This window comes from Mya arenaria, chromosome 10, assembly GCF_026914265.1.
Source record: "Mya arenaria isolate MELC-2E11 chromosome 10, ASM2691426v1".
NCBI lineage: Eukaryota > Metazoa > Mollusca > Bivalvia > Myida > Myidae > Mya > Mya arenaria.
Genome location: NC_069131.1, coordinates 52,316,552 through 52,388,640, shown reverse-complemented (window position 1 = coordinate 52,388,640; position 72,089 = coordinate 52,316,552). Strand labels below are relative to the sequence as shown.

General features: G+C 34.3%; 2 protein-coding genes and 2 long non-coding RNA genes across 4 annotated transcripts; 2 read left to right on the top strand and 2 right to left on the bottom strand.

Annotated features, from left to right (window-relative positions):
* Window positions 1-7,776: 7,776 nt before the first annotated feature.
* Window positions 7,777-11,000, bottom strand: LOC128206886 (uncharacterized). The gene is made up of 3 exons (XR_008256611.1): window positions 10,815-11,000; window positions 10,372-10,479; window positions 7,777-8,068 (listed from the first exon to the last, which is right to left on the bottom strand). It is a non-coding gene; the product is annotated as an uncharacterized LOC128206886 (long non-coding RNA).
* An 11,773-nt stretch (window positions 11,001-22,773) lies between these two features.
* On the top strand, window positions 22,774-27,470 carry LOC128207024 (C-type lectin-like). The gene is made up of 6 exons (XM_052909818.1): window positions 22,774-22,877; window positions 23,228-23,328; window positions 23,659-23,752; window positions 24,060-24,146; window positions 24,999-25,128; window positions 27,381-27,470. The coding sequence occupies exons 1-6, from the start codon at window positions 22,811-22,813 to the stop codon at window positions 27,415-27,417; spliced, it is 516 nt and encodes a 171-aa protein (XP_052765778.1). The 5' UTR covers window positions 22,774-22,810; the 3' UTR covers window positions 27,418-27,470.
* A 4,009-nt stretch (window positions 27,471-31,479) lies between these two features.
* LOC128206742 (uncharacterized) lies at window positions 31,480-59,339 on the top strand. Its single transcript, XM_052909408.1, has 8 exons — window positions 31,480-31,636; window positions 41,414-41,615; window positions 42,350-42,490; window positions 46,720-46,878; window positions 49,418-49,561; window positions 51,243-51,356; window positions 55,130-55,192; window positions 55,624-59,339. The coding sequence occupies exons 1-7, from the start codon at window positions 31,607-31,609 to the stop codon at window positions 55,189-55,191; spliced, it is 852 nt and encodes a 283-aa protein (XP_052765368.1). The 5' UTR covers window positions 31,480-31,606; the 3' UTR covers window position 55,192; window positions 55,624-59,339.
* A 9,089-nt stretch (window positions 59,340-68,428) lies between these two features.
* Window positions 68,429-71,811, bottom strand: LOC128205291 (uncharacterized). The gene is made up of 3 exons (XR_008256209.1): window positions 71,699-71,811; window positions 71,410-71,515; window positions 68,429-69,532 (listed from the first exon to the last, which is right to left on the bottom strand). It is a non-coding gene; the product is annotated as an uncharacterized LOC128205291 (long non-coding RNA).
* Window positions 71,812-72,089: the final 278 nt, after the last annotated feature.

Sequence of the window (72,089 nt, the reverse complement as noted above, 5' to 3'; positions counted from 1 at the left end):
GGGCTTCATTCAGGGGACTGTTGACAACCATGTTTTAAGCATTGAAAAAATCGGCTCACATCACAAGGGGTCACTGTTTAATGGGCTAGCTTAAACTTTAGACTAAAACTGCTTGCAAGCTGCAAAGGAAATTTGAAAAATCTAGTTAAGTGTGTGTAGATTGAGGGGGGTGGGGGGGGGCTAAAGCGTTAAATCAGATAAAGTCATAGTTATTTTAAATTTCTCAAAGTCGTTAAATCAGACTTGTACAAATTAATTTACGTGGTTGGCACACATACTTCTTTAATTTGATCAATTCCTTTTATATCAAAGGACGGTTATTTGCAGTTTCAGAGAAGATTGTCAATGATGTAATTATATACTATATAGAAAACCTGTCGCCTCTTTTTCAGGGGAACTTTAATCCACAGGGCCATACTTTAAACAATCTTTGTAAAAGACATCTACATTGTACACCTATGTCATACTGCATACACAATGCTATTAGGAAGTAGTTTTTATATAAAAAGTGAAGAATTATTTTCTCCCTCTTAATTTGTGCTTGGTATTCAATTCATATAACATGTTACCATGATAACTTAGTGCTGTTGATAAATATTAGGCACTGCCTTCTGTCTCATGCTATTCATATAACTGCTGCAGACTTTTGTACATAGCAAAGCAAGTTGAGTAGACTAAGATGAGATGAATAAGTATGAAATATTGAAATGTCTTTTAAATACTTTGACCATCAAATTTCATAACATGATATCAGCAGTTCATCACACTGCTAGTGAGAATGGAATACAAAACATAATTTTATTCTTTATTTTATACCCATCAGTATTCCACATGCAATACATATCACAGAATACTTTAACCCATATTCCGCTCCAGTGCAATACGGCCATATACCACTCTTGTGACGTCGGTACGCCGCTCTTCTATCTGCTGTTGTAGAACCGAGCGTTCACGACGTAAAGCATCCAGAGAGTCGTAAGAGGTCTCCTTCTTCTGAGTCAAATTCACAAGCTCCTCTTGTATTTCCTTGTTCTCCTCCACTAGGGACTCAATGGCCTCTTGAACTTTTCGCGAAGCCTTTGTCTTCGGTCGAGCGCCATTTTCTGATGCCGCCATTTTTTTAAGTCAAATACTGGACGTCTGGACGGGACGAAATTAAACTGAACAATGACCAAATAGGATTAACACCTAAGCGACTATGGGTGACTGCGCATAAAAGTAGTTCCCATAATTATAACATTTTAGGCTAAAATGTGGTAACTGCGTTTTGATCCGGATATGGCGGAATGTCATATTTGATTCTGGTAGGTTTTTGTAGATTTTGATTTTACTCGGCTTGTGCCTTGTGCTGTCCGAATCTGCTAAAATCGTCGAATACAACTTCCTGGATCAAAACGCAGTACTTATAACCCTATTATGTACAAAACCTGTTACCCCGTGGACAGAGCATCTTTAACCCACAGGGCCATTGTAACTTTGAACAATCATTGTAAAAGACAACTACATACATGTACAAGATGCTTAAGGAAGTAGTTTGGAAACATTTAGAGTTATTTTCTCCGTCTTAATTTGCATGCATTAGATAACTCAATAAATGCAGCAGTTGGCCATTCTTATATTGTCCTCTGTCACTGTCCTGATAGCTCCCTATCTCAATAGATGCAAAAGGTTGTAGGTTCATGATTCCCTGGTCCAATATGTCATACAGAAGAAGATGGTTAATGTAGAATCAAGAAGCTTTCTTTTCAGGCACTCCAAATTGAATAGTACTGTAACATTTGGAGTGCCAAGAATTTGTTGGATTCCTAGGCAACAGGTATCAGGTGTTGCAGTACATTTGGCAAATACTTTTCACCCGTCCTTGTAAATCTAAAAAAGCTTTCATTTCGCAAAAGAAATTCATATTACTAATTTAAGGTTGCTAAATCAGAGTTTGAATAATTCTGAAAACTAGATGTGCCTTTAATTGCAGCAATTTGAACTCCAACTCATAATGTCAATTAAGCTGGTTATGCAATACTGCAGTTCCTTGGTGTTGGGATTGCTTTATTTACTTGAATAAACAAACAGTTCATGTGTTGGAAAGTACAATGTATTAACATGCATTTTTCTTGCCCTGACTCCATCCAAGCCTTTAATCTTAGATCAACATATACTTGGGGCTATGTGTAATATCAATGAGAACAATTAATTATGTTCAATTTAGTGCCACTTATGATATTTCATTCCACATACAAAAACACTAACATGTTTAAACCAATATCCTATGTTATGATAAAACCATTGCCAAGTTGGTAATTTGAAAAGACAAGAAATTATATCTGGTCAGGGTTTAACATAGTCTTTCTAGACAGCTGGACTTGTTTTGCAGTTACCTTGAAAATCTTCAAAAGCTAAACTGAACAAGACTTGAGCAAAACACCCACAATACCAAAAGGGGTTTTAAAGACTTATGAGATCATTCTCACATCACCTATACCATTAGTTCTTATCTACAAACTTAAGTCAACATAATACTTGATGTTTTACATAAATATTGCAATGAATAAAACATATTGCAATAAGTGCCAATAACATAGCAATCAAGTATGATAACTATAGGCCTAAACATTAGATTTCAACATTTTCCTGATAAACAATAAATAATTTTACTTAACAATTTTCTCATTTTTTTACACAAGCTGAAAAAATGGTCTCTTTTTGAATAGTTCACATATTTCATGGCTTTCATCATTCAAACTAACATTTCGCTTGTTATTTCAATATCCAATGTTTGTGTAAACATTCATAAATGATGGTAAAATTAACATTCATGCTAATCATGCCTACCAAAAGCACCTGACTGACCAATCAGTATCCAATTTTGGCAGGGCTTATTGGTGGTTCATTGAAATCAACCATGACCTCCCACAATCTGCACTGATCAACAGTAGTTAATGAATTGTTTCAATTGTTCTTATTTTCATAAACTTAGAAAACACAACTGCAGTGAATAAAATTTATTCCTCATCACTGAGAGAAAGTTTAGAAAAATGAACGAAGCCGAGTTACATCTAGTAGGATATCAAATCCTACAAATGTATTCATCATTTTTTATAACCGTATTTAGTAAATGTTAAGTTTTTGTATGTCTAAAAAGTTTCATTTTTTCGTATATCAAAGAACACTTGTGTGTATAAATTTGATGATATTTTGTGATTCATTTAATTTCATTTCTGTTTCATTTAGTGTTCAATCCCAAGCTTTCTTGTTCACATTTAAGTGCAAGAAAAGTCACTGATCTGAATAAATTCATTATAATGTAAGGTCACATAAAAGATATATTGTGCTTTTTAAAAATAACATTTTTTCATCTGTTTAAAAATATGTCAAATGAAGTGCATTGACATTTTATTATGAGTTTAAAGCTGCACTCTCATTTTGACAACTTTTTAAATGTTTGTCTTGGAACGACAATACCTAGTAATCTTTTTAAATTGAAAAACACGAAATAACTGCTATTAATAAATCATTTGTAAACTTTGGGGATCATCAGTAGTAAGTTTCAATGTATTAATTGTACACATCGATACCAAGTTTTTGTTAATTTTCTACAATTTTCTTTAAATTTTTGCTTTTTCATCATTAACTTAGTACAGCCCCTTTAAACTGTACCTTATAATGTCTGTGACTTATCAAATATTTAATAGTAATGGTCTACAACCAAGATTTGTTTTAATTATTCAGGTTTCAAACTGCATTGTGTATGCGATAGGAAAGGTAATCTTGAAAGCTCACTTAGTATATTTTTTACAAATAACATTCACCCTGCAAGGTACTCATATTTGGATGATACAAAAAGATTTGCCCAGTCATTTATGTATATTTGCATTTATTGATAAAGGATACCTTTTTCAAATCTTTGAATTAGATTACAAAGTATAAGTTATATATATAGGATCTGACACGAGTTGTCATTTAATACAAGATTTTATTAAACGAGTTTATGAAATTTGTTAGTAAGCGAGCCTCTGGCGAGCTTACTAACAACTTTCATGGATGAGTTTAATAAAATTCTTGTATTAAATGACAACGAGTGTCAGATCTTTTTTATCACATGCTTAAAACGGTGTTTTTATTACCAATTTAGTTCCACTTTCTGAACCGATTGTTTGACAGCCAAAGTACTCAGAGTAAAATGCCAACGATGCGCCATATAAATAGTTCCAAATTAAAATGACAGAAGTAACTAGCAGTTATCAAGTTTTAATTCTGATAAAGCGCTTAACAAGTCACAACTATAAAAATGTGTAGTAAAATATCCAACAGCATGAATAACGAACGATTTTATCCAAAAAAACCCACAATAAGTACACAATTTGATGACGTCACACTCAGAGTACATGCATTTACGCGGTTTATGTGACCTACATCGGTCTGTCAAGTTTTACTGTGTGCACGGATTTAAAAGTTATTCGCTGTCGCTTTCTACGATGATTTTGCAGCGTTTTCTTAGTGTACATGGAGTTTCACAACATGCAGATGATTACGGCGAAGCCTTGCTCTGTACTGCATGGATGTTGATGTTGAAAAAGTTCCACCAAGAATGTTTCCAGAGAACATGATGTTCTAGCCGCCATGGGATGTGTAAGGAGATGTCTGTGCTGCGGAATTCGTATTTGTGTTTTCGGTAACCGATAGCTGATTAAACTGGCAAGCAAATGGCATTGATTGCATATTGGTTGTGTTGGACAAGATGGAAATGTTTGAAATGTTCTTGTGGTGTTTGTAACTAATGTGGCTGTATTTGTTGACTGACTGGATATTTCTGTGACTAATGATCTTCATTATCTGGTTGGCGGAACATTGTTATCAGAAAGTTTTTGTACAAGATGCTTTCTGGCACTATGATTCGTTAGCCATTTGTCTCCCGGAAGTCTTACAGCTCATTATTGAGGTAAGTATTTGTTGGCATTTAAACCATTTTGTTTACAAACAATGCGGAGGGATATCTAGGTTGCGTGTAGTCTAGCCAATAGAAATGTCTGATAGGTTATCTTACACATGTGTAAGATAAAAATATTCGTAATGGGTATATTACACGGAAAACAAGGGTAAGCATGTGATAAAAATAAATATTTATTCTTAACTTTATCTGAAAACACAAGGTAATGCATCAGTCGATTGTAACCATGCCCCCCGCCCCCCGGTCCCGGAATATCGGGAACTTTTACTTTCGGTCCAGCCAACCCCAGCTAAAATCCCCGACCTGCGGAGATAATCTGATGGTAAAGTCCTCACCAAATGCCCCGCACCCAAGGGACATTAGGTTAAGCCCCATCCACACTCTATTTTCCGGGAAGACCTGGCACTGCGGGGCCACCTTAAAGGTAAAAACATGGCCCATTTCGCCGGCTAACCCCGGTATACCCCCGTATGTGAGAGCCGTGGTTACAATTGACTGGTGGATAAGGATAAATAGTGATCCAAGCTCATGCCAAGATGATTTCTGGTCTGACATCTCGAGGTTAGATATTCATAAGCATAAAAAAGCCTTGACAGCATTTGAGAAAGACTGTTGTGAGATTAAATCTTCATTACTTTACTATTCCACAACATAAGGGATCTTTATTGAATATTTTGATTTTGTTCCCTAAACGCCACAAGTCAACTGATTAATTAATACAAATTCAATTATATCTCCACAATTTTCAGCACTGCATTGTTAAATAAAACTCAAAAGTTACACTTGTAAATTATTTAACCAAATACCTTTCCCTCAAATATTTCACAAATTTATATTGATCTATCAACAACAATGCATCACCATACTGTATCTCTGACTGATTTTTGATTTTCATTCTTGGCAAAAACAAAAAGTGAGCACAAAGCATCTTCAGAAAAAGAACTTGTTAAGTATGCACCAGACAATTGTAAACACGCCCCCCCCCCCTCGGATTTCCATCCAGCCAATCCCCGGTAAAATCCCTGCCCTGCGAGAACGAACTGGTGGTAAAATCCCGCATATTTGATATTTTTTATCTCCATTTTGCAAAATTGAAATCACATGATTTTTTCAAACGAACTTGTATTGCTTGAAAATTAACGTGTCAAATTAAAAATGCTACCCACGGTAAGATGAAAATAAATCCGTTTGATGGTGGTAATCATTCAATGGCGGCTTTATTGATAAATTTTCTCAATAAAACACTATGAAATTCACATCATCAGCATCCGGAAGTAGTTATAACATGTCTGAATCATTTGGCCGCTCTGATCAGAGTAAAGTTTGACGTCAATAAGTAGACTGGTACCCTGATCTACTTTTCCTCCAAAATATAAAGTTATACAGGTACGTGGCATATGGTTTTTAGTTAACATTAATAGTATTTGAACAATAAATACCAACAATCATGTTGTATTTAAAAAATTGCTAGGTGCCATGCGATGATTAGTTAAAAAAACTTTGTATCGAAAAGAAAATATCACGGAAACATGCAAATTATGTCGAAAAAAAGATCAAGGACCGACTTCGGAATACCAACACTGTATACAAAGGATAACACTACTTTTTTTAAACCAACTTTCCTGGTTGTTTTCTACTTAGACCGCACACTTTATTCGCTTTTAATACGTATGAATTCACAAGACATTTCGAATGCGCGACGGGCACCACGGTTAGCTGATAATAATTTCTTTTCGGATAAAAGAGAAAGATGGTACCAGTATATCAATACAGAGCATTGAACGGAAAAACTTCGATGCGTACTTTTCCAAAATGTTCATATTCTTATTGCATATAATCTGACCGTATGCAAGAACATTCATGTGGTAAACCCGATCAACTCACTCGCTACGTATGCATTTATTGTGCATCATTAAAAGAACATACAGTTAGCTTGATTGTTAGGAGAACTATTTTTATTGGATGTTGTGATTGTAATCAGTTCTGGTACTACTTTGATTAATCAAATTCGCTAACGGCAATCCAATCAAAATACAGCGTATGAATACATTACGTCAGTGAACCCTCAGATGCGGTTTGAAAATGCAGACATCGCGGTTATGGCTATGAACTAGGCCACAAGTGCCCTAATCCAAAAATATTAACTTCCTTACCATATTTTTCGGGAATTATTAATTGGAAACAAAGATATTGTTTTTGCCTATTACAATGAATACATGCAATATAATTTCTCGAATAGCACGAAAATGAAACTTCGGTCGAAGCCTTTGAAATCTGTTTTCCGTTTTGACCCGGAATGTTGTATCCGCCTCTCGTGGATTTTTGCAGATTTTGATTTCACCCGGCTTGCGCCTCGTGAAATCCGAATCTGCAAAAACTCACTCGAGTAGGGATCGAACCCACAACCTCTTAAGTGTTTTTAATATTTCATTCAAGATTTTAATGGATTTGATTGCCCCCAGTTATGAGGGGGCATATCGATTTGCCCTTGTCCATCCGTGATTCCGTCCGTAATTAAGTAGTATGCAAACTAGTTTCATTTAAAACTCCAAAACTGTTAAACTTAGAGTCTTTAAACCTTGGTGGAATGTTATTTAGGTGATGAATTTGTGCACATGCACAAAATAATGGCTTTTGCTTTGTGACAAACACGGCATTTCGGGGCATCCGTGTGATATAGACACATTTTTAGTTTTCATAAAAGCTAGATTTTCTGTTGACCTAAAAGGGCCTTTATTGCTTTCGAGTGTAATTGAAAGCGTTGTGTGTAACATAATATTGTTATATATTTAAACGTTGTTCAACATGTACATGTGTACAAAATAAGAATATTAATTTTATTACAAGAGTTTATTACCAAAAGTGATAGACTGAATACAGAAAAAAATATATGATTTTTTTTTTATTAAACATCATGATGGATAATTGAAAGAAGCATTAGAAATATACATATATATACTAGCACAATTCATATAAGTTCTAGAATCGGCAAATGTTTGGAGAATATAATTTTTAAAAAGTAGACTTCCCAAGGGTAACGTCACTTGTTACCTCCACACCTACTTCCACAACTACCTCCTTTACACCTCCCTCCATTACACTGAGCTCCTCCACCTCCATCTCCTGGAAAAATGTGAGCCATTTTGTATCATATTATATTAAACAAGAGATGAGCGCCATGTTGTCAGGAAATTTTGAAAAATTGAATAAAATATGCATTGACAAAATGCCATCTGATTTGACCTGAAGACTTCAAAACCAATAGGGGTCATCTACTGGTCCAACCCAACCCCAACATCAAGATTGAGATCTTCGGTGAAGATATTGTCAAGTTATCACTCGGACAATATTTTCGCTTTCAAGATCATTACGACCTTGACCTTTGGACCTTCTGATCCAAAAATCAAAAGGGGTCCTCTACTGGTCACACCCAATTTCCATGTCTAGTTTAACGACCATATATATATATGCATTGTCTTGATACCACTCGGACATTCTTTTCGCATTCAATGTCATGTGACCTTTGACCTAATGACATCATACTCAAAAGGGGTCATCTACTGGTAACCCACAACCTTCATGCTAAGTTTAAGGGTCATGGTAGCAGGCTTTGTCAAGTCATCACTCGTACAAGCTTTTCCAGTTCAAGGTCCCTGTGACCTTAACCTTTCAACTGATGACCTCAAAATGAATAAAGGTCATCTAATGGACACAGCCGACCTTCAATTCAAATTTTCGGGTCATGGGTGCAGGCATTATCAAGTGTTTACTTGGGCAAATCTTTTATAATAATAATAATAATAATAATAATAATAATAATAATAATGCTACTACTAATAATAATAACTTTATTTATAGAAGGTAACACATTAAGTCAAAGGCATCATACTATGAAAAACATAACACACGTCTTATTTACAATGCGGCCATCTGAAAGATCATAGACAGACACACACACACACTAAATAAAATGTGATGCAAATAATAATCAAAACACAAATGAGAGGTACTAGTACTGTGACCTTGAGGTTTGACCTGACTCAAGGTCAGTGTTGAGGACGATAGATCTAGGCATTGTTGTGCTATCAATCGGACAAGCTTTTCGCATTCAGGGTCACTGTCATGAATTGTATTTGTATAACATTACACGCGAACTTACGTAACGTGACGTCGCGGCGTTAGGACTTAACGTCGACGTCACTTCCGTTGTTTTGTATATATGACAGTTGAGTAAAAGGATCGAACCTGACACGAAGTATTGTTTACTTACTCAGTCTTATAAAGACAGTCACAATGACCTTAACCCTTATAGCCGATGACCTCAAGATCAGTAGGGGTAACTACTGGTCACGCCCAACCTCAAACTCATAGTTGAGTTATCACCGACCGACAAGCGCAAAGCAATATACCCCCTCAACTTCGAAAGGTGGCATAATAATAAAATCTAGGACACATTGCGTACATACCACGTGGGTTTGACGTCATATTAACAGGATTTTGATGAGAATTTCGGACATTTTTTAAGAAAACATTTGTGAGTTTCACAAACAATTTATCAAAAAACTAAATATTATTAATGCATGCAGTTAACATTCATTATCCCAATTGCACGAATTACAGTTCACACTCATTCCAAAAATATAAATATTTCATAAAACTTGAACTTAACAGTTATTAATATTGCATCTGTAATGCCTGTGTCAAGACAACACATACATGCACAATATCACAGTGGGTGGGGGAAGGCCAAAAATTAAAACGTTTCAAAATGTCTTGTTAATTTAGTTAGTACAATCCTGTTCAAGATTTAAACATTTCCAACATGTTTTTATATAATAAATAATGAGTTAAACATGTTTTATTAATTCATTTTTTTTTAAATCTGTTTATATTCCGTTTGTATTTTGATGGAAAAAAGTATTCCGACTATATGACTATGTTTTAGTTTCAAAATGTTCCAGACTATCTTACCTACAATTGTCTTGATTTTTTTGTTTCAAAATAGTTCCATATATGTACTTCCTGGTAACAAAAGATTGCAAAATTTATTCTTTAAGTACAACCAATCACCATAAACCTACACTACATAATTGACTGGTTAGTGTTAATACTTTTATCACCCGGGATCATTCCCAATACTCATGTTTTTTGAGCCAAGATCTGATAAGATCATATTTCAGAATATTTGCCAAGGTCTTTAAAACAAAATTATAACCATTATCAGTTGTAATAACCTTTAATACATATAGCATATTAAGTTAAATAAGACATGGATTTATGATATTGAGGAACATCATGAACTTGTATTCATGATCTAAAGTTTGTCCAGATTTACAAAAGGACAGCCTAACATGTATTTCTGATTAAATAGGCAGACCTCAACATTAAAATGTATTTGTGTTGCAATTTCAAAATAAAAAACCTACCTCCACCCCCACCGCCCCCACTCCCGCATCCGTCGCCATCACCGCCACCACAGCCTCGGCCGCCGCCTTCCCCGTAACTCCATCCACCGTACTGCTCGCTTTCTTTTTCTGATGGATAATGAAATAAATGCAAATATATTTGATCTGATAGGTAGCCTTCTTTGCAGCTTCTATCGAAAACAGTTGAATATGACAACATATGTTCCCGCCTGCAATCTTATAAATCGATTAGACAGAAATAGAGGCAGTGGTAATTTTAACTTCTCATACTTCTTTCAAATAAATTGTGTCTATCTTAGTATAATCATTTTTATGTACATGCCATTATTTGTGTTTGTATACATGTTTGTACGATGATATGTTTTTAATGGTCAAACAATATAAATCTACTATTTTGTAAAAAAAATCATCATTCTTAACTAAAATAAAATGTAGATGAATACCTGTGCTGCTCCAATTTCCCATTTCTCCTCGCTCAAAATTATGTAAAATACTCCTTTGTTCCCTCTATATATACTTCAGTTTGAAAAAATTTCCCACTCTACTAGTTCCTAATTTGATTGACTCATTGATTTGAATAGATCAATAGCATTCTTTAAATTACAATGACATCAGGGTTTTCCGATGCGTCATTCTTCCAAAAACCGTTAATCGATTGGCTCTCGCCAATCAAAGCGCTTAAAGCGTTTAAAGGGACTCGACCTGGTAATGTTTTGTGAGTAAAGTCATGTAACTGTAAAACAAATTAACATAAACATCTAAAGATAGAATATGCATGCTCACGAAATCTTTCGCCAATACTTTAAAAGTGTGATGCTGATACTCAGTTAATATGTGGAATACCCAAATAATTACTAAAGTATGGAATTAAATCAAATTGCATATGGAACCTTACCTGGAACTTTGGTTATATACACAATGCACAGTCACGGATAACGCATTTAGTTGTTTTTTTTTAAACTACTCTACGATTCAAACATGAATGAGTCGTACTACCAGGGTATGCCCGCTAAACCAAATGCATCCAACAAAATGCATTGGACATGTAAATTAAGTCTATGTTTAAGATTTCTTACTACAATGACAAGATCAACTGGCAAAATTTCTCTGCATCGAAACACCTACTATTTATTCCGTGTATGTATTGATACATCTTCTGGTTTCTGTTTTTTTATTGCCCAAATGTTCATTCATACAAACATTTATCAATGACATATATATATATGTATACCATTTAATACAAACCGTTATACTAAATAATATCAATGTGAACAAATAAATATTGATCTAACTCTTTGTTTGAAAACTCCTATTAGCGTTTGGGACTTGTTTTCTAAAAAAAAAGGTAGACAAAAAAAATAAAAAAAATGGGAGAGGTGATGTGTATTTGATGTTTCGGAATAGTGTTCCTAACATAAATGTTAAATTTAAAAATGAAAAAAAACAACACCTACTAACTTTTAAAAACTTACTTGCTTTAAAAAAAAATGGATCTTATAAAGTACAGTTCTTTGGTGGATATTTCATTCAAATGCGCTTTACAATACTACTATATACTGGAGCTGTTTTACTAAGATACTAAGTGTTCTAATTGTTGCCATCGTCTATTATAGGTGTTGATTTTATTTTTCCTTGTTGCTATTGTTTTCTCTATTTTTAGTCGATTATTGAGATATTGGACAAACATGGCACATGTTGGTATCTTTCCTTCACATTTTGATTTAAAAATGAAATATTTTCCTATAAGTATCATAAAATTTATTTGATAACCAATTTTTTCTTTGTTTGGCATGAAATCACAAAAGCTTATGGTTTTATATGATAGTTCTCTAAACTCACTTCATTGAAAGAATTTGTTATGAATGTTCTAAATTCACCCCAAAACGTCTGCGAAATATGACATTCCCAAAACATATGGATGTTTGAGTCGATGTTCATTACACAAAAATCGCATAACCTTGATGCAACAATATTGTACGTATAAAGCTTATCATTGTTTGGAAGAATATTCATTATGTATTTATATTGGAATTCCCGAAGTTTCGTATCTATTGTTAGTTTGAGTGCCTGTGTGTACACATTTTTCCATTGTATAGAGTTAAGATCAAATTGAGATTCCCAGTTTTCTTCTCGAGTTCTATTTTCAGGTTTAAGTGTTTAAGTTGTATAATAAAATTCTTATAGACTATTTTACTATTTTTTTGTGTTTTCCTCCAATTTATCTACAAAGTAATATGCCTTCATTTTTCAACCGGGTTTTCCAGTCATCAGGAATACTGCTGATTAAAGCATGGTATTTCAAAAAATCATGTGTACCAAGATCGTATAGTCTCGATAAGTCGTTAAAGTCATAAAACGTTGTTTTTCTGTAGTCATACAAATGTTCGACATATTTTAGCCATTCTTTGTAAAAAAAATGTTTTATTATTAGGGAGTTTTATTTTGCTGTTGTTCCATATAATTTCTTTTGCTACGATCGCAGTATCCGTCTTATATGTAAACGATGCCCATGATTGTATGACTTCCGTAAGAAAAACAGATTTTAATTTAAGATTTTGAGTGCTTTTCGTATCCAAACAACTTTTAAAAATTAGATCTTCTCCAAACTGGTCATTTGCATATATAACTTAACCCATATAGATTGTTTGTTTAAAACAATTCTTTTTACTCAGCTTGCTTTAATTGCTTTGACAAAAATAGATATATTGAGCATTTTTAAACCACCATTTTCATATTCTTGAATTATTTGATTTCTTGATATTTTATCGGGTTTTCCATTCCATAAGAATTTGTATCATTTTGTTTTGTATCATTTAAAAACATGTTTCAGATGGTGTTTCCAATACAGTTAGTGGGAACAGAAGTTTTGGGAACGCAAACGTTTTGATTACAGTGATTTTGACAAGTAACGAAATATTCCATTTTTTCCATTTTTCAAGACATGCCTCAAATTCTAAAATCTTATCAGTGAAGTTTACTTTTTCCATCTCAACTGTGCCCTTGGTAAATGTAATGCCTAGCGCAGATGTTTGGGTGATTTGCCAATTATATTTCTTACAAAACGGTATGTCAGCGTATTTAAGTGGGCCTAATCGTAAAACTGCACATTTAGCTTTATTTAATGTTAACCCTGAAACTTTTCCAAAATCGTTTAGACTAATCATAAGTTCTTCGAAAGATTTTTGTGTTCCATCCATAAGGAAACTGGCATCATCAGCAAATAAGGTTTGTTTCAGTTCTGTATTATGTACATTTATACCTTTAATATTTTTGTTTGTATTGATTTCAACAGCAAGCGCTTCTATACAGATAAGGAATAAGTACGGAGATAATGGGCATCCTTGGCGTACACCTTTTTAATGGTGAAAAAGTCAGAAAGATAACCGTTGCATTTTTTATAAAATAATCGAACCCATATATATTTTCACTGAAATTAAATTTTCTAAGACATTCAAACATAAATTTGTGATCTAAGCTGTCGAATGCTTTGTTAAAGTCTGAAAAATATATGAGGCCATTTATATCATTTTCATTTAGAAAATTAATAGCTTCTTGTAAATACGAACATTTTCCCCAATATATCTTCCTTTTATAAATCCTGTTTGTTCAGTACCGATTATATTATTTAGCAGGGGTTTTATCCTATTAGCAATTGCTTTTGAAGCTTTTTTATAGTCAATGTTTAATAAGGAAATAGGTCTCCAGTTATTGATGTTACTTGTGTCCTTGTCTTTTTTTGGAAGAAGCGTTATGACGCTTTGTTTTTGTAGCTGAGTAAGATTGTCGTTGTCTAATGAAAAATTGAGTGAGTCTTTTAGATAAGTTTTTATTTCATTCCAAAACATTTTGTAAAATTCTGCAGTCAAACCGTCAGACCCTGGGCTTTTATCAAGTTTCATATATTTAAGATCATTATAGCATTCAGTTTCTGATAAATGTTCGGGATGCATGTTTTCTTCAGTAATAGTGTTTGTAATGTTTGTCAGAAATCGTGAATTAATAGATTCTTCTATATTTTCGTCCTGTCTGTATAAAGATTCATAATACGACTTTACATACTCTAATATTTTATGTTTATCAGTTTCAATATTTTCATCAATATTTAATTGTGTGATTGTTTTATGCTGTGCACGTTTCTTTTCCAAATTAGCGAAATATTTTGTGTTCGTTTCAAAACCTTTTAGCCATTCTGCGCTTTAAACCGTAGTTATATACCTTTTATTTTTTCTTCATTAATTTGATCGAGTTTTTCTTTTTCTTGATTAAGTTTATCAAGTATTTCAGCGTTGTTCGATTCCAGAAGCTCTTGTTCAATTTTAGTAATGTTTTTCAAAATTTCTTTTTCATGTTTTATTGTTGTTTTCTTTTTATTGCTTGAATACTTTATAGATTCATCACGGATGCGGCCTTTAATTATTTCCCATAGGGTATTTGGGTTTGATTCTCTATTTAATTCTACGATCTCTGTTATACATCGCTTGATTTGATTTTGAAAATTGTTATCTGCAAGGATTGAGTTATCAAATTAAAAATATCCTGGACCTCGGTTATTTTCATTTAAATTAATTTGTAAGCTTACTAGTGAGTGGTCAGATTTAAAACCGGGTTTTATTTCGCATGCGATAACTTTATTGAAGAGTTCATTTGATGCCAAAAAGTAATCAAGTCTATAAAAAATTGTTGGTTTGCTATTAGAGTGCCATGTGTACCTCCTTTTGTCTTTATTTTTGACGCGCCATATATCACAAATATCATATCTTTCAAGTATCATGTTAAGCTGTCTCCTGCAATTTTTATGCGTTGTTATGTTACCGTTAAGTTTATCTACTTTAGGGTCTAAAACAGTATTAAAATCACCACCTATTAAAAGAGTTTTATCCTTGTAGAAGTCAATATGTTCTTCTAAAGTTTGTATAAATTCTCAATCATCTGAATTCGGACCATAAACATTAATAACTATTATACTCATATCATTTATTTTGATATTTAGAAGCTGTAATCGGCCTGGTATAATTTCCTTATATTCTTCAACTGTGTAATTGATGTTTGTATTTAGGATAATTCCCACGCCCTTACTATTTGTACTGTCTCCACTAAGAAAGCACTGGCCTGCCCAAGGTTTCTTCCTGTCATCAACATTATTTACAGTATGTGAAAAATGTATTTCTTGTAGCAAGCATATTGAAAAGTTATTTGTCTTTAACCAGCTTAGAACTTCTTCGCGCTTAGATCGAGAACCTATGTCATTAACATTAAAAGTACATACATCTACAGGCATTTGTTATAACTGGTATTCATGTTCACAATTTTCTCTTTTATACGAAGTATACTTACGAATGAAACCCACTTAACAATACAAAATAAACTGTGCTGATTATAATATTTAAAAAGTAAAGACCAAAAAGTATTAATGCTACCTATATAGAAAGTCAAGTACAAAACACACTCCTTTAGACGTAGATTGCAAACGAATGAAAACCACTTAGTACTACAAAAAATACTGTGATGACTTAAAATCATATTAAGTGAAAAACAAAAGAAAAAGCACAGAAAATGTACTTATGTAGATAGGAAATGTGGTGAAATGAATTGCCATTATCATTCTTCTTGAATATGCACACCTTATATATGAATGTTTTACATTTAATGCATGTATTATTTCTAAACGCTATAAGCCTTAACGTATTCATAGAAAAAATTACAATGAACAACATGCATACAAACATAAAGAGAATTACACGTATTTGATTACTGATTGTAAGAGGTCTTCCTTCATCTCTGTAAGAAGATCTTTAATTGTACTTTTAATAGAACCGTCACCTTTTGTTACAACTGTTTCCAGTTTCTCGTTAATTTGCTTCATAGCACAATCAACCCGTTCTAGTTTTGCATTTATTTGTTTCATTTGTTTTACCATGTCCGTAATGTCATTGCTGTTTGAACTGCATTCATGTTTTGAATCATTGCTATTTGTATTAACGTTCTCCTGTTTTTTAGACTTTTTCTTTTTTTGCTTTTCTTTAACATTCGGTGTTTGTTCATTACTAACTAAGCTCTGTTTTAGCTCTATCTCACTAACACTCGAGTTTTCACTCCGTTTTCGTTTTAGTTCTGTTTCAGTTTTGTTGGTTTCCCAACTATCTTGGATGTAAATATTTTTGGAGGCCATTTTTTTTTTGATAAGTATATTTGTTTACCTGAATGGCGTGACCGCTTTACAAATTCATAATTTTGGACAAACTCTTACATACTCTTCAAGAAGTGATAACATAACATTAATACTTCCTCCTCATACTGAAAAAAACATCTCACCACACCATAAATGAGTTTTAATTTACATTGTCATCTGGTTATGCATTGTTTACATCTCTCCACCTCAGATTACACACCACCATATCTTAATAAAGCCTATGTTACTCGTTGACAAAATGAATAGATATATATCAGTGGTTTATAAATCTGCAACCTACTCAAGAGTCTGGGTTGAAATTACTGAGACAAACTGAGAAATCTTCACACACTTTCCATTCCATTCTGCATTACGTGACTGTACTCACAAATTGTAGAAGGCCGAAAGCATGGCAACGCTTTGAGCGCTTTAAAGCTGCACTCTCACAGATTGAACGTTTTGACAACCTTTTTATTTTTTGTCTTGGGACGAGCCAATTTTTGCGATAATCCTTGGAAACCAGTTTTATAAGACTGCTGACAAAAAATTATATCGCAGATGTTTATATTTAAGTTCAAAAATTCATGTTTAATGCATTTTTCTTAAACCGTTAGTAGCGGATTAAGCCATAAAACATTAATTTTCGAACGGAAATATGAAAATCTGCGATCGGATTTTTTTCAGCAATCTTACATCATTGAGTTGCAGGTATTTACGCAAAAAATGCTCTTTCAAAGACAAACAAAGTTATAAAAATGGTTAATATGTGAGAGTGCAGCTTTAGTTTTAATTGTGAGAGTATAAGATGCAATAAGTAATGGTTAAAGGTTTTGAGTATGTACTGGCACAAGTAAATAGTTAGATGCGACACAGTCGCATAACCATTACTTGTGTAAGTAACTACTAACAATTTTAATAAAAATATGTCAGTAAGACCCGATTTAGGCAATATATATATATATATATATATATATATATATATATATATATATATAAACAATTGAGAGTAAAAATGTTAAAGAAGTCGCGAGATACTACGGTGGCATAGATGTGACATACACTACGTACCACGCGTTTTTGCACTTTTCGCACATCGCCGAGATTTTTCCTTACCGAAGAAGAAGATCTTTTTAATCTAATTTTAACTTTACGCCGCGATTGAAGCATACTGCCCACCGCGCTCATTCCTATAATTTTCCCCGAGTTCTACCGCGTCCAGTCACCGCGATACGCAGCGTTGCGAAGTGTTAATTTACTGTAAATAAGGTAACTGTCATTTCTCTGAAGGCTTTTGCTCTGTTCTCGCCCTATACATATTGTTTTAGTCGGTTTCATTGACTTTATACAAACTCGATCCGTAAGCGAAATAATGATCAAGTTTGGGGGATGTGATTGTCTACTCTCGCAATCGAGTGAAATCCACTCTGCGAGCAAGGTTCAATGTACAGTAGTCTATTTGTACCACCTTTACTTGTTAGAATACCTGCATATGGCGGTAAGCCGCATCGCGGCGATAAGCCACGAGCATGTTTTCCACCTCAAAAGTCAGATTTCATCAAAGTATATATCTATGCAACACTGTCTTAACTTTACTTACTACAGTTTTCCACCTGATATATTTCAATTTGAGAAAATATATTTATGCAACACTGAAGCACTTTTTGTCTTTATCGTCATCAATGAGAAATATGGTTTGTAACTAAACAGATAATGGATAACTTTTATATATGATAATTGTTACAACCACGTAGTGCATCACTTTTGAAAATTCTCATAATTCGAGTTGAATAGAGGTCTAACCTTACATTTTAATAATGGGAAATTGTCAGGCTGTATGAGCCTTAAAACAATAAAGCATAAATCAGAACAATACACAACATGACTGTATTACTTCTGAACATTTAATCACGCAAGTATTTAACTTGCACAACAAGATTTTGTTCGTTCTGTGTCTAAAATTTATATACATATATACATGATTCAAATACAAATTAAAAAACAGCTATTATTAACATCATATTCGCAAAGCTAAGCACACTCTCAATACTATCATTCAATTTTGAAATAATGTAAATTTATTTTATATTCTTTACTTTATAACAATTATTCCCATATAACTGACCCATATTAGCAAATTTCTTGACTACCGAATTAAATTTTATCTAAAAAATATCAGCAAGAATGTTTTTGAGAAAATCAGAAAAAATGACCTTCAAAGGAATCTAATAATGACAATATTGACCATTGTTTTCAAATATTTGGTTTGTTTCCATAAAGGGGAAGTTCTTATTAATATACTCAAGTTCACTTGTCCTATGAGCTCTACTCAACTGGTTCCAAAACACTTGAGGTCATTGCCAGAACATATGTTTTAGTCAAAGCAGCATTACACCAATTACACTATTTTTTTCGGATGACTTTGAAAAACTATTTTCAGACTATACAATGTGTGGAATGCATGTGTTTCAAGCATCAATACAAAACAATCAAGTTTTCTTATTTACGATGGCTACCCTGGACTTTGTCACTGCAGTGTCATGTAGATGTAGGATGAAAAAGGGGTGGTGGATATCTGCAATGATATGCTTTATGCACAAGCTAAATAAATCTGTTTATTAAATTGTTTGGTTTGGTTTGGAGCTTTGACTTTCATAAGCTAATGAACTTTCCCTTTGTCAACAAGATAAATCAACGGTATATCATCATCTTCCTCAAAAAAAACCAATAACATCACCATCAACACCAGCATCATTGCCATCACGCCAATCAGCATCGTAATCATAAACATCTTCCGCATCAACAGCATTGCCACTAACCACATCAGCATCATAACCATTAACATCAACCCCAACAACATCATTGCCATCAACCACATCGGCATCATAACCATTAACATCAACCCATTCAACAGCCTTGCCATCAACCACATCAGCATCATAACCATTAACATCAACCCCATCAACATCATTGCCATCAACCACATCGGCATCATTACCATTAATATCTCCCCATCATCATCATCATCATCATCATCATCATCATCATCATCATCATCATCATCATCATCATCATCATCATTGCCATCAACCACATCAACATCATAACCATTAACACCCCCCCCCCATCAACATCATTGTCATCAACCACTTCAGCATCATAACCATTAACATCAACCCCATCAACATCATTGTCATCAATCACATCAGCACCATAACCATTAACATCAACCCCATCAACATCATTGCCATCGACCACATCAGCATCATAACCATTAACATCAACCCCATCAACAACATTGCCATTGACCACATCAGCATCATAACCATTAACATCAACCCCATCAACAACAACATTGCTATTGACCACATCAGCATCATAACCATTAACATCAACCCATTCAACAGCCTTGCCATCGACCACATCAGCATCATAACCATTAACATCAACCCCATCAACATCATTGCCATTGACCACATCAGCATCATAACCATTAACATCAACCCCATCAACAACAACATTGCCATTGACCACATTAGCATCATAACCATTTACATCAACCCCATCAACAGCATTGCCATCAACCATATCAGCATCATAACCATTAACATCAACCCAATCAACATCATTGCCATCAACCACATCGGCATCATAACCATTAATATCTTCCCAATCAACAACATTGCCATCAACCACATCAGCATCATAACCATTAACATCAACCCCATCAACATCATTGCCATCAATCTCATTAGCAAGGTAACCATTAACATCTCCCCCTTCAACATCATAATGACCAATACAGCAGAAGAGTCTAACAAAATGATAACTTAAATTTTTAAAATTCCTTTTCATATTTCAAATTATAAATTAATTTTTATAGTTATAGTTTAATAATCAAAATGAACTTAATTTCAATTCATTAATATTTTACACAGCCTTGCTAAATTTAGGTACAAACAAAGTTCTGTTTTATACAGTTTACAGTGAAATATGCTTGTACACATTTATTCTTTACAAATTTAGATCAACTAGAGTGACCCTTTTGTTTTGCCTTCCAACAAAATGTTTATCTTTTTACATCTGTTTGAAAACAAAGTTGTATAAGATCTTTTCAATTTTCATAGGCTTTTAAAGGCATAGTATGTTATAGTTACGTTAAATTATCTAAGTGTATGTATATTCAAAATGACTTCTCTTAATGTTTTTGAAAGTTTAAACACCCAGTATGATAGAAAATGCATCATAATAACAAACATGCGACACAAATGAAAATATATTTCAAATTTAGCAAGGAAAAAGTCAAACCAAATTTGCATATCACTTCACTTTCTTAAAGTCCCAGTATGTGCTAGTAGCGTAGACTTTCCTTGAACGAGTATTTATATAGAAATGACTTCTCTTAACTCTCCCAAAATATTTTAACCCACAGGATTATAAAAAAAAATGTATTGATCTCATTTACAATTAACGTTCAACAAAACCGAAAGCATATTCGAAATTCAGCGCCTATAAACCATATAACGAGTAGTCGAGTCAGTGATACTGTTGGAAATTTCCATACATTTCGATACATTTTTGTTTAATAAAGACTTGTGTGGACAATATAGTTTTATCAGACATTATCTTAAACTCTATCATACGATACTAAATTCTGCTACTATAAAAGTATGCAAAATTGCCCAATTGCCAATTTTATTTATGTAGGCAATTGAGCGGTAAATAATTGACGAGAGAGCGAAGACACTTGTAAATGCGAGCCAAGATTGGAGCATATCACATAAAAACATAAAAAGCCTTGCATTTTGATATTTTATGCTCTTCTAGCTCAGCCAAGTCGTTTCTGGGAATATTGCGGGCCTAATAAGGCTACACATGCAATAAAAATGTTCCCATTTCGAAAATTGTAATTTACGATCTAATGTTTATTTAAATGGCAACCTGAGAACCGCCTAAGATGATCCGTATCTTGCGTACCGTATTTAAATGCTTAGTTCTGTCACAATGTTTTTCAAACATACAAGGGAGATAATAAGGTTATATTCGGCAACCTTTTGATTATGATACAGATTATTCCAATACATTAATCGTTTACTGCGCACCCATAAAATTCATTTAACAGAGAACAAAAGCTTTCATTTAGTCCTTATAAACAATAACTTAAGTGTCTTCTGCCGAAACAATGTCAAGTTATAAAGGCTTGTGTCACTGTAGTCCTAATAAACAGCCACTTCAGAGTCTTTGACGATTTTTGTTTTGGCGCCTCTTCGAGTCCATATCCCGCTTGTTGTTTTCCTTGTTAAATAAATAAAATCCATCAGATACCTTATCTTGTGTTTTGAAGTCAACTAATAAAGCCTTACTGAAGGGTCATAATTAGCATTATATGGGAAATAGAGCTATCTAATTTGATTATTCAATTAGTTTCTAAATTGTTGAGTACCGTTCTATAAAGTCTCAAGTTAATACATCAAGTAGTTACTGAGATATTAACCTATGTTTGGTTTGATGCAACACTTTAACCAGACTTTCTAAAGGGCAACACTTTGTGATATATTCAAGATAAAAGTGTATATTTGAATTACTCAAGTAGGTTCGGTAGTTGGGAACACATGGCTAAAGTTTCTATGTAATACATGATATATTTCCTGAGATTTTGAAATCATTGTGGTTTAATGACCTTGACATGATAACTACGTCGAATAATAAAGGCCAATGGTTTGCATTTATTCAAAATATAGATATCTAAACTTGGTTATCTAAACAGGATAGATGGTTTAGTACCATATATTGTATAAAGTCTCAATGAAATACAGCAAGTAGTTGCTGTGCTATTATCATATGTGTGCCTGCATCGTGACAAAACCTCAACCAGAATTTATAAATAATTTGATAAAGGCCCATTATTTGCATTGTCTTCAAAAGGTGGTATCTATCTCCATGGATTAAGTTTGGAACAATATTTAAAGTTTTCAGTGCAATACATGATGTATTTGATGTGATGATGACTTAAAGGTGCAGGGTTTTTTGCCATTGGTATATAATATGTGCTAGAAAAGGCAACACGAATGATTTGTGTTTAACATATCTTAGTAGATAATGCCACATAAAACTAAGTTCGCAATTGATGGAAAATTAGGGCTAAGAGATAAGTAACCTCTTTATCAATGTTTGCTTAAAGATAGGCAGTGATTCGCATATATAGAATTTACTTCTATGATACTTCACTTCGTATACGCACAATATTATCAGAAATCAAGCATAAGTTTTATTATGAAAACTTCATTTATTTACTTTGGATTAACTCTGTGTTATCTTAGTTTTCCGTCACCTACGCATGGTATGATATTTATAAAATGAATAGGATATATTTGAGAAAAAAAAGAATATTGTTCAAAGCTGTTATTTGTTATTTCGTTTTATGACTGTATGTCCATGCTTTCCTGTTTCTCTCCTATTTTGTTGCTCTAGGCAAAGTGTTCTCCATTTGTTAAGCTGATTTGCAAGAATTAAATTGTTCCTGGTAACGGGACTTGTATTCTTAATATGATGTCTGTTTCATTGCTATTTTGTTTCTCCAGGCAAAGTGTACTCAATTTGTTAAGCTGATTTGCAAGAATTAAACTGTTCCTGGTAACGGGGCTTGTATTATTAATATGATGTCTGTTTTTTGTTATTTCGTTTCTCCAGGCAAAGTGTACTCGACATGTTTAGATGGCTGGATGCCATTCAACGGCTCATGCTATTTGTTTGCCCATGGTGACGCGAAGTTAACTTTCACCGGAGCAGAGGTAAATATAACATAATTATATATCAGAAACTACCCTGATATGTTTTTGCAAAATCGAACAGATGACTAAAACAAATTTATGGTTTTAAATAATAAAAATGTTGACTACATATGATGATAATCCAGACTATAAACTGTACAATACTTAAACAACATATACACATGTATATACATTTACTTAATTTATCTTCCTGTTTTTTAACTGTACAATACTTAAACAACATACTAGTATACACATGTATATACATTTACTTAATTTATCTTCCTGTTTTTTATCTTCCTATTTCAAATGACTTATAAGTTACTTTTTGATTTTAATTATCTATTACAGCATTTTTGTCGCCAGCATAGCAATTCGCATCTTGTTCACGTCAACGATGCCCTTGAGAATGACTTCATCAAAGACCATCTCAGAGACCTGAAACGTAACAACTGCTTGTTCATAGTTTTACATTTAACCGATTTATTATGCTATGTTTGACATAAAAATAAGATTTATTTTTCATTTTAAGATGCTTTATTGCACAAACAACCCGCGAAAGACATTTACTTTTTTTTTTTACTTTGAACCTTATATGAGAGTTTGCTTTGGTGTTGATTATGTTTTCATTTCAAAACGATAACCAGTAAGGAAATCTCTTGCAATGTTGAAAGTTAAGTGCGCCAATAGTTGTGCTTACTGTGAATAATTTCAAATAATCGGATAAGTTGTACCAACAAACATTTATCTAGCAAATCACTGGTGGATTGGAATCACTGATGAAGATATTGAAGGCGTTTGGAAATGGTTTGATACAGACAATGTCGCTTCATTCACAGGTAAGACATTTAATGTTTCAAGACAACACAGCCTGATTGTGTTTGTCTTTTTCGTTTAGTATAAACTTGTCATTGGTTCTTGTGTCAATTTAAACTTAAATCTAAGTTAACTGTGATTTGTATTTGTGTTTCAATCATTAACTTATGCACTGTACTGTTTGTGAAGTTTTGTGCTTTTGTTTCCATGTTCTTGTTTGTATTTTTTTGTGTTCTCTGTCTTTGGCGTTAACCATGTACCATGTACCAGTAAACGGGATTTATGTTTAAACTTTTGGCTACTGAGCTTGATTCTGTAGTGTTTCAAATAAATTTTAAAAACAAAACCGAGATTGCCATTTTCATCCGTTCGACGATTTGATGTGTTTTGTCGTTTCTACTGAACATCTTTCCATGGTACCTGTCTTAAGCTCAATAGGGTGCAATATGATATTGAAATGACACTCTTATTCAAAATTAATACATACAAATGGATAACAAACATCAACTTTGACGGATAAACTTTTAACTTCCAACTAAATAATGCTTTTATGGAAAATATTAGTTACTGATAACAAGTTTGTAACTGTGTGTTTAATAGCAGAACACGCAAAAATATTAAATGATTGGTTAATGCTAAAATATTTACTGTGGTCTACTATAGTGTATATGGTAGAAATACCGTCTTTTATGCTCATTTCGTTCAAATTCAGTAAGTAGTGAAAGGTTTATCATTCAAAATCTATGTTTGTTATACATTTGTTTGTATTGTCACATTAAGAAAAATCAACCGTTAAACAGTGGCGTGGCTATGCTTTTTAGGGCAATGTCATTGAATACGAGTAGTCACTTACCAAGTATCTTTGTCATTATAAGACTGGCAGCCAAATGATCACTCACATAATGACGAGGACTGTGCCATATTCGTCTCTGTATACGACTTCAAGTGGGCAGACACACCCTGTAACACGCCGAACACGGTGTTTCCTCCGATATGCGAGACTTCGTAAGTTATAACACATTTTGTTTATAACTGACCTTATTGTTGCGGGTGGTCGGGCTCCAATTTTTCGAAACTTCTTAAGCTTAATAGGCTTAAGTCGCCTTTTTCAATAAGCCAAAATACATACTGAAAATGGATTTTGATAAATATTGGATGGTTTATTCTGATAATCATACAGGTTATGCCTACATAATTTCTAAACATTCTTTAAGTAGTATATATAACACATTTACAAGAACAACAAAAACAGTGAGATAAGCTTAATCCTGTTATAAGGGACTTAAGAAGATTCGAGAAATTGGGGCCGGAAGATTTAAGAATGGCTGTAATTTAACAACAAAGTGTTGAATTGCTTTTCATACCTACCAGCATGAACAAGAAAAAAGAGCATCTTTAACCTTTATTGAACCTTTCAAATTCGAGTCTTCATGAAGAAAGTCGGTCGCTCTAGTACACTAACTCTACATAAGGCATATGGGGTGTTTGCATGCCTATACGAGCTTTGATATCTAAAATACTGAACTTGAATATTTTCGTCAGTTTTGCATTTCTTATTTGACATGTGTTGTAATGCTGCACGTGCTCCAATTAATCATTTCTTTTAGCCTTTTGGTAAATTTCTATTTACCATCGATAAACTTCTTAAGATTATTGCTGTATGTGATTGTAAGTGTTCAGCCGGTAATTTCCGATAGCTTTCTACCTTAAGTACCACCCCTTTATGCCATTTTATTTTAATACTTATTCTACACAGTCCGTAAAAGGAAATATCTTTATTCAAATATTTTTAAATGTCACAAGGAGACAGACGTTGCGAAACAAGACGTGCACGTGTACTTGAACATGCAGCTACACTTATATAAACAGTTGGGTTCAATGCAGTCAATTTACACGTGTATATTAAGTTTGGCTGATACTCTCAAAAATAACCTTCCTCATGATATTGTAATTCTATTAAAAAACGTAAACACTGTACACACACCATGACGACGTCGTGCACCAGAGGTAGCACAAACGTACACGTACCCGTAGCTAAAACGTACTCATACCTGTACCCGAAACGTACTCTTACCCGTAGCCCAGACGTAAACATACCCATAGACCAAACGTACTCGTACCCGTAGCTCAAACGTACTCATACCCGTACCCGAAACGTACTCGTACCCGTAGCCCAGACGTAAACATACCCGTAGCCCAAATGTACCCGTACCCGTAGCTCAGACGTAAACATACCCGTAGCTCAGACGTAAACATACCCGTAGCCCAGACGTAAACATACCCGTAGCCCAGACGTAAACATACCCGTAGCTCAGACTTAAACATACCCGTAGCCCAGACGTAAACATACCTGTAGCCCAGACGTAAACATACCCGTAGCCCAGACGTAAACATACCCGTAGCTCAAACCTACCCGTACCCGTAGCTCAGACGTTAACATACTTGTAGCCAAAACATACACTACCTGTAGCCCAAACGTACAAGTACCCGTAGCTCAAACGTACAGGTACCCGTAGCCCAAACATACAAGTACCTGTAGCTCAAACGTACAGGTACCCATATCTCAAACGTGCACCTACCCGTAGCCCAAATATACAAGTACCCGTATCTCAAACGTACACGTACCCGTATCTCAAACGTACACGTACCCGTAGCCCAAACATACAAGTACCCGTAGCTCAAACGTGCACCTACCCGTAGCCCAAATATGCAAGTACCCGAATCTCAAACGTACACGTACCCGTATCTCAAACGTACACGTACCCGTAGCCCAAATGTACACGTACCCGTAGCCAAAACGTACACGTACCCGTAGCCCAAATGTACACGTACCCGTATCTCAAACATACACGTACCCTATCTCAAACGTATACGTACCCGTAGCCCAGGCGTACACGTTTCCGTATCTCAAACGTACACGTACCCGTAGCCCAAACGTACACGTAACCGTAGCCAAAATGTACACGTACCCGTAGCCCCAACGTACACCTACCCGTAGCCCAAATGTACACGTACCCGTAGCCCAAACGTACACGTACCCGTATCTCAAACGTACACGTACCCGTAGCCCAAATGTACACGTACCCTTATCTCAAACGTGCACGTACCCGTATCTCAAACGTACACGTACCCGTAGCCCAGGCGTACACGTTTCCGCTGCCAAAACAAGTTATGTGTCACAACCTCTCTCATGTTTGTGTTAAGGTTCCATATAAAAGTAAATCAATTATACCAGTTTGATCGTCTGTTAATTTCAGTTCCCGTTCGTGTGAGGAAGCGGTTGTTGTTGGATGAATGATGACATTTGACTGTCAAGTCGTAACGAAATAAAACGATTTGAGATATTAGCATGTGCTTTTATTCATTTTTTCCACTTCTACTAATAGTAGTTGTAGTAGTAGAAGAAATAGTAGTAGCAGTAGCAGTAGCAGTAGCAGTAGTAGTATTGGTAGTAGTAGTAGTAGTAGTAGTAGTAGCAGTAGCAGTAGCAGTAGCAGTAGCAGCAGCAGCAGCAGCAGCAGCAGCAGCAGCAGTTGTAGTAGTAGTAGTAGCAGCAGTAGCTGTAGCAGTAGCAGCAGCAGCAGTTGTAGCAGTTGTAGTAGTAGTAGTAGCAGCAGTAGCTGTAGCAGTAGCAGCAGCAGCAGTTGTAGCAGTTGTAGTAGTAGTAGTAGCAGCAGTAGCTGTAGCAGCAGCAGCAGCAGCAGTTGTAGCAGTTGTAGTAGTAGTAGTAGCAGCAGTAGCTGTAGCAGTAGCAGTCGGAAAAACAGAAGTAGAAGCAGAGACAGCAGCAGCAGCAGCCGCAGCAGTCGCAGTAGCAGTAGCAGCAGGAGCAGGAGCAGTAGCAGAAGCAGTTGTAGCAGCAGATGCAGCAACAGCAGAAGCAGCAGCAATAGTAGTAGAATTAGAAGCAGTAGCAGTAGACGTTATGAACATTAGTAAAGATACGGTGCTTTTCCTTGTTTCATGTGTGTTTATATTGGTACTGTAGAAGCATGTATTCCTGTGGTACCCATTTTTTTACGTTACAATGTTATCACTTTAATGTGCGTAGGTTTAATAATTAGATCACATTCAACCACACGAAAATTTGACATCACATGACCTCATTTATATAAACTCAATATGGAACAAAACATAATTATGTATCCTTGTGCTTGGTGCTTTCGTCGGTGTGACTATTTTGCTTGAAATATATTTTAATGAAGAAAACAATATATAACAAAAGCATTACAAAACTGCTCAAATTAATTAAATTCACCTTTACTTTTTTTCAAAAGGAATGCAAAGTCCTGCATTCAATACAGGAAACATTAGCAGATGAAATAAACAACAATTGAACTTTTCAACAACAGTGTAGAAGTTCTTTTATGTTAAGTATAATTGTAAAAGTGTATATTACCTACATGGTTTAGTTTAAACCATTCATTGAAAGAGATTCGGTTATCTTAACATGGAAACATTTTAAGTCAGATGTATTTTGGAATGCATAGAATAAATTCAAAAGAAACTAAATCCTCTTCAAATGTTTAGCTAAGTGTAAATTTGTAACAGCAATTAGTACGCCTCGATCTGGGCGGCGCCACCGTAACTGGAGAGGGGGCGTCTAGTACGCCTAGGCCTGGGCGGCGTCATCATAACTGGCGAGGAGATGTCAAGTTTCGGCCTGGACGGCGCCACTTTACCTAGAGAGGGGACTCAAATTTTAGGATTGGGCGGCGCCACTGTAACTGGGGAGGGGACGTCTAGAACGCCTCGGCATAAGCAGCGTCACCGCTACTGGAGAGGGGATATCCTGATTTTACTTTTAAGAATTGATTTGTTGAGCGCTTGGATGTCAAAGAATGAACACATACTGCGGAAACGGGATGCCCTAGCTTATGTTTCCTGCTTGTAACAATACTATTGCTTTTTTCTGGTGTACAGTGTGCATGACATTCAAGTAAGGGAAATAAATCCCCTAACCTTTCAACATTGGTAATAACACTATTACCGTTCTTTGAAAACTGATTTAACTGCAGACAACCAGCCAAACATAGGCCTAACAATATCATTTCCAATGTATTTTCATAATTATAAATATATTTATAGAAATGACTTATTTCCAATTTTCATCATAACCGATTGTTATAAGGAATACTATACTATACTATACTATACTGTACTATACTATACTTAACTATTCTATACCGTACTGTACTGTACTGTACTGTACTGTACTGTACTGTACTGTACTATACTATACTATACTATACTATACTGTATACTGTATACTGTATACTGTACTGTACTGTACTGTACTGTACTGTACTAAACTGTACTGTACTGTACTATACTATACTATACTATACTATACTATACTATACTATACTATACTATACTATACTATACTATACTATACTATACTGTACTGTACTGTACTGTACTGTACTGTACTGTACTGTACTGTACTATACTATACTATACTGTTTTATACTGTACTATACTGTATACTGTATACTGTATTGTACTGTTCTGTACTGTAATGTAATATACTACACTATACTATACTGTACTATACTGTTCTATACTATACTGTACTGTACTGTACTATACTATACTATACTATACTATACTGTACTGTTCTATACTATACTATACTGTACTGTACTGTACTATAACAATCTGTAGAGATCTCAACCATACCAATAAAATCATGTTTTTTAAAGCTGCACTCACACAGATATACAATTTTTACACCGTTTTTATTTTTTATTTTTTTGTCTTAGAAAGAGCATTTGTTTGCATAAATATCTGCAAACCAATGATATAAGATTGCTGACAAAAAAAATCGTATATTTTCATAAATCCGTTCAAGAATTAATGCTTTATGGCTTAAAACGTTACTAACGGCTTAAGAAAAATGCATAAAACATAACTTTTTTGAACTTAAATATAAAAATCTGCGATCCAATGTTTTGTCTACAGTCTTATTTCACTGGTTTCCATGGATTTTCGCAAAAATGGCTTGTTTCAAGAAATATATAAAAAAGTTGTCAAAACGTTCAATATGTGAGTGTGCAGCTTTAACCGTTGCAATTACAATTAGGATAAAAACTTTGATCACAATCATTACACTGATTGGAGATCACTGTTACCCGTAATATTAATTCGCCCACATTATAAAATCATTGTTAAGCAAGTTATCTACGAAAGGTCTCCATTTTCTTGACACAATGCAGCACTCAATGTCTCGAAACGACTTTCAATGCTTATAACAGGATTAGGTGTATCTCACTACGTTTGCGTAATACTTCCTTAGAAGTTTGTAGTCTTTAAATAGGAATTTTAAATTTATAAAGTAGTAGCAGTAGCAGTTTTGTACATTTACTTTAAAGTGTATGCTAACTTTTGACGTCATTTCCTGTTTATTATATACAAACAACCTGATGAAGGCCGAATGGCCGAAACGTTGTTTCATAAATAAATAATTTGTGTTGAAGTTGGACTTCTTTAATTATCACCAAATTTATCTGATCAAATTTATAAAAGTATTTTTGGGTAATTGGAATAAATTATACTCAAGTCTGTCAATCATTGAGCACTTTCGAGAAATTGGTTTGTTTCAGGTGAGTAAATGATGGCACGTATGTGGCCAATGCAGAAGTTTGTTTGAACTCTGTTTCCTCGTTGTCGGCTAGTATTCAATATAAGTCTTAAATGGGTCTAAGAACGATGTAGCTAATCGGATCACTTGTTATTTATAACTGACCAATAGAGTGAATGAAGTCAAAGATACAGGACTTAAAGATTAACTTAAATTGAATATTGAAACCACTTTTGGTTATGTCTAACTTTTTTTTTCAATAGTTTGACATGTTCTGTATTTCGGTTATATCGAATACCCGTTAATTCGAAGTATTTCCCGAGGTCCCAATGGATTCGGCATAACAAGTTTCGACTGAACTTTGATCAAACTACAACAGCAAAAAAACAAAAAACGATTATTACATACAATTTTCTGATCGAATTTGGAACCGTTGAATATATTAATTATTCTCGATTTATTTAGATTTTTCATCACCTTTATACTTTTCAGTTTTAAGCTTTACTTATAAAATCATAATTTCATATGTATCTTTTCTGGTTATATTATTTATACATACTACAATATGTTGTATTCCAAGAATTTTAAAACGTTATTAATGAACCATCTGGTACCGTATTGAAGTAATATTCGCTATCAGTTTCATCATTATTTTGCTTAATAATTGCTCATTTATTCCTACGCACAACATGTAGAGAGACTGCACAATTGTCTACGTGTCAGGAAATTCATCGTTGTATATGCGCGCGCATCAGGAAACGGCAGCTTTCTGAGTGTTCAATGGATGATTTTAATTAATACCCGCCCAATAGTTTTTACATTTTTACATATCGGTGGACAGCAAGGACATTTAGGATATTAAAAGTGTCGGGAGAAAAGAATTGTACTCTGATATATCGGATGCTTTTTAAAATGTTGAGGATATTTCTCGTAAGTTTGATTTTATTTAATATAAATAAAAAAATCATTTACAAAATTGTAAATACTGTATTCTGTAAATACCGTGTTCTGTAAATACTGTGTTCTAAATTATCCGTTTGAAACACACGATTTTAAAAATGTGAAATTCGTTGTCACATTTAAAGCTGCACTCTCACAGTATTTACCATTTTTACAACTTTTTTATTGTTTGTCTTGGAAAGAGCAAATTTTTGCGTAAATATCTGCAAACCAATGAAAAAATTGCTGTCAAACGATCCGATCGCAGATTGTTATATTTCCGTTTGAAAATTAATGTTTTATGGTTTTAAGAAAAATGCATAAAACATCATTTTTTTAACTATAATATAAAAATCTGCATTTTTTTGTCAGCAGTCTTATATAACTGCTTTCCATGGATTTTCGCAAAAAATTAGCTCGTTCCAAGACAAGAAATAAAAAAGTTGTCAAATCGTTCAATCCGTGAGAGTGCGGCTTTAAGAGAAATTGAGAAAATTGCAATTCAGTTGTGGTTAAATATTAATATTATGATGAATGTTGATGAAAAAATAGTAATAGAAACATTTGTTCGACTGACATAGTAATTTAAAATCTAGTGTACCGTGCTGGTTGAAAATAAAACATTTTCAGAGGAAAACAATGTGTGGCAATTAAGATTGAGCATGTGTAACATTAAATGCATTTTAGGATGTGAAATAAAAAACTATGTTTTGAACAAATAAGCAAGTCGTGTTCATCTTTTCATTACAAATTATATGTATTTAGAAAATGAACGATTAGAGCCGGCCTTGATATTAACATTTTTTTTCAAATTTGTGTAAGAAAACCTTCCCTTACTAATATTAGAAATATTTCAAACGTAAATTTCTAAATAATCTGATAAAGTTGACTATCAGTAACATTGGATGTGTTTTAACACTTGTTTTAAAAATCGATTAGTAACAAGCTTTTATGTAAATGATGATATGCTATTACAGCAAAATAACAAGACGAATTTTGATCAAAGACGCGGCGGGATCGGTTTAAATGTGAATAAATATATTTTATCATAATTCCAATGAGGGTAAACATCAGTTCGAAAATTCTAATAAGTGACTGAAATAAGTTGGGATGACAGAAATTGATATAAAACCATTATACCAAGAGCGCACCATGTTGTCAGAAACTCGTAAAAGGTTAAATATGACATGTTTCTCCCACAACCTGAACGGCAACAAATAAATCATTTCGCAGTAAAAGTCTGCGGGACAATTTTAGGAGATTATAAGTATCTTCCATGGCCGAGAGTGTAAGATAGGTTCATTCCGACCCGAGCGTAAGGTGTTTTGCGGAAACGAGGTTTACCGAGTTTCCGCAAAACAGCCTGCGCGAGGGTCGGGATGAACCTATCTTACACGAGCGGCTATGGTAGAGGCTTTTTCTCCCACCTCAGTTAAAGAAAATTAAGTAAAAATGTATTTTTTTGCTGGAACTCTTTTGTGCTTAGTGAAAATAGTTGCGTACGGATATGCGATAATTCGTGGTTGTCATGGATATTCGCGCAGTGATTCAGAGTATGTAAATGGTCTGATCGGTCTTAAAATAGTTCTAAGAAGAGTGAAGCATTATTTCTTGAAAGGTGCGTGAAAATTGTTTTCTGGTGACATTTGAAGCGAGAAATAATTAACTAGCGTTCTAAACATTGCCACAAGACAAGGTTTCCATGATGCGCTACAGACGACAGTCTTCAACAAGGGAGGTAATTACAATGTGGCGACCATTAAAAAGAAGTTCCATACGGGCATTTTATCTTCGCCCGTGGGCAAGATAAGAATTTCTAGCATGGTTAAATTAATGGATCTACTTATCAAAGGTGGGAGAAACATGTATGTGGAAAATATTCCTTACACGTTAAGTTAATATCTAGGTGCATAATCGCCTTCTTTAAGGATATAAACAGAAAAAACCCTCATCATTTATTGACTTTTACATAGTTGCTGGTTATTGTAAATATTATATAAAATATAAACACTTATGAACGCGTAAAATATAATGCATTTCATGCCAAGACTGAGAAATATAATGCAATTAAATTGGATACAATAATGAGAATGAATTTACATAATTATCATTACAGGCAATAATTTATACGTCGATAAAAGTCCCATTACAAAGGAAAATAACCACTGCGTCAGACCAGCGACCAGTATAAATGAAAAAAAAAACAGTGAACAAATTTGTATAGAATGAATTAAAATAGAGTAGAACAGCTCGCCCACCGTCACTGTTCAAACCATTTGAATTACGTTCATGTGAATCAAACATAATAAATTGATTGTTTGTTGCATCAATATATAATGCAATTCTTAAGCCATTCAAAGTAAGCAACTGAAATGGTGAAAGAACACATGCTTGTGAAAGTGCATCATAAAAAGGGGATTGACCCAAATGGACGTCATTATCACCGTTTACGTTACCATAGTAAACATCAAGCATATATTGCGGACAAAATAAATAATTTCTAAATCTAACTGATGTTGGCAAATCATTATGCGATAAATATCGAGCCTCGTTTATACTTTCGACTATGGTAGAATACAAAGCATTTGCCATTGGTGAAAATGTCTTAAAACACCTCTTACCATAGTGAGTTTTCGCGTTTTCCGCAAAAAGATGGAGGAGGATGCTGAATCGTTGTGTCACGTGAAAAATATCGATACCCAATTGGCTGAATAAAGTCATGTGACAATATATACAATTGTTAACATTCCGAATAAACACGGACATAGCCGAACTATGTCGGTTTAATCAACTTTCTATATCGTAGTTACTCGGTCGTCTCCGGCATGCGTAAATTATTTAGACTGGTACCTTGCATTATCACCGATAAAATTATTGGTGTCGGGTCGATTCAGCCGAGATATCATTTCGGCCTGATCCTTTTCGGCCTACTTTTATTCATTAATGTTTGTTTTAAATCGTGTGAATTACGCTTTGAACTTCCATTTCATATCACTTAAATTTAAAATAGTCAATTTATGTCGTGTTAACGCACTCATATTTGTTATCAAATGCATAATTTAAACTATTATTCACAATAAGCCCGTAAGTTTTCACATGCTTATTTACTACCATAGCGTGTATATAAATCGTTTTCACAGAAAGTAAATTTCTAAAATAACGAACTCATATGACCGGCGACCAGTCAATACAAAAACACAGAGAACAATTTTTTTAATTTCCTGTTTTAAACCATAGGCTTATTCGTTTTATATGACGTTTTGGAAGTTTTATACGCATCAGAACGGTTATTGACGACAAATTTTAAGTAAAGTTGAATATAAGTTGACATTATTAACAGATCTTCTTGTTTTCATAACTAAAATTTATCCGTATACACTTCCCCATTGACAATTGCAAACATGTATTCCTATAGAACTGGTATAACAATTGTCAATATGCATGAATAAATGCTTTAGAGAATTGTGTGTGTATTTTAACTATATTGTTAAGATATTCGCTCGCTATGCTCTTCGTAATTATGAAGAATTTACCTCATGTGTGCTAATAGCTATTACATACAGTTATAAAAACACCGTATTCAAAATGAAGCATTCTGCTAACAAATCATCAATATCACAAATTAATAAATACATTTGTAATTAAGGATGGAAGTGAATATCCGAGTATCCGGATATCCGGATATCACGCAAGTATTCGGATACCAAAATGGGTATTCGAATATTCGTTAAGAATTAAAATTTCAATGAAATAGCCTAGCAGAGACAAAGCAATTGTTATAAAACTTTTCAGATGAAATATTTCAGGTGATCAACAGTGTCTGTCGCGAAGCGGGTATGTGTCACAAATCGTCTGCTAAGGACTAATTGGGTGTTTGCACAAGGCGTGATATTGTGTCCTTGTGCAGCACCCTGTGAAGTTCTATGACCTTGTTTACAATGACAAGTGTTGTTTTATGATCTCAGATGTGCTTAATTGACACTAATTGGCACTAGTTGATATTAAACGGATTGATCATTAATCCATGTTTAGTTTATTGATAAATAAAAAAGTACACGCATGTAAATAAAGAAAAATCAGATTGTCTTTTTGTCTTCTTATCTTTTCCGCAATTATATCCTTCATTACAGAACACCGCAGAAATTGTAGGTATTGCATTAAATCAAACAATGTAATGAAACAAAATTACAATCGACTATCAAATAATCAAAGCGTCATTTAACATGAAACCTGCTGATGAATAACAAACTCGAAAGCACGTGGCAGTAACCAAGCAACCACCTCGGCCGAAGTGACTATCAAATTCGCGAGGTGTTTATGTGGTATTCATCATGAGTTTTATGACGTAAAATGAGTTGTTTAGCTTTGATTATAACATTATAAATTATTAAGACTGAGAAAGAATGAATGAAAAAGTGAAATTGCCATATGACGATTTATAAATTAAGTGGACAATTATGTCAAATAACAGGTTGGTGACATATAATAGGAAATTTACTTATTATGAAAACAATTTGATACGAGTATCCGGATAGTATTCGAATACTTGATACGAATATCCGGATACCGATTTGGTATCCGGTTTCCATCCCTATTTGTAATATAATTTCAGATTTATATATTCACCGTTTTTTCCGATCATTATATAACAATTCAACTCAATTTTCTTCATGCACTCACCGACACACACTTGATCAATTACAACGATTGTATTCATTGGCATGGCCATAAAATAAAAATGATTTCAGTTTAAATCCCAGAAACAATAAAGTCAAATGGATTTATCGTATAATATGCTATGTGTTAAATTGTTGCATGCCAAATATATGTTTTTATATGTATATGTGTTGTAACGGTCCGCTGTAGGCGGCGGATGTGCGTTCATAATAATGTAACGGTCCGCTGAAGGCGGCGGATCTGCGTAATGTAACGGTCCGCTGTAGGCGGCGGATCTGCGTAATGTAACGGTCCGCTGTAGGCGGCGGATCTGCGTAATGTAAAGGACCGCTGTAGGTGGCGGATCTGCGTAATGTAACGGTCCGCTGTAGGCGGCGGATCTGCGTAATGTAACGGTCTGCTGTAGGCGGCGGATGTGCGCTCATAGCATTCCGTTATAGACGGAAGTATATATATACAGTACGTATGTTAACTTGGTTGGTTATATGCAAATTAGCAAAGCCAATCTGTAATGTTAATATGTCGCGGTCATTAGTCATGTTTTGATACCGATTAAAGTTAAAAATGTTCATTCTTTAAAAACATAAGTGACATTATCATAGTAGAGAGGGCGATGCCAGACAAGAAAAGCCCCCTCCCCGCCCCCCCCCCCCCAAAAAAAAAAACAAAAAAAACAAAAAAAAAAAACAACAACAACAAACAAACAAACAAAAAACAAAAACAAAACAAAACAAACAAACAAACAAACAAACAAACACACACACAAACAAAACAACAACAATACAAACAAACAAAAAAACAAGAAAAAACGTGTAACGTACACAACAGCTGTCTTCTGTTTATTAGATCTCAGATTAGTCCATATAAATAGCCGCTTCCGAGTCTTTGACGATTTTTGTTTTGTCGACTCCACGCTTAGGGAACAAAATGAATATCCAAATGTTAAAAAAGTTCACTATACGCGCATTATTATGGCTAATCTCAGATCTGAGTATCCTGCTGTGCATTACTGTAGGTGTTTTTTATATAAAAGAACAAAACATCTTGTCTAATAGTTTTTTGTGTACTTTTTCATATTATAACATTATTATTACAATGCTTTAATATAATAATAACAGTAATGTTATACGTTATATATAAAAGCTCTTCAACATAATCTAACTATGATGCTTCACAAATTTTATTAAAAAATGGTGACCATGGTTTTAAATGAAATATATCGATTATTAAACATTTTAAACACTTATTACCCTAGTTTGTTTATAATTTCTCATCGGTCAATTTGAAAAATACATTCAATTTGGTTAATCATATCTCATGTTTTATTAAAACATATACATTATATGTTTAAGTTAGACATGAGATAATCTTCTCTAAAAGTGCATCCTCGGCACCCCAGCGTATCATAACCTATATCATACCCTGGGCAAATCAGCTGTAAAAATCTCGTTCTCATGAATAATTAATCAAGTGAAATCCAGCCGCTTGATTGGTCTCATGAAACACATCTCATGCAGTGCGGAAATCGCCGAGAAGTTACGGATGTAATCTCGGTTCGAAATAATCCAATGAGATCACGGCTTAAAAATCATTATAGGCAGGATATTGTTAAATATGCCGCTGGCTCATCACAAAGGAAATCCTTTCCGTTTTGTTATCGGCTATTTCATTGGTATGAAAATGCTTATGAATATTCAAGATGTACGAAGTTTCCCTGGCCAATTTACCCAGGGTATCATGTAGGTTATGATACGCTTGGGCGCCGAGGATGTAAAAGTGTAGCCGAGGTCCATTCACAATCAGGTTGACAATGAAGACAATGAACAGTGGAATATATATGAACACAGCAATTACCGATATTGACGAATTAAAATTTTGAAATACAAATTAACATCCCGAAAAAAACACGTTTTCTATTCCTGATTAATTCAAAATATAAGATAGCACGATATTTTTTTATGTCTATGCTTTCTTTTGACATTCAACTTAATGATTTTTTGGTAGAAAACTTGAACAATTGAAAACCTAAAAAATGTGGCCATCCTCACAGCCTGATTTTAGATGATTTGGAACGTAGTCAAATTGCATGTTTTGTCAATGGCCACTCAATACTGATGGCCATTCAATACAGGTTTGCCTGAATGCATTTCTAGTTTTGATGTAGGTGTCAGTGTATTTAAAGTATTAATTTAGGTATATTCAAGAATGCCATTTATGCTCTAAATCGCTCACCTATTATCAAACAATTGTGAATTATAAAGGAAATAATAACGAAACACTTTCGAAGGTTATTGAGTTCCAAGTTAATCCTGAAGAAATGTTATGTTATGTGCTAAAGGACAGATGATGCCGTACATTGCTCAATACTCTCACCAGGGATTGGAATGAGCCCGTTTTCGCCAATCAATTTGGTCGCGATATAAAACAAAGTATACATTTCAATAACTGACCTGTGTTCAAGCGCATACATACCAAGTAATTTAATGCCATATGTAAGAACGTCGATAGAAATTTCGGACATTTACGTCAATTAAACCTTTGGCCGCATACCAGTGTTTTCCCCATAGTCAATATTGCCACCAAAAATAATTAGACTTATTCGTACATGTAAGCAACATCCAACTATGAACTAAGGCGCTACCTCTCAGGGCTTGAAGTTTTATTGCCGGACACGTTATAGTTGAAGTTTACTTAATGACTAAGTGAAAAATACCAGGAATGAAGGGAAATGTTTGTCATATATGTAAATGCAACGTGGATTGTAAATAACAAGCAGTGTTTCTGTAGTTGACAAATTTCATACTCACACATCTACAAAATTATGTTATGCATGTACATTATATGTTTAACATTATACTTTGTATATAAACGACTATTGATTTGCATTTGATAAAGTGAACAAATGCATTTGAAGAATACGTAACAAACAATAAATAAATGTATCCCATAACAATAAGTAAAGCACGGAAGGAAATTACAAACAAGAGTAATTCTATTTTTACTAGAGTTGAATTGACAAAAGTCAATTTTAATACGATAGCAAATCATGTCAAATATTTATTGAATTATTCATAATAATAAAAGGAAAGAATCCTTAACCCTAAAACTTAAAAAAACCCACAACAACAACATTGTGTTTACATGCTTAACGAACTATGTGTAGTCAAGCGACCAAAAACATGTTTAAAACAGTTGGAAAATGTTAAATGGAAAACAAAATGTTGTTTAATTGTACATGTAAAAGGAACATTCAAATATTGCTTTCATTTAGACCAATACAACAGAAGAATCTAAATCTTGAGTTCTTAATCTTTTAAAATACCTCTATTAATTTGAAACGATTAATGATTTTGACAAACATCATGTTAACAGTTTAAGGTATATACATAGTTCTGTTTTACACATTGTACAGTGAAATATGCATGTACACATGTATTCGTAACACATTGAGATCATCCAGAGTCTTGCCCTTCATCAAAAAGGTTTGGATTGGAAATTGGGAAACAAAATTGTATGAATAAGTTCCTGATTTTTTTTTCAACGCCTTTTAAAGATCCAGTTGGTATTAGTAATGTTAACTTATCTAAGTGTATGCATATCGAAATGACTTTTCATAAACTTTTTGTCATTTCTCAACACCCAGTATGATAAGAAAAATGTCACAACCACAATAAAAACATGCGACTAAAATTATATTCTAAATTTAGCACTGAAAGAGTCAAAACCAAAGCCAAGCATGTTTTAGACGTGTTATCGACGCGTATTTACATGTATATACAAATGACTTATCTTACCCCTTTTTAATAAAAAAACAATATTTTAACCAACAGGATGATAAAAGAAATGCATTTTATCGCAATTGCAATATGTTTTTAACATTCAACAGAATCGAGAGGATATCTAAAATCAAGCAGCTACTTAGCATGTAGAACAGTCACTATTGGCTATAATAATTTCCATTGATATTTGTTTAATAAAGCATTGTGTGGACCATGGAGCGGTTAGCATACATTGTCTGAGACTCTATCATAGTTTTATAGGCACTTTTATTTTCTCTCTCTCTCAATTATTGAACCCTTGAACATTTCGAGCCTTTAAAGTATGGACCTGATTTTCTATCATATAAGAATCAAGTGAAATTTCACAACTGGCAGCTGATATAAGAAAATACTGTTTTATACTTGTACATGAATATTAGTTTCAAAAGCCGTAAGTAATCATTTAATTATTGACTATATATACAAAAAGAGCAATTATCAAAACCGTTCAAACATGTAAATATGAAAACTATTGTATTGATAACAATGATTTATTTTAGATTATTTTATATACATAAAATGCCTAAATGTTTTAATGTGGCTACTATGGACAAATGGTAATAAGATAACATCAACTAAAGTCACATTCACCTTTACTGTGATGTTATGCTTTATATTAGATAAATCATTATTTTTATATTCAGTGTTCTCAAAAAGATTCAGCTGCCGGTTCAAATGGCAATTTGTCCGTTACAAATTTGGAATATTAAGTGAATTCTAAGTATAACTAGTAGTACTTAGCTGGTCGATTTCTTTTAATACTATTTGAATCAGCTCAACCGAAAACATGTTTTAGTTCATTTAAGTAGGATGCAACACAACTCGAAGTGTCATCGGACAAATGTTTAACCGCAAACTTCTTGACAATCATTATTTTCTTATTCATTGAATCAATTCAAGCTTTGCTGAAATGCATCAATTGGGAAATACCTGATAGACAACCCCATGCCACTTAATTTCCAATTGAAAAACTGCGCAAAAAACTCGAAAGATACTTAAGTCGTAAACGATAAGATACCAGTATTCCAGTTAAGGATAAATAGCAGGTTGGACACCCCGCTGCTCTTTACAAGTGTATTGCTGCCTTTTTACTTCACCCTGTCGTGCACCCTGTCATATCTCGAGGTATACACACACTGACATATAAATGTGTCATTATCATTTTAATGGTGGGGCAAATTTTAAACCTTAATCGACATAACCCAGAACATTATCGAAAAATAACAGTACTCTAATGGAACAAATTTTAACCGCATCTGTCATTTTTAAACAGATCATCGCTCTCCTGGCAGCTGTACAATGTAAAAGTGGGTTTGGAAATTTTCATACTGATTACTACGATGGAGAATACGAATCGGAATCGGAATCCAGCGAATCTTCAAGCGAGTCCTCCAGTGAATCCTCTCATGAAACCTCAAGTGAAACCTCTACCAGTGAGAATACCCCAAGCGAGCCACCGCCCTTTCCGTGTACCCGTAAGTAACAATAGAAAGCTGATGTCAACGCTCTTCTGTGTTTTGTAGTCGAAAAGGGGAATAACCCGACAATAATTATATATTTTTGCATGTCTTTTTCGTCTTTCAAATATGGAAATCAGAGTTTTTGGCCTTGCAGTATTTTCTCCATGGCTTTACCGGGTGTCGGTACCGTCACGACTTCACATGCAAAGGTGTTATCCTGACAAGCCTTAATTGGTCCGACATGCTTAATCCAGGCACGCGATGTGTCATAAAATAACTATTTGAAACCCTACTTTTACAGCCACTCTAATAGCTTTTAACTTGAGAAACTTATGAATATCCGGAATAAAATACAGATGTTCAACTGTTTGTTACAGCAATTTTACATATTCAGAATTTGCGCACCATTTCCTGTTGTTTATTGTATTAACGGATTAATTATCAGTCCTCCGTTCCGTTTGGGTGTTAGTCTAGTTCATGTGACTTATTTGCACAAACTCTGCCATTCAATTTGTGCAAACTTGGAAGTCAATACGTATATAATTATTTCTACCTTAATTGATAAATTTTGCAAACACATTGATATATCATATATCATACGTCTTCAGCTTTTCAGTGCCCCCCCCCCCCCCAATTAGCTGTTTAATTGAAACGCGTTTTATCAATCCTACCTTATTGATATTTTTTTTATTTGTGTAACCATGACGTTTGTGTTTGTCTATTTTAGCGGTCGTGTTTGTCTATTTTAGCGGTCGACGTCGGCCAGTGTTGTGACGACTGCCCATACTGTAAAGATGAAAATGCCATATGTGACATGTACGGACATGGTAAAATGTGCATCTGCAATGAAAGCTTCATATTCGACTATGGATGCAAGAAGTGCGTTCCTGGTTAGTTTATTTTCGATGACCTTAATTATATATTTATTACTGTTGATGTATTTCGAAGTTATTTTGATATATGTTGTTGGTCGGGCGAACGGGAGGGCGTGGGCGGTTGAATGTGAAACAGGTAGTTTCAGCACAATAACTTTATTTTGAATCTATGTATAGATTGTGTCCTTATGGTTTTCACTTTTAAACGATCTATTCATACTTCTGACAGTCGTTAAGGGCCATTACACTATTATGTTATATAACTCCAAATTAACCCTACATACAAATTTTGGCCTTTGATCGAAGTTTTTATTTCTTTTTTATTACTTTTAATAAAAAAATAAATATTTTACCGAAAGTGAAACTGGTTATTAGAATTATGTAAGCCGTTGTAGATGCAGGCCGGTATGGAGGAGTCTTCAAACAGACCTATAGCATAGAATAATTCTATAGTAATAGTTAGATTTGACAAATGGTGACCAAACTTAGCATATAGGAAGAATTTTTGAGTATCGTTTATGGGATTGCGTTTAGGGCTGAATGACTTTAGTTAGGGTCGAAAAAATGCAACCAAACTTAGTATATAGGAATAGTTTATAGACACCTTTCATAGGATTGTGTTTGGGACTTCGAGAGTCATGGCGTAGGACAAGGGCGTTGTTACTAAAAATAGAAGAAAAAAAACGTAAGTACTGAATAACTTAAGTTAGTGTTGACATATTGTGACGAAACTTGGTTGATAGGAAAAGTTAATAAACACCTATCATAGGTGAGCATTTGGGGCCCGTAGGGTCAAGTTCAAGGTCACTGTTACTAAACATAGAAAGAGGTTGGTACTGAATAACTTTAGTTAGGGTTGACATATTGCAAAAAAACTTGGTATATAGAAAGAATAAATAGAGACCTTTCATGGGATTTTTTGGGACTCATAGAGTCATAGTGAAGGTAAAGGTAACTGTTATTCGAAAAATAACAAATGTCAGTACTGAATTACTTAAGTTAGGGTTGGCATATATATTGTGACCAAACTTGATATATAGAAAGCGTTTATGGAGACCTTTCATTGTATTGTGTTTGGGGCCCCTAGGGTCAAAGCCACTGTTACTTAAAAAAGAAAACGGTTGGTCCTGACTTACTTTTGTTAGGGTTTACATAAAGCGAAAACAATTATTATATAGGAATCGTTGATGGAGACCTTTCATGGGACTGCGTTTGTGGCCACTAGGGTCAAAGTCAAGGTCACTGTTAATAAAAAAAATACAACACTTAAAATCAATCTCACAAGGAAGGCTGAAGTTCTTTTGTCAATAAACACCTGGTTTTGTCGCATTGCAACGTTTCTTGTTTACTTTTTAATCTGTCATTTTTAATGCTTTTGACAGAACCATATTACATCATTGTTGTATTCATCTCTAACCCAAAGCGGCATATATTCAAGTGCGCTGTCCTACGACGGCTCTTGTTATCATAAGTATTCAATGTAAGTTAATGTTTTTTTTTGTGTTACATATTACACACACAATACACTTCAAGTGCTCGGGGACATCCGTAAATCAGGAACTGAACAGGACCCAATTATCGATACAGAGTACGCAGAAAAAAAACAACACCAACTACTTTGGTGATTGGTACGCACACTATTTGGAAAAGTGATTAATTGTACAAAATTGATCACATTTGGTCGTATATAATAAATTGCATCTGTGTGATGTTCTAATATTAGTAAACAGTTTACATTCAAGAACAACATTAAACTTATGTTCGAGAACTTAACACAAATGATAAAACTCTAAATACCTACATATACATACCTTGCAGCAACAATGTTTCCTTAAATTTAATGTTGATTGTCACTTGTCCAATCAAACCATTGTTCGAATGATATTCATATTAGGTAGGGGATGGCCACACGATTCAGGCCATTGTAATTATACTTACTAAAACACGTCCGTGTATTTGAAATTACATTTTTATGTTTGGAATTTCCAATTTACCATATGTTTTAGTAAGATGCCATGATATAAAACCGTAATGATTAATTATCAAACCAGTTTAACAATAGGTTAAATAGTAAATATTTTGATTAGTTGCTTAAACATTAATACAAAAAGTATCAACACACTCGTTCAAAAATGCGAATATTTTTCAAACTAGTTTGAAGAACTATCAAATCATTATATTAATGGTATATAATATTTATCGGTTCGGATCTACTTTCACAAATACAGTAGGTTTTATAGGTCAAATCAACAATTTGACTTTAAAGCTGCACTCTCACAGATATACCATTTTTAAAACTTTTTTATTTTTTGTATGAGAAAGAGTAATTTTTGTGTATATATCTGCAAACCAATGAAACAAGATTGCTGACAAAAGAGAAGATCGAAAATTTTCATATTTCCGTTCGAAAATTAATGTTTTATGGCTAAAACCGTTACTCACGGTTTAAGAAAAATGCATAAATTATAAATTTTTGAACTTAAATATAAAAATCTGGGATCTATTTTTTGTCAGCTGTGTTGTTTCAATAGATTTTCGCAAAAAAATGGCTCGTTCCAAGACAAAAAATAAAAAAAAGTTACATATCTAATATTCTTAATTGTTGTATGTATTTCACATATTTTGGTAATATTTAAAAGATAGAGGAACCCACCGGCCATGCAACCTAACTTATCATTTTATCTGTAATAGTAGATTTTGTACTAGTATTCTGAATGTCAATTATGTGTATTTAAGGTTCCTTTACATATGAATAGAATTTGATTAAGCAATTATAAGGGTTTTTTTTATCGTTACAATATTTAGTCATATTTGTAAAGCGCAAAAACCTTGAAACTCGTTACACACACAATATTTCTAATTGAGAATTAGCAGCACAGATCGGGAATTGTTTTTTTTTTATTATGTGCGAATAAGTCCTTCCCTAATCAGTCCGTCTCTTCACATGAGCATCTGAGTAATGCGACGAATACCGCATACATACATGAACATCAAGAGGGCCAGGATGGCCGTATATCGTCACCTTATTAAACAAAGAGATATAATATTCTTGATCGGACAACATACTGGACGCCGCCCGCTGAAATATCACTCCAGTTTTCTTACTTTGGAACCGTTGACAGGCTTGAACTTTAATACATAAGATAAGTGAAATATAAATGTTACTTTATACTGTTTCATTGTTTCTTGATCGGACAACGTACTGGACGACGCCCGCCAAAACGCTCGCTCGTTTAAAACAATAACTCGTACAATATTTAAGTTGGATTTGTATGCCTTGTCACAAAAGAGTACGTTGTTACTGTGAAAAAGTTTATAAAGCTTGAAGTTGATATCTTAAATGATAATAAGAAAAAAAAAGAAAAACAATAAAATGATAAAAGGGTCACTTAATTAGAAACATTTTTGTGAACGTATTTTGAAATGGGCCAATGGTTTCTAAAGAAAAGATTTTCAAAGTTTTCCATAATGACTTAGAGTGAAAACTAGCCCCGCTTCTGGCGGAAATGTTTTACTATGAATATTAATGGTATAAAGGAATTTGATATATGGTCGCCTAAAGAACATTTCTGTTAAATTATTTTGAAATCGGGTCAATGGTTTCTGAAGATAAGATTTTCAAAAGTTTTTCCATATAGACATATAGTGGTAACTATCCCCGCCCCTCGATAACGTATTATTTATGTAGCAAAATAGCGAAAATGAGTTTGATAGAGGGCCACCTTAGAAACACTGCTGTGAAAATATTTCGAAAACAGGTCAGTAGTTTCTGAACAGAAAATTTTCCATATATACATATAGTGTAATTATAGTGTAACGTAGCCCAATCCCCTGGCGTCCATTTTTTTTAACGAATCCACATGGGTTAAGGACTTTGATAGAAGGTCACCTTTGTCACATTTATGTATGATACTTTTAGAATCAGGTTAGCGGATTCCGAGGATAATATTTTCAAAATGTCAATAAAGACATAAAGTGTAAAGGAGTCACGCCCCTGGCGGCCATGTTTTTTTACGAATCAACATGGGGTGAAAGAATGTGATAGAGGGTCACCTAAGGAAAATTTCTGTGTAATTATTTTTAAATCAAGCCAGCGGATTTTGAGAAGAAGATTTTCAAAGATTTTCATACAATGCTACGGTGAAAAGTACGGACGGAGATGTTTCCATTGCGCTCAATGATAAAATTAGTAACACAAAGAATGAATGTCATGTTATTACAGAAATCATCTCTTTCTATACCAGAAACTATATCCTCTACTCCGACGACGCAGATGACATTGCAGACGACGCTGGAGACGACGTGTCTGCAGCCGACACCCCAGACGACGCCGCAAACGACAACACTGACGACACTGTATACGACGCTGCAGACGACGATTACACCACAAATGTGTACCTGTGGTATGTGTCATTTCACCTTTTTTATTTAAAAGGACTCGTTCAAGTTTTAAAAGTTGCGGTATTAAGAAAATAATTTGCATGTGAAATGTGGTCTGAATGCTTGTAACAATGTTAAAACATCATCAAAAGGTTAAAAAGATCTCTTTTGTGAACAAACATTTCAAAATACGAAAAAAATGTTTATTTTGGTAAAACACGTAATTAACACTAGTAAAAACTAAATGGCTTTATTACTGGATTATCGAAATATGTCCATATATTTATGTATACGATTCCTATGGTGTTTGTTCATAGAGGAAAGTAGACCTTCTAAATGTGAACAATTTTAAAACAGCAAATATGTTGCTTACATAAAGAAAGTGAACGAGTCCCTATAATTTAGTTTGCTTGGTCCTCCCCTAAGATAACATATCACGCAAAGTTGGCAATGTAATTTTACAACGATTGTGAAACAAGTTATTACAACATTATATTAATCACTCTCGTTGGCACGATTTAACGCGAGAGTGTGGTCTTGTGTTGTTGGGGAAACCGGAGATCCCGGAGAAAACCCACTTGTCCGGCTTGGTGAGTTTGGTATGTGTCACCAAGATCAAGATCAATATCCTGCAACTCTCACTGGGGTAAATCAAGTTCCTATATCCAAACCTAGGTTAATCAAGTGCCTATATCTCTCACTTGGTAAATCAAGATCCTATATCCCTCACGTGGTAAATCAAGGTCCTGTATCACTCACTGGGAAAATCAAGGGCCTATATCTCTCACTGGGTAAATCAAAGTCCTATATCCAACACTAGGTAGATCAAGATCCTGCATCTCTCTCTGGGTAATTTAAGGGCCCAATATCTTTCACCGTGTTAATCAAGGGCCTATATCCCTCACGTGGTAAATCAAGGTCCTGTTTCACTCACTGGGAAAATCAAGGGCCTATATCTCACACTGGGTAAATCAAGGTCTTGTATATCTCTTCTGGTAAATCAAGTGCCTATATCTCCCACTGGGTAAATCAAAGTCCTATATCCAACACTAGGTAGATCAAGATCCTGCATCTCTCTCTGGGTAATTTAAGGGCCCAATATCTTTCACCGTGTTAATCAAGGTCCTATATCCAACACTAGGTTAATCATGGTCCTGTATCTCTCACTGGGTAAATCAAGGGCCTATATCTCTCACTTAATAAATCATGGTCCTATCCCTCTCCCTGGCTAATTTAAGTTGCTATATCTCTCACTCGGTAAATCAAGTTCCTATATCTCTCACTGGAGAAATCAAGGTCCTGTATCTCTTACTGGGTAAATAAAGGTTATGTATCTTTAAATCGGTAAATAAAGGTCCCGTATTCCCCACTGGTTAAATCAAGGTCCTGTATTCCTCATTCAGTAAATAACGGTCCTGTATCCCTCACTGGGTCAATCAAGTCAAGATCCGGTATCTCTCACTGGGTTAATCAAGGTCCAATTTCTCTCACTTGGTAAATCAAGGTCCTATATATCTCACTTGGTAAATCAAGGTCCTGTATCTCTCACTGGGTTTATCAAGGTCCTGTATCTTTCACTGGGTTAATCAAGGTCCTGTATCCAACACTGGGTAAATCAAGGTCCTGTATCTCTCACTGGGTTTATCAAGGTCCTGTATCTTTCACTGGGTTAATCAAGGTCCTGTATCCAACACTGGGTAAATCAAGGTCCTGTATCTCTCACTGGGTAAAACTGGGTCCAGAATGTAAAGTGTGATACTGCAATTGTTGTTATGCCGCAGGTGGAGATAAGCTGGGTCCAGAATGTTAAGTGTTGTACTGTTATTATTGTTATGCTGCAGGTGGAGAAAAGCTGGGTCCAGAATGTTAAGTGTTGAACTGTTATTGTTGTTATGTTGCAGGTGGAGATAAACTGGGTCCAGAATGTTAAGTGTTGTACTATAATTGTTGTTATGCTGCAGGTGGAGAAAAAAATGGGTCCAGAATGTTAAGTGTTGTACTGTAATTGTTGTTATGCAGCAGGTAGAGATAAGCTGGGTCCAGAATATTAAGTATTGTACTGTAATTGTTGTTATGCCGCAGGTGGAGATAAGCTTGGTCCAGAATGTTAAGTGTTATAATGTAATTGCTGTTATGCCGCAGGTGGAGATAAGCTGGGTCCAGAATGTTAAGTGTTGTACTGTAATTGTTGTTATTTTGCAGGTGGAGATAAACTGGGTCCAGAATGTTAAGTGTGATACTGCAATTGTTGTTATGCTGCAGGTAGAGATAAACTGGGTCCAGAATGTTAAGTGTTGTACTGTAAGTGCTGTTATGCTGCAGGTAGAGATAAGCTGGGTCCAGAATGTTAAGTGTTGTACTGTAAGTGCTGTTATGCTGCAGGTGGAGATAAGCTGGGTCCAGAATGTTAAGTGTTGTACTGTAATTGTTGTTATGCTGCAGGTGGAGATAAGCTGGGTCCAGAATGTTAAGTGTTGTACTGCAATTGTTGTTATGTTGCAGGTGGAGATAAGCTGGGTCCAGAATGATAAGTGTTGTACTGTAATTGTTGTTATGCTGCAGGTGGAAATCAGCTGGGTGATCATTGCTGCTACCAAAAAACTCAAACTGACGAATGTACTGACAGAGACATCCTCACCGAGTGCGACAGGGTCGAAAAAATATGTGTTTGTAAGCCTGGCAGGGAACCAGTCGATGGCTTTTGCTGTAAGAGATATTCATGAAAACGATTTGTACTTACATTAATGCATTTGATGACGCTGGTTTCCCGTAAGTCTGTGTCGGTAGGTTTTGTGTAAGTCTGATTTCATTCGGTGCAAAAGCTCAACTAGGTTACGTTGATTGAAATAAATCAAGCCTGTGTTAATTTGAATACTAGAGTTGTCTATAGGATGACATTGACTGTTACATTGTAGGTGTGTAACAACACTGATTTGTCACACATGTTATTAGCCATTGACCTCAAGCACCGTATTTGTGTTACAACGATGTGGATATAACATTATGTAACCTTCCAAGCAATAATATTCCAATCCAAACACCTCCGCCATTTGCCATTAACAACAACCTCAGATGTATGCCGGTTCATTACTAGTAACAGTTCGTTTAATTAATAATAATAATAATAATAATAATAATAATAATAATAATAATAATAATAATAATAATGATTTTTTGCGTTTTAAAGTTTAATTTGTATTACTTAGTTCAAATCTAATCCCATAGTAGTCTTTTATTTTATAAATCATTAAGATTGCTTAGAGGAAACCCTTAGACAAAACTGTTAAATTGGAATTACTACACGCAGCCTAGTTAAATGTCAATACTTTTGACATTGTAAACAGTCCATATACATCCGAATTTGTATTCAATGGAAAACGACAGAGGTGTTCCAATTAAAACTATCCGTGTATAATAGCTTTTACAAAGTTAGTTCCCTTATCATATTAAAAACAATTGACTCTTTGCAGATATATGTATTGTTAGTCAATGTTGAGTACAGTTATCGACACTTTTTCTGTTATTAAAAATGCAGTGCTGCACGCAAATTGCTGTACTGTATGATTGTATTGCTACTTTATGATGAGTTAGTTTGAATGTTGGACTAATAACCTTTATTTCATTATTTTATTATCGAAACTCCATGTAGAAACATTGCATATTTCTTACGTTACCGTCGCTTTACAACGGTATTCAAGTAAATTCGAACGAGTTCTACGTGCCGTATGGTTCATACAGCCATAGTTAACTTGCGTGTCTTACAGTTTAGCACGGCGGAATATACTTTATGGTCCTCGTGCAGCTCCCTGCAGAAGAGCGCTGCCGCTCAAATATCGGTCTAAAATCCGGTGCGATTCTTGCGCGCCTCCGATCCACAATTTGTATGTTAAGGAAATTGTGTATTTTAGTTAGAATGGGTCGAGTATGAAATTGAGACACAAGTCTAAGAATTTACTCGGAATGTTATAACTCAATCAATATCAGTTGCTACTTATGCTTGACCATTCTGTAGCCACTGGTATACTTATGTCAGAAACTGTTTTGAAATAATTGGATGGATAAACTAATTACAAATAAATGTAATCGTTATATTTGAGATAACCTAATGTTATTTTAAATCATGTGTCTTAAAATTTTTATGCCAAGTGATTTGTCGAATTTGAAGACTGCTAAACCCATGATTAGGCGTATAGAAACGACGAAAAATTTATAATTGGATTTTATCCGTTCCCAATTTCGCACAATGTCTAAAAAGCTGAATTGTTGAATTCAACGTGTTTAATACACACTTAGAAATATATATTATTCCTTGGAACACATTTGCATTCACACGTTCTTTAATACAATGGCATAATTAATGATAAAAGGAAAACATATACTATTTCAGGTACTTTATGTCCTGGGGATATGCAATGCTGTCTTAACGAGAACGGCTGCGGAATGGTGCAAAAGGGGGATTGTTACTGTTTTAACGGCATCTCGGATGACTATTCAGAATGCTGTAAGTCGACAAATAGATATTATTGCATAAAATGTTTTTTTTTCGGTCCGTTATAGTGGTGTGTTAAAACGCAAAAACCCGAGCGTTATCGGTAGAAAACGTGCATTATTCAGTAAATTCACGTGCCGTTAATGACCGGCTTTTTGTTTTACATAAGCGCTGTCAGGGCTCGCATCATAACAATGGCAGCTGAGCGACCTGGTTTCTGACCGAATGTGGGTCAACGATGCCAACTTTCGCACAAAAACAAATTTAAGCATATATAGCTGTATACAAATATCAACAAATTAAATAAACCGCATCTTACTTACATATTTTATTATATAAAGCACTAAATTAAGTCTAAAACGTTCAACTCCTCCGAACTTTAGTTATTTCTGTCGATTTAATTCAGAACAAACGACTTATATGGACATGATTCCATTACGTCGTATGCAATGAACAAAGAAATTTCAAATATTTTTTTCTCTGATGCTGAAGATGCTGTACATTTTATCAAGAACATGTTTACAAAATTTTAAGGCTTAAATTAGTTGGCAAAACAAATAATGGTTAAAGTAAGACTATATCGGTAATTAATCGATTACCCAATAGGTATTGTGTGTAAATAATCCTAGTAATCCAGTCAATTTCCAAAAAAACAAAACTTTCCAAACGAATGAACACTGCAAAAAATGGCGTCGAAACAAAAAATGCAACTGCCGAGTTATGTTGCGGCCCGAATCGAGCTTAATGTAAAACTTTTTCAATGACATCACTCATGACGACACACAAGCACATGTTATGGAGGTTATTTTGAACTAACTGTTTTTGCTTTTTCGTGACATTTAACAGCCTTTTTAAACACAAACGTTTCTCATGGTGTGTATTTAAGCAATAATAGCGATAATACACCTTTTTGAGGTCGTTACCATCTGCAAAGGCCCTTAAAATAGTTTACAACCCTCGTGCTACGCATTCGCGCTGTAAACCATTTTGCTGGCCTTTGCAGATGGTAACGACCTCAAAAAGGTGTATTAACCCTATATTGTTTAGATTTGTGTTGTTAAAATGGACTCGATCACAGACATTCGGTGCTCCTCTGCCATTTTTATCGAAAACAACCTCGGATGTATGCCGGTACATCAGTTGAAGTTGTTCGTACTTTTTTGAATTGTATCATTTATTAAATGTAGTGTTTTAGAGTTATATTTATTAATCTAAGTTTAAATTGATTGGCAGTGAAGTGTATTATTGCAAACATAATTAAGTCTGCCAAGAGTTAAGTCATAACGTATAATTGCTAAATAAAATTACAACGAGATCTACTTCTAGTGGACTTAAACGTACCACTTTTTTAGTAGGTAAACCGTCCAAATACACCCGTGGTTGATTTCGATAAAAATGGCAGAGGAGATCCGAATGGCTCACAGACAGTATGCTGGCAACAATGTTTTGAAAAGTTGTTGAAATTGAATAGTACAAAGTTGATAGATCTAGACCTAGGATATTCCAATAAAACAAGCGTAACGTGATCAGTGTTCAGGAAAATATATTTTTTTGTCACAATTGTTTTAAAGTCATCAACAATCGAGCTTTTATTTGAAGTTTTGATGAGGTTGTTTTACTAAAGCAATTAAGACAAGCCTTTACATGTCAATGCAGAAGAACTTTTGTCCTTGTCTGATACTATAAAACGTTAAATCCTATTCGACAGTGCATTGACTTTTCATTTTTTTTTTTTCAGATACTGTTTGTTAAAGCTGCACTCTCACATGTATACAATTTTTACAACTTTTTTTATTTTTTGTCTTGGAAAGAGCAAATTTTTGCGTAAATATTTGCAAACCAATGATAAAATATTGCTGACAAAAGATCATATTGCAGATTTTCATATTTCCGTTCGGAAATTAATGTTCTATGACTTAAACCGTTACAAACGGTTTAAGAAAACTGCATAGAACACCAATTTTTGAACTTAAATATAAAAATCTGCGATCTTTTTTGTCAGCAGTCTTATATAACTGGTTTCCATGGATTTTCGCAAAACCTGGCTCGTTTCAAGACAAAAAATAAAAACAATGTCAAAACGTTCAATCTGTGAGAGTGCAGCTTTAAAATGTTCATAGACTATATAGTCAAGTACGAATTTGCCCGTGGGAGAAATATACTTTTGAACTTTACAACAATATTGATCATTGATCAATATCAAAATTCAATGAAGTTCAACCGCGCACAATAGATTAGCATTACTTATGGTTTCTTACACGCCAGTCGATCAGATGTATTTATTAATGTGTCGTTTATTTCTTATTCGTTCGGGTGATATTAAAACTAATCCTGGTCCACAAATACATAATGATGCGTATCTTTTTATTTTATATCAAAATATAAGAGGCATTAGAAATAAATAAGAATGTATTAAGGAAAGGTTCATAGAGAACGATGTTTTACAGAGACACAGTAAGATGATAATATTTCAGAGGATTATTTAAAGAACGCAGGATATACATATTTGTTTATATAGAAAATGTTTTACCAACCATTCCAAGTCTATGTTAGACCGCACTTGCACACGTAGAGATTACTTGATTTAAAGATATTATTTCCTGAATATCTATGGGTAAAAAGCAATGACTCGAATACATGCTACATACGTTGCACAATTTATAGACCCTCTTATTATACGATAGGTTTCTGGGATAAACATGTAGTGTCTGTTTTGGAAAGGCGTTAGAATACAAAGATAAACTGATTATAGTTGAAGACCAATGTAATGCCTCTTTGAAGAAGGGTGTACCGGACGAACCTTCAAATCATAGACCGATATCCTTAATAAGCTGTGTTGGTAACGTCATGGAAAGAATTGTGTTAAAAAATATTCATAACCATCTTCTATTTAAACAGCAATTAGTCTGGCTTTTTACCAGGTCATTCGACTCAATATCAGCTAGTTGAAATGTTTAACCAAATGTGTGAAGCAATTGATGATATTGAACACTTATGTATTGCTTTGCGATATAGCCAAGGCATTTGATAGAGTATGGCTCAAACGTCTCATTTTTAAACTAAATTATGTGGTATTGATGGAAATTTATTGGATTGTCTAACAGATTATTTAAAGGCCGAAGTCAAAAAGTTCTTTTCAAATCATTTTTTTTTCAGTTTTTCAGATTCAAGAGTATCCCTCAAGGATCAGCGTTAGGTCATCTACTTTTTCTTATCTATGTTAATGACATAGCAGATTCCTACTAAGCATTACTCGTCATTTCGCAGACGATAACTCTTTTACTGTTTTCTTATGTGACATAAATATGATAGAAGAAACAAGTAACCACGATCTGAATTTTATCATAGCATGTTCTAAACAATGGTTGGTTAACTTTAATCCCGCTTAAACAAAGGCTATGTTTATGACCTAATGTCAAAGAAAGAGCACAACACTTCATTCCGGTAAAACCGTTGTTCAATTCACTGATCATCAAAAACATCTTTGTTTAACACTCAGTAATATTGTTCTTATTAGATGTCATTTCAAATTCTCTAAGACATATACTGAGAAGACAAGTTGTTGGTTTCAGTGTAAAATCGCAGTACATTTCACCTCGTGAACACCGAAAAATAATTTTACCCTTAGGTTGGCTACTTTTGAAATATAACTTTTGGGGTCACTCAGTGAACTATATAACGATCTTACGCGGACGCAAACAATTATCCTGTATTTTATCATGTATGCATTAAACATATTAAGTGAAAGACTTATAATTAACCACCATTTTCCAATTTAATTTTAGGTCCAACCTTTTGCGGGAGTGGTTTTTGTTCGGCGGCTGATCCCTATATATGTAATCCATGAGGTAAATATTGTCATTCCCGCATCATTTCAATGCGTTTGACGATTAAAGGCTACATGCGCTTCTGAATCATTAAAAAATATCTAAAAGATATGCTTTTGCCATGGCAATGTATGAATAATTACTTAAAATGACAATCAAATTGGAAAACGGCAAAATTCCACCTGTACAACAACTTAGGAAATGCTTTGTTCTTTTCAACTGATGGCAAATATCATGATTATAATGTTATTAATTAGGTGTTTTTATATTTGCTCAGTTATTTGTCCGAGGTTAGCTGTATTTGCCTTTGCCCTAAAGCAAATATTATTAACCCCGGCTGTCTTTTGTTAGACAGATGATTGACAGAATAATACACTGTAATTAGGATCATCTTATTGATCTTTACCATCAGCATCCTCAGGTCAATAACCAAGCCTTTATTCTCATTACAGAGCAGACGGGTAAAGGCGGAGGTAGAGGCTATTCAGGCGCATGATGTGTAAAAAACATGTCATGATGATATCGTTCTGGCACCATATACTAAAATTCATTTTAAAACATGATTATACTTAATGATACTTAATGGAATCGATCACTATGTACATTGATGTAACATGAGGTTGTAGTCTGTGCTAAAAGTAGTTCCATGGTATTTATTTCTGTGTATAATGATATTCCGTAAGTCCGAAGTATGTGTACATTGAAATTCCCTGGGATCGAATTATGTGTACATTGATATCAAATGAGATTAAAGTAGGTGTACATCTATGTAATATCTGATTAATCTCTGTGTATATTGATACCACACGGGATTTAACTTTGTGTACATTGATGTTCCATACTATTGAACGCTGTGTACAATAAGGTTTAATGGTATAGAAATATGTGTACATTGTGATTCCATGCGATTGAACTCTTTGTACATTGATATCCCATAATATGGAATTATGTGTACTTAAAGGTTCCATGGCAGTAATATATGTGTACATTAATATCCCATAATATGGAATTATGTGTACTTTAGGGTTCCATGGTAGTGATCCCTGTGTACATTGATATCCCATAATATGGAATAATGTGTACTTTAGGGTTACATTGTAGTGATCTATGTGTACATTGATATCCCATAATATGGAATTATGTGTACTTTAGGGTTCCATTGTAGTGATCTATGTGTACATTGATATCCCATAATATGGAATTATGTGTACTTTAGGGTTCCATGGACTTGAACTCTGTGTACATTGATATCCCGTGCAGTTGACGTCTGTGTACACTGCGGTCCCATGGGATTGAACACTGTGCACATTGATATCCCATGGACTTAATTTCTGTGTACATCAAGGTCCCCTTGCTTAAGGGCTTGGAGCTATTAATGATTCCTTTGTATTCAGTGAAAGTTGACATTTAAGTATTAAACTACAATTTTGTTTTAAATTGATATTATATGACGTGACTGCTTCCAGTTAATATTATGTTTTAAAAGTGTTTTAGTCTGAAACGTGCTCCCTCTCTCTAATTCTCTCTCTCTCTCTCTCTCTCTCTCTCTCTCTCTCTACATGATTGTGGATGAACACTTTGGCGGCATTGACCGTAACTATGCAATGTCCATATATGAGGCTTGGAAAATAAAAAACTCATAGTGCATACTTAGGCCTAAAAAAATATATGTCTGTTTCGGGTAACCCGACCCTACCTATAAAAATGCGCCGACCCTAACTATTTTTTTCCGTTTCTGAGCAAAAAAATATTCGTTAGCGAATAGAGAGTTACGAAGGGCGGATAAATGCGAAATGGACGATCAGAATTATTGTTTATATGATAAAACAAAGTCAGGCAATGACAGTAATGTAGGAATGACTGCCATGTGCAAGGAAACACTCTGAACTTACGACAGATTTTGAAAAAAAAAATCCCTACCTACCCTACCAAGAAATTTTGGGAAGGTTACCCTAAACAAACATTTTTTTTGGCCTTACAGAGTGAGAGTGTGTAAGATCTCTAATCCATCAAAATGACTGTACGAGGAAGAGTAGCGTTTCTTTTGATATATTTCGGTGGTGGTTTAATTATTATAATGTTTATAGAAGTAATTTTGTAATCTGAACAACTCGGCCATCTCCGGTAAAATAAAAGCTGTTGGATAATGGCCAAGTGTTCCGATTAGTAGAATTGTTTGACTTTTTAAAAGATATGTTTGTTAGTTTAAAATGCAAAAATTGTTTTGTCACAATATCAGGCTGTCGAACTCACGAAATTTCTACGGATTATTAAAATAAATAAACAAGATCAGAATACTAAGACTGTAAACCTCATTAGTACAATGTATATATGATGAATTTTCATGTTAACTCCAATAATACTATACATATATATGATAAATAATGGTGTCACCCTCAGTATAACAATGCATATCTAGGATTAATAATGATGTCGCCCTCAGTAAAACAATGTATATCTAGGAGTAATAATGATATCACCCTCAGTAAAACAATGTATATCTAGGAGTAATAATGATGTCACCCTCAGTAAAACAATGCATATCTAGGAGTAATAATGATGTCACCCTCAGTAAAACAATGTATATCTAGGAGTAATAATGATGTCACCCTCAGTAAAACAATGCATATCTAGGAGTAATAATGGTGTCACCCTCAGTATAACAATGTATATCTAGGAGTAATAATGATGTCACCCGTAATAATGATGTCACCCTCAGTATAACAATGCACAACTTGGATTAATAATGATTTCACCCTCAGGAAAACATTGCACATCTGGGATTAATAATGGTGCCACCTTCAGTAAAACAATGTATATCTAGGATTAATAATGATGTCACCCTCAGTATAACAATGCACATCTGGAATTGATAATGATGTCACCCTCAGTATAACAATGCACACCACGGGTAGAAGTACAACGCGTATCTACGATAAATATGAACGCTAACCTTGTTATAAAAATTAAAGCTAAATGTACAGTGCATATTTATTATAAGTATAATGGTAACATCATTAGTACATTGAATATCTATGAACAAATATGATGTTACCCACAGTAATACAACGCATATCTTTGATAAATATTAATGGTAACCTTTTTAGTACAATGTATATTTATGATCAATAATAATGATATCCTCATTTAGTACAATGAATATCTATGATAAATTAATGTTTACCTCATAAGTACAATGAATATATCAATGGTGAATCATGATGTTAACCTCAATATAGCTATGCATATCTATGATAAATAATGATGTTACCCTCAATACTAAAATGCAGTTCTAAATTAAATTATTATGTACCTAAAACGTGCAATGCATGTCTATGTCTAATAATGATCTTAACCTCAATATAACAATGCATGTCTATGTCTAATAATGATCTTAACCTCAATATAACTATGCATGTCTATGTCTAATAATGATCTTAACCTCAATATAACTATGCATGTCTATGTCTAATAATGATCTTAACCTCAATATAACAATGCATGTCTATGTCTAATAATGATCTTAACCTCAATATAACAATGCATGTCTATGTCTAATAATGATCTTAACCTCAATATAACTATGCATGTCTATGTCTAATAATGATCTTAACCTCAATATAACAATGCATGTCTATGTCTAATAATGATCTTAACCTCAATATAACTATGCGTGTATATGTCTAATAATGACTTAACCTCAATATAGCTATGGATGTCTATGGTTAATAATGATCTTAGCCTCAATAACACTATGCATATATATGCCCATAATGATACTACCATCAATAGTACTATGCATATATGTAATACATCATGACATGATATTTTGTGCGTAATGATCAATGGACTATTGACAGTATTGGTGTGATGACGAATTTCATATGTATAACAGTAATAATATTTCAAGATTTTTTTTCTTACTAGGACATTTCAGCTTATAAATGTTAAACTACGATGAACTTCGAATAGTGGTGTATTTAGTTCTATCGAAAACAAGGGTCAAAATCGAGAAGTTTGTTCTGACTATTCTCCGAGGTAAATACTTATAAAACAAAACGTTTTTAAAGAACTTAATATGCCATTAAGCTTTTAAAGTTAAAATGAATCAGTCGATGTGTCTTATCGTTCTTTAACTTATTGAAAAGAATAAACATTATAAATAAAAGCTGTTTTACTTGTTATTTGAAGCCCATCCATAAAGTTGTCCATGTTAACAATATTTATGTTCCTGAAGAAGACGGAGATAAACATAATACATTACCATGCAGCTCTTCTGCGTACAAATAGATTGTTACCGTCTCCGTGGCCTAATGGTTGAGGCGTCCGCCAACGGAACGGGAGGTCGTGGGTATAACTCTATGCCACGCAACATTTAAACTCAAATACTGGACAGCCTCTAGATGCTACTTCCCTATCAATATGGCATCATTTTGTATAGTTACAAATGTAGTTGTACTTGTATTTAATATCCTTGATAAATCTAATAGCAACCATATATATATATATATATATATACATATATATATATATATATATATATATATATATATATATATATATATATATATATATATATATATATATATATATATATATATATATATATATATATATATATATATATATATATATATATATATATATACATATATATATATATATATATATATATTCTAATACCAGTGACGTGTTTCGAAAACTGTTCAGAAGAGAGTACAAATATCATACAGAGTATAGAGATGTCTTTTAAAAAAAGGCCTCTTTAATTGCTCGATTTTACAAAGAAAACAGGGGCCATTTATTCCTAAAGCTTCTTACTGATTTTTTTATATTAGTTCAAATTTCCAAATTTTTTGATAATTTATAGTGTAGATACCCTTTATTTTTCATCAACAGTATTCAAAGCAATGCAAAACAGGTTTGTCGAAGTGGTTGATGAAACTAATAACCTTATCACACTCTGGTAATAAAACGAAGGCGTGGCTCTTCAAGTGGCATATGATGCGGCAGGGAATCGAACCTGCAACCCCTGGATTGACAGTCAAATGTGTTTCCACTAGACCACGAATCCGCCACCAACTATATTGATTTTGGTCGTTCCTGAAAGATGCACTCTTATTCCCAAATTAGATTTTCAACAATAAATATTATTGTTTTAATATTCCAAAAAGGAAGAATAAATGTTGAACATAATTATTCTTATGAAGAATACCGAGTTTAATTTTAAAGAAGTGAACATAAAACCGAGTATTTCTAACCTTATGAGATGATAGTAGATCACAGTAAATCTTTTAGCATTCACCAATCATTTAATATTTTTGCGCTTTCTGCTATTTAATACACGTTTACAATCTTGTTATTAGCAATTAATATTTTCCATATATGCATTATTTAGTAAGTAGTTAAATATTTATCTGTCAAAATGTATGTTTGTTATATTGATTTTGAATAAGAGTGTCACTTTAAGTAAGCAGCGCGCTTACAAAATATAACATGGCTTTGTGTGTCACTAAAATCTTCAGTAACACGCATCAGATGATATCAACATTCGTTGCTACTATTTCAATTAATTCAGGAAATTTTCAGATATATTTCAAGATGCATTCTTACTCCCAAATAAGATGTACCACAATTAAAACAATTGTTTTAATTTATTCAAAAGAATGAATACATATCGACAGTGGCTCCTGTGAAGGATACTGTGTTTAATTTGAAATAAAGGTGCAGAAAACACGGTATTTCTACGCATGAAACTATATTTGATCTCTGTAAATCTTTTAGCACTCACCAGTCATTTAATATGTGTGCGTTTTCAGCTACATTGTATTAAATACACGGTTAAAATCTTGTTATCAGTAATTAATATTTTCCGTACATGCATTATTTAGTAAGTAGTTAAAGGCTGATCACTCAAAAGTTATGTTTATTGGACATGTGTTTGTATTAATTTTAAATAAGAGTGTCGCTTTAACAAATCAAGACGCACTCAAAACAATACATGTTACATGTAATTTGTCAACACGTTCGAAAAAACAAAGGCCACAATCTTTTCACCGAGTTCGTCAGCTCCTAAATTCAACGTTTTTATGTAAGCAGAGCTCTTACAAAATGCTAGGTGGCGTTGTGTGAGCCTGAACAATTCGCATCGGATAATATCAAGGTTGGAAGTATTTTAAAGCTGGAAATTGTAAACACCTTTATAATATCAAGGCCGCAGTTTAAAGATTTCAATGACTCACTTTGATGCGGTTAACCGATGCGCACAAAAACAAATCAACAAGTACGTGCGTTTATCGTGAAATCAAAACATAAAATTATGTTTTCAACCAAACAAAAAGTTTTTCTTCAGTCAACCCAAACAGTTATTCTTCAATTTGGATTTAAAAATACAATACATGTAGAGCTTTTGCCCGTTTCAATTAAAATTATTAACACCGAAACTGTGTTTGTCGTCTTGTTGCGTACTATGTCTGGTCGAATGTTATCTTGCCTCGTTGTGTGTCACGTTGTATGTTGTATTGTTACTTTTGCGTTTTGTGAGTTATTGTTTGTTGTCCTGTCGCGTTGTCTTTCGTTGTACATTGTCATGTCGCGTTGTGTGTCTCGTTTTTTGTTGTCTTGAGGCGATTCCATCTCTATCATCTTCTCGCTTTGTGTGTCTTGTTGAACGTTGTCTTGTCGTGTAGTGTGTCTCGTTGTACGTTGTCTTGTCGAGTTATGTGTCTCGTTGTTTGTTGCCTTGTCGTGTTGTGTGCCTCGTTGAACGTTGCCTTGTCGTGTTGTGTGCCTCGTTGAACGTTGCCTTGTCGTGTTGTGTGCCTCGTTGAACGTTGCCTTGTCGTGTTGTGTGCCTCGTTGAACGTTTCCTTGTCTTTTTGTGTGCCTCGTTGTATGTTGTCTTGTCTTTTTGTGTGTCTCTTTGTACGTTTCCTTGTCGCGTTGTGCTGCTCGTTATATGTTGTCTTGTCTTTTTGTGTGTTTCGTTGTACGTTGTCTTGTCGCGTTGTGTGCCTCGTTGTTTGTCTTACAATACATCCCCGATATTGTTTATCACCAGACCAAGACGCACTCTTACAATACATCTCCAATATCGTTTATCACCAGACCAAGACGCACTCTTACAATACACCCCAATCGTTTATCACCAGACCAAGACGCACTCTTACAATACAACCCAAATCGTTTATCACCAGACCAAGACCCACTCTTACAATACATCCCCAATATCCTTTATCACCAGACCAAGACGCACTCTTACAATACATCCCAAATCGTTTATCACTAGACCAAGACGCACTCTTACAATACATCCCAAATCGTTTATCACCAGACCAAGACGCACTCCTACAATACATCCCAAATCGTTTATCACTAGACCAAGACGCACTCTTACAATACATCTCCAATATCGTTTATCACCAGACCAAGACGCACCCTTACAATTCATCCCAAATCGTTTATCACCAGACCAAGACGCACTTTTACAATACACCACAATCGTTTATTACCAGTCCAAGACCCACTCTTACAATACATCCCCAATCGTTTATCACCAGACCAAGACGCACTCTTACAATACATCCCAAATCGTTTATCACCAGACAAAGACGCACTCTTACAATACATCCCCAATCGTTTATCACCAGACCAAGACGCACTCTTACAATTCATCCCAAATCGTTTATCACCAGACCAAGACGCACTCTTACAATACATCCCAAATCGTTTATCACCAGACCAAGACCCACTCTTACAATACATCCCCAATCGTTTATCACCAGACCAAGACCCACTCTTGCAATGCATCCCAAATCGTTTATCACCAGACCAAGACGCACTCTTACAATACATCCCAAATCGTTTATCACCAGACCAAGACGCACTCTTACAATACATCCCAAATCGTTTATCACCAGACCAAGACGCACTCTTACAATACATCCCCAATCGTTTATCACCAGACCAAGACCCACTCTTACAATACATCCCAAATCGTTTATCACCAGACCAAGACGCACTCTTACAATACATCCTCAATCGTTTATCACCAGACCAAGACGCACTCTTACAATACATCCTCAATCGTTTATCACCAGACCAAGACGCACTCTTACAATTCATCCCAAATCGTTTATCACCAGACCAAGACGCACTCTTACAATACATCCCCAATATCGCTTATCACTAAACCAAAACGCACTCTAACAATACATCCCCAATATCGTTTATCACCAGACCAAGACGCACTCTTACAATACATCCCCAATATCGTTTATCACCAGACCAAGACGCACCCTTACAATACATCTCCAATATTGTTTATCACCAGACCAAGACGCACTCTTACAATACATCTCAAATATCATTTATCACCAGACCAAGACCCACTCTTACAATACATCTCAAATATCGTTTATCATCAGACCAAGACGCACTCTTATAATACATCTCCAATCGTCTATCATCAGACCAAGACGTACTCTTATAATACATCTCCAATATCGTTTATCACCAGGTCAAGACTCACTCTTACAATACATCCCAATATCGCGTATCAACAGACCAAGACCCACTCTTACAATACATCTCCAATATCGTTCATCATCAGACCGAGACTCACTATTACAATACATCCCATATAGCGTTTATCACCAGACCAAGACGCACTCTTACAATACATCCCCAATCGTTTATCACCAGACCAAGACCCACTCTTACAATACATCCCCAATCGTTTATCACCAGACCAAGACGCACTCTTACAATACATCCCCAATATCCTTTATCACCAGACCAAGACGCACTCTTACAATACATCCCCAATCGTTTATCACCAGACCAAGACGCACTCTTACAATACATCCCCAATCGTTTATCACCAGACCAAGACGCACTCTTACAATACATCCCCAATTGTTTATCACCAGACCAAGACGTACTCTTATAATACATCTCCAATATCGTTTATCACAAGACCAAGACCCACTCTTACAATACATCTCCAATATCGTTTATCACAAGACCAAGACGCACTCTTACAATACATCCCCAATCGTTTATCACCAGACCAAGACCCACTCTTACAATACATCCCCAATCGTTTATCACCAGACCAAGACGCACTCTTACAATACATCTCAAATTGTTTATCACCAGACCAAGACCCACTCTTACAATACATCCCCAATCGTTTATCACCAGACCAAGACGCACTCTTACAATACATCCCCGATATCTTTCATCAACAGGCATGGTCGCACACTAACAATGAGTTCAAATGTATAAATAAAGACGCTGCAATACACTACTTGTCCTTAAATTTACGTGCAGCAGTGTGTTCGGTAGGGCGAGCGGTTGCCACACGTAAGAAAACTGTTCTGTTTTGTATCCCAGTTGCTACTCAGCGCATAAACTACAAGCGGGGAACCGAACAGCAAATGTTCGCCGCAAACTTGTTTACTGAACTCATTGCTGTTGCTCTTAAAAATAGAACCAATCACCACAAACACCGAACTACTGTGTTAATCGGATAGTGTCGACCTCTTTTGCAACTGAAACCATTCTTAATATTGTTATACTTTAGCATAAAGATGCGAATGCTTTTTAGACGAAAAACTGATCAAACTTTCTTTAATTATGCAAGTCTCACATAACACCAAAACATCTGTGAACCGAAAATTGTATTATTTTTGCTAAGTATTGATGTTGAAAATGCCTTCAATTTTACCTTTTGAACACCTTCCAAACCACTTTTGCACTTTTTAATTCTATAAATAAGGTTTTGTTAAAATACCTGGCACTATAGATCAACAACCATAACGACAATCTATCAAATTTATTTTGGTTTATCTTTAACACAATTATTTACAGTAGTTAAATCAAATAATTTGAACTGTCATGGCAAATGATTCGAATATTTTACTTTATCGACTGCGGAATTACTGGCGTATAGCGTAACCAACTGTGGTCGGTGATGAAGTTCACATGCGTTGCGGGTCACATCGAGGGCCAATATTACACCGCCGATGGCAATGCTGATGGTTTCTATGACTTGGCTCGAAAGATCCAGATGCCAGACCCAAACACCCTTTGGGATGGGTGGTTACGTACAATAACATTTTATACGGGAATTCCAACTCCACATGCGCTTGGTCCGGAATCCACTACATCCATGAAGGTATATACTCACTGGCTTCTGACGCACTACTATCCACGGGAAAACTTCTGGAGGACAACCACGATGAACCAAGATGACTTTAAAAAAAGTTTGCTGAAGAATTTTAACATTTGACTTCCATGTGCTTAATTCAACCCGTTCTCCGTTCACCACTAAAACAATTACTATAATAATTGTAAGTTATGTTCTTAAAACTGCACTCTCACAGATTGATCGTTTTGACATTTAAAAAAAGAAATTGTCTTCGAATGAGCCATTTCTTGGATGAATGTCTGGAAATCAGTGAAAAAAAATCAGAACGCAGTTTTTGAGATTAAAGGTCAATAATTGGTGTTTTATTGATAAGAAGATTATTAACGCTTTAAGAAAAAATCGAATATTCGGCAGTTTCTCAAACGATTGAGATCTGTTCTACTTTGAGTTATCTTATATGAATAATGTGAATGCCTTGATACCAAAATCAGCTGATCCTAAAACAAAAAAATGTAAACAACAACTCTTATCTAGTTAACCAGTTATTATGTTACTTCTTATGTGGAACTCGTAAGCCATAAATTAGTTAACTTGTTAATGTTGCCCCCACATATATCCAATACTATGTCACATACTATCCCTGTAATGTAAGTATAACGTTGACAACCTGTTACCCTGTTTAAATGTTTTATTTATTCATTGAAATATTCATCAAATCCGAATAAAGACGCCATTTTGGTGAATAGAAATAGACCAATGTTATATTGATATCCCCATGTGTATTTAGGAGAAAAAATGTGATGGCTGTATTTAACTGGATATAAAGTATACAAGTAAATAAGAAACACGAAAACAATTCTTTATGACAAAACATTATGCCTATCTGAAATTTCATTTGCTTAATTGTAGGTTTATTCTATTTTTGTTGTTAAAGTTGCACTCTCACAGATTGAAAGTATTGACAAGTTCTTTATTTTTTGTCTTGGAACGAGCCATTTTTTTGCGAAAATCCATGGAAACCAGTAATATAAAACTGCTGACAAAAAATCAGATCATAGATTCTTATACTTAAGTTCAAAAAATGATGTTTTCTGCATTTTTTCTTTAACCGTTAGTATCAGTTTAAGCCGTTAAACATCAATTTTCGAACGTAAATATGAAAATCTAAGATATGATATTTTGTAATTTACACTTACCCGAAAAATGTGTTGTCAATGATAGAGAATAATAAGTGGCAGATTTCAAATCTAGGCATTTAAGACTCTCCAGGGGCTTAGCACCGTCCAGATAATACAGCCGGGCTAGCTCCGTGTCCTAAAGCCAGGATCATTTATAATAGTAACTTTATCGTTATGCATTATCTTTTTCATTTGTTAATTTTAACATACAAGAAAATACTGTAATTTACACTTACCTGAAAAATGTGTAGTCAATGATAGAGAATAATAAGGGGCAGATTTCAAATCAAGGCATTTAAGGCTCATCAGGGGCTTAGCACCGTCCAGATAATACAGCCCGGCTAGCTCCTTGTCCTAATGCCAGGATCATTTATTGTAACTTTATCTTGTTGAAAAGTTTCATACTTGACTAGTCCAAATAAACAGCAACTTCAGAGTCTTTGACAAGTTTTGTTTTGGCGATTCTTCATGTCCACATCCAACTTTTTCTCCTAGCCAAGAATGACATTTCAAGCAGCAAGTTTATTTAGTTCAAATAATTGTACATTGAATGATTTTTTTACCATTTTTGATATGGCATGTCACGTAGTGAACACGTCTATAATTTTCGACTTCATGTATATTGAGCTTCAAGATGACGCGCATCAGCTAGATAGTTCCAAAATGGCAATGCTATGTTGACAGAAGCTGATCGGAATAAGTGTTTAATGAAACACTTGTGTAAGTATACACACTTGTGTGATTAAACAATGATATTGGCTCAAGATAAATTATGTGAAACTTTTGTGTTTCTGTTTTGCAATGCAGTGTTTAATATTGAAGTGTTACAGTTGAAGAAAATATTTTACTATGGAATGAATCAGATCAACATGGCATAATGGGAACCAAATTATGCTCTGGTCAGTCAATTGTAACCACGCCCCCCCCCCCTCCCCCAGATCTGGGGAATAGCGGGGTTATAATAAAAATAATTATTGTTTAAAGTGACACTCTTATTCAAAATTAATACAAACACATGTATAACAAACATTAATTTTGAGTGATACACCTTTAACTACTTACTTAATAATACATTAATGGAAAATATTAATTACTGATAACAAGAATGTAACCGTGTATTTAATAGCAGAAAGCACGAAAAATATTAAATGATTGGTGAATGCTAAACGATTTACTGTGGTCTGCTATAGTCTCATAAAGGTAGAAATACCGTGTTTTATGCTCCTTGCTTTGAAATTAAACGCAGTATCCTCCATAAGAACCATTGTTTTCAACATCTATTCATCCAATTTGGAACAATATTATTAATTGTGGTGATGTTTATTTGGGAATAAGAGTGCATCTTTAAGTATAAGATCTCAAAATACATGTATTTCATCAAGAGAAATAGTTCACTCTTTGCTACGCCACTCGTAAAATATAGCATTTTTGTGTTCTTATATATCATCTGAAGCTTTTGATTGATTAATTATGTGAGATACTTGGTGTACCATTTCAATAATGTCTAAAACCTCAACATATAACATTTTGAGTCTATGTTTCAGACTCATTCTCAAAAATTAAATTCTTTTAATTCTTTCTTTAAATGTTTCAAAATTTCTATTATATAACTTATTTTGACAAAATATGTGTGTTGATGGTAGAACCGAATGTTTTTACACATGAACATGTACATCAATTTTACCCTCTTTGCTGCTATGTATAGCATTTTTACAACAAAAACAAAATTTAGCTTTTCTGAGTCTGAGTCTCAAATTGAGACTGTAAGTGAATACCGTCCCTGTTAAATAATGACTTTATTGACCGATTTGCGCCGTGGTTGTTGGTCAACAAGTCAGACAAGTAGGTTTTCTCCGGGCACTCCGGTTTCCCATACAACACAATAGTTTTTGAAATATTCATTCAATAGATAAAAGTGAGAAACACTCCGAATATATACGTTTATTTCAAAGCGACTTGCATGACATCCAAACTTATATGATACAAAAGTATGCAAAGCAATAAAAATACATTGATTTCGTTAGATGAAATTAAACAAAACAATAAGTTGCTATACAATGCTGTTGTGATGTAAGTTATGGTTGGTATTTTATACTGATCATTTTGTAATGAAAGATAGATACAATGGGCACGCAGTTTTACAGTTGCACGTTATTTGAAATTAATTTGCAAAGGTATATGCAATACTTTTTAAAGTAAACCATCAACAAATGTATTGTTAAAGCTGCACACTCACAGACTGACATTTTTTATTTAGTTTTGTCTCAGAATTGCTGATTTTGGTATCAATGCATTCAAATTATTCATTTAAGATAACACACAGTAGAGTAGATATCAATGGTTTAGGAAGCTGCCGAAAATTAAAAAAAAATCCTAAAGCGTTAGCCATAAAACATCAATTCTCGAACCAAAATATGAAAAACTGCGATCTAATCTTTGTCAGCAATCTTGTATCACTAGTTTCCAGACATTTACGCTAAAAAATGGCTCATTCGAAGAAAAAAATAATAAAAATGTCAAAACGGTCAATCGGTAATAGTGCAGCTTTAAGAACATAAATTTTGATTATCATGATAATTGTTTAAGTTGGCGACTGAAAACTGGGCAAAGTATACACATAAAAGTCAAATGTTAAAGCTCTTCAGCAAACTTTGTTAAAGTCGTCGTGATTCATGGTAGTTGTCCTCCAGAGGTTTGCGCGTGGAAAGTAGTGCGTCAGAAGCCAATGGGTGTGGATTATACCTTCATGGCCATAGTGGATTCAGGACCAAGCAGTTGTTGAGTTGGAATTCCCGTATAAAAGGTTATTGAAGGCAACCACCCATCCCAAAACGGTCGTGTTTTGGTCTGGCATCTGGAACTTTCCAGCGAAGTCATAGAAACCATCAGCATTACCAACAGCAGTGTATTATTGGCCCTCGATGTGACCCGCAACGCAGGTGAACTTCATCACCGATTGCAGTTGGTTACGCCATACGCCAGCAATTCCGCAGTCGTTTTTGTCATCCGGTATTGGTGTATCGCACAAATCTGGCAATTAAAAAGCTAATAAAGTAAAATATTCGGGTCATTGGTCATGACAGTTTAATTTTTTTGTCTTAACTTCAGTGAACAATTGTGTTAATGATAAACCAAAATAAATTTGATAGATTGTCGTTATGGCTGTTGATCTATAGTGCCAGGTATTTTGAAAAAAACTTATTTACAGAATTAAAAAGTGCAAAAGTGGTTTGGAAGGTGGTTCAAAAGGTGAAATTGAAGGCATTTTAAAAATCAATACTTCGCAAAAATAATACAATTTGAGGTCCACAGATGTGGTTGTGTTATGAGAGGACTGCATAATTCAAGAACGAAAATTTGATCCGTGTTAAGTGTTAAAAGCATTCGCATCTTTATGCGAAAGGATAATACTGTTAGGAATGGTTTCAGGTGCAAAATGGGTCGACACTATTCGATTAACACTGTAGTTTGGATTTTGTGGTGATTGGTTCTATTTTCAAAACTATACTTGTGTTTTTAAGAGCAACAGCCATGAGTTCAATAAACAAGTTTGCTGTTTGGTTCCCCTCTTGCAGTGTATGCACTGAGTCTGTTGATAAATGATATTGTGGATGTATTTTAATAGTGCGTCTTGGTCTGGTGATAAACGATGGAGATGTATTGTGTGTGTGCGTCTTGGTCTGGTGATAAACGATGGAGATGTATTGTGTGTGTGCGTCTTGGTCTGGTGATAAACGATGGAGATGTATTGTAAGAGTGCGTCTTGGTCTGGTGATAAACGATGGAGATGTATTGTAATAGTGCGTCTTTGTCTGGTGATAAACGATGGAGATGTATTGTAATAGTGCGTCTTGGTCTGGTGATAAACGATGGAGATGTATTATAATAGTGCGTCTTGGTCTGGTGATAAACGATGGAGATGTATTGTAATAGTGCGTCTTGGTCTGGTGATAAACGATAGAGATGTATTGTAAGAGTGCGTCTTGGTCTGGTGATAAACGATGGAGATGTATTGTAAGAGTGCGTCTTGGTCTGGTGATAAACGATGGAGATGTATTGTAAGAGTGCGTCTTGGTCTGGTGATAAACGATGGAGATGTATTGTAAGAGTGCGTCTTGGTCTGGTGATAAACGATGGAGATGTATTGTAAGAGTGCGTCTTGGTCTGGTGATAAACGATGGAGATGTATTGTAAGAGTGCGTCTTGGTCTGGTGATAAATGATATTGTGGATGTATTGTAATAGTGCGTCTTGGTCTGGTGATAAATGATATTGTGGATGTATTGTAATAGTGCGTCTTGGTCTGGTGATAAACGATATTGTGGATGTATTGTAATAGTGCGTCTTGGTCTGGTGATAAACGATATTGTGGATGTATTGTAATAGTGCGTCTTGGTCTGGTGATAAACGATGGAGATGTATTGTAAGAGTGCGTCTTGGTCTGGTGATAAACGATGGAGATGTATTGTGTGTGTGCGTCTTGGTCTATTTTCACTGATATAAGAAATGTTTCAAATCACCACATACACTTGTACGTAAGCTACACATATGTTTTAAATTACATTCCAGTTGATTTTAACAGTCGTTAGCGAAAGATCGTTCTAACAATTTTTTGTAGGCTCACTACACTGGTATATATCACTTTCCTCGTGCATTTGTACACGCCATTTTAATTTCGTACAACGTGCGCGTATCTTGATGACGTAGGGCACAAAAGAAGTCCACTCGAACACGTTCAAGTAGCGTTTCACAATCTCTATAGTGACATTAAACACGATTCGAGACGATATTTGACAGCAGAGAATTCATATGCATGCTTTTCCAATGTAGTTGAAAAAATAGACCAGTATAAAATATAATTACAATTATGTCATAAGGTCAAAAGAACAACGTAATAATTATACATACCAAAGGGGTTCGTTTGATCCGGAAAAGCACTTGTGATGGTGAGGATGCTGAGAACTATCGAACACGTGAGAAGTGACATCATTTTATCGTTTCGCATGCGATCAATCTGAAATAATAACATATTTTTACGCATTAAAAGCGTTCACAAAGCAACACATGAACGTAAATTTGATTAATTAAAATAAAACTATAACTTATTAACATAAACCCTTAATTGTGATTTTTCTTTAATATAATGTTGTATTTGCATTCAAAATGTTTATACAATATAAAAAAGATCCTGTCTTACGAAAGTACAGCCCTTGCCAAGTTGAGGAGTTCAATAAAATCCCAAAAATGACCTTTTGTAAATTACTTTCAACAAGGTTTAATTAATTAATCGATTTCGTACGTCAGTGTTTGGTGAACGCTGATTCCTTCTGCACATTGACAACATTTATATCCTTACATTATCCTATTTATATCCTGTTTCACTTTATGACATTTAAAACAACTCCGATGATTTGCTTTTGCCATTTTCTCGCTCGTTGATAGATTGTTATTGTATTTTAAAAGACCAAATGCACCACCGCTTTCAAATTTCTGCACCTTCCCGCTCTATAGAAAAACGCGCCTTTTAGTTACCCAAGTGGCCAATATATATATATATATATATATAGTATATATATATATATATATAT

Excerpts from the sequence above, each read along its gene's own strand:
- LOC128207024 (XM_052909818.1), top strand. The coding sequence starts at position 22,811 with ATGAAAACTTCATTTATTTACTTTGGATTAACTCTGTGTTATCTTAGT. Across the intron at positions 24,147-24,998 it reads CAATGTCGCTTCATTCACAG|ACTGGCAGCCAAATGATCAC; the intron begins GTAAGACATTTA and ends TGTCATTATAAG. Across the intron at positions 25,129-27,380 it reads CCTCCGATATGCGAGACTTC|TTCCCGTTCGTGTGAGGAAG; the intron begins GTAAGTTATAAC and ends TGTTAATTTCAG.
- LOC128206742 (XM_052909408.1), top strand. The coding sequence starts at position 31,607 with ATGCTTTTTAAAATGTTGAGGATATTTCTC. Across the intron at positions 46,879-49,417 it reads ACCACAAATGTGTACCTGTG|GTGGAAATCAGCTGGGTGAT; the intron begins GTATGTGTCATT and ends GTTATGCTGCAG. Across the intron at positions 51,357-55,129 it reads GGATGACTATTCAGAATGCT|GTCCAACCTTTTGCGGGAGT; the intron begins GTAAGTCGACAA and ends ATTTAATTTTAG.